Here is a 72,089-nt window from a genome sequence, read left to right as displayed (position 1 = left end):
TACAATGTTGTATGACTGAGTAATTGTCATTCAAATTGTGAGAGCACCGAAAGCTGAAAATTGGTCTGGTGATTAAGGGGGTTTTCGTGCCCAGTGGTCAAGTGGTTAAAAAATATCAAAAAATAAAATGTTGCCAGCAGGTTCGCACCAGCGGCAGTGAATAATAGCCAGTAACTAAAATGGCGGCCAGTCCACTTCTGGTAAAATGGAGTTTGGACTTCTGGCCGGAAGTTGCAGTAGTCAGGGAATTACCCGTAGTCAAAATGGAGGTTGTGGTGCTTCCGGTTGTTCGAAGCAGATGATAGGATAACAAGTAGCACAGGGAGGTATAAAAAGACTGACGAGGAGCAATGAGGCAGCTTATATATATATATATATATATATATATATATATATAGGGGGGTATCTCCTGATACGCCGTCGTATCTCTGAGAGTATCTATGCGGCTAATTCATAGAATCAGTTACGAATAGATAGCCCTAAGATCCGACAGGTGTAATTGACTTACACCGTCGGATCTTAGGCTGCAATACTTCGGCCGCCGCTGGGTTGGAGTTCGCGTTGTTTTCCAGCGTCGGGTATGCAAATTAGCTTTTACGGAGATCCACGAAGGTACTCGCGTGCGTTACGTCGTCGCAAGTCGTTTTTTCCCGTCGCAAAGGTAAGCCAGCTTTTTCATGGCTTAACTTTACACCAGCCATGTTAAAGTATGGCCATCGTTCCCGCGTCTAATTTAAAAAAAAAATTTGGCGTAAGTACGTTACGCACGTCGCCATTCACAGACACGTCGGGGTGCCGTAATTTCGCGCAAAGCACGGCGGGAAAATTGCGAATGGAGCATGCGCAGAACGTCCGGCGCGGGAGCGCGCCTAATTTAAATGGTACACGCCCTATTTGAATTAGGCGGGCTTGCGCCGGACGGCTTTACGTTACACCGCCGTAAGTTTACACGCAAGTGCTTGGTAAATCAGGCACTTGCGCTGAAAACTTGCGGCGGTGTAACGTAAAGGACATACGTTACCCCGCCGCAAAGATATGTGAATCTGGCCCAATATACTTAAAGCGGAAGTAAACCCATCTATTTGATAGTTTCAAAAATCAGTTAACATTCCCGGCATGCCGGAAATGCTAGCTGTCACATTTGCTTGTGCTCTCAACCAAACTGTCAAACCATCCAATGGCTGGTTTCATAACTGATCACATGTGAAGCATCATGGCAGCTGTAGATTAAACAGAGGCCAAGATGGCAGCTTCCTTGGCTGAAAACGATAGAAGGGTTTACTTCCACTTTAACTATTTTCATGCTGCTCCAGTCTGGGCACTTGACCATCATACCTGTTCTCAGCCACCAGCAGCATCAGAGGAGAGATGGGAGTGCCAACAACAGATAGGCCATTGCAGCCTATGGGTGTCATCATGTTAGGCTTTACTAGCCATTGTTGCGTGTTCTCTCCTCTCCCTTGCAGCCAGCTGCTTGCTGACACAGGGGAGATGCCAGACCAGAGTGGCCTGAGAATAGGTAAGTATATGCATCTTTCTTACAAAGGTTAGCAAGCATAGGTGTTAGGAGAGGAGAGGGAGTTAAGATTAGTTAGGGTTACCCCAGAATGTTACTTTAACATAAATTTGTGAATGGCAATTTGCTATAGAAGCATTGCTTCAGATATATTACAAATAATTTTGGGATGGGAGTGGAGGTACAGATTCTAAACCTACAGTTGCTGCAATGCATTTGATATGTTTTGCTCTTTTTTGATTTGTTAAATATTCCATTGAAAGCATTTTGTCAAATCCGTTAAGTGCAAGAAACACTTGTCACCTAATAACATCCTGTGCTCGCTGCCTGTTTTTCACTTTTATCAGTTACATTGTTCTCATTGTTTCTGTGCACTACAACCCCCACCTATGTTTTAGAAAAAAGAAAAAGGAAGGTGTCTTGTAGTCCTATCCTATTTTGACAATGCTGTTTCTCTGTAGATTCAGTTTGGTTGAGTATGGCTGGGTTCATCTTGATGATGTTACATGGATTGGCATTATTGGCAAGCTGGTCATTTTTTAAATGACAGACATCCTATGTAAGTGTAGCACTAACCTCGCAGAAGCCGCTTTTGAATGAAATATCTCCCACCCCTCACAGCCAGGCACACAAAGTTTCCACAGCACACTAAAGTCAAGAAACAATCCTTGCACCTTTGCTTTTGTATTTTATTAGGGGAATTGAACTTGGATAGGGTTGAGGGTATTATGGGATGCCCACTTGACCAACCTCAGAACTCTTCAGGGACACAAACTATATACAGCCTGTATATGCACTTCTTCACCTACCTCCAGCACAATTGTGCTTGTAGAACAACAACTTCCAGAACCAGCTGGCACTGTAAGGATGGTCTGACAAGAGCGCAATCAGACCATAGCAAATTCCCTTTGCAGGCAGGGACCATGGGTCCCTATGGTAGTGTAGAAAAAGTAGTCCCAGTGCCCAGCTGTTTTACTTCCATGGCTACTGATCCCAGCACCACCTCTTCAGGCACTGCCAGCCCAGCTGGCTTAAGCTGCCTCTTTCCCTAGCCCTCCCGGGTAAGACTTCACAGTCCTCCCAGACTGACTCTGCATCCACTCCAGACTGCTTCCACCCAGACTTCTTAGGCATGCCTCTCAGTCTTCTGACTGTACACTTAACAGCCCTCCCACTGGCTTCCTTCCTGGAGATGTGTGGCCGACAGTGTTCTCCTGTTGTCCTTAACCCTGCTCCCATGCCTCCTCCCATGCCCCCAGGCCCGAGGTCACCCCCCAGACTAGGGACTCCCTCAAGGGCCACCAACAGCCTAACACGCCATCTCCATCTTCCACATGAACTCCACTGCCCCCATCTGGGCTGACCCATAGTATTTGAGGGGGCCTGGCCCCTGCCAACCCATCTGTTGGAGATTGGTCAGGGCCCTCATGAACTCACGAGGCAGCTCCACCTTACTTCCCCTCCCATCCTTCTAGAAGTTTCTAGTAAGGTTGAGAAGTAGGGGGCAGGTCTCAGTGATGCTTTCTGTGAGTCACCCAGCGCTCCCTAGATCTCTGCCAAGCCCAGGAAAAAAACACACAGGCTGGGCTTCCAGCCAAGCTTGAACAAATGTACCTACACTAAACAAAAATCTATTTACAGTTCTAGCACACTAGAGGGCGCTACATAAGATTCCCCTACTTCACAATACATAGCATTTATACATTTTTAAAAGGTAGATTTCAAATTGAAACATGACAGAGAAAATAGTGCTAGAATGCCATCCCTTTTGTAGGCTGAAGCAATAAAATGACAGTAGTAAATCCATTTGCCTTGATTGTGCCAAACAGGAGTTTGTTACTTTTGTAACATTTTCAATTGTCAAAGCTATAAAGCAAATAGCTGTCACTTTATAGTAACGAAATCTGTATTTTTTTTCCACAACTGCTTGTGTGTAATTCAGTTTAATGATTCTGCACTTTCCTTGGTCTCTTAGTGCCTACGGGGTAGCTTGTATTGATTGAGTCACCATCTACAGTAAGTCTAAATAACAAACAACCACATAAAATGCCAAATGGGAAAACTGAAACTTCCTTTTGTTAAATGTGTATAAAGACAGGAAGCATTTGAGAAATAACAAGTGCCTGGTGTATAAGAGTAAAAAATATTGGCTTCTTTCATGATTTCACAATTCTAGTAGAATATATGATAGAATGTTGTTTCTATATTATTGTAGTATAGTCTGCGTATGTTATCGTTATTTTAGCTTATTAACTTAATAAGCCTTCTACAAAATGAGAAAGCTAGAATACCAAATATAGATGTAGACCATCCTTGTAATGTTTATTTTCTTGAACCAGTTAATTGTTATTATTTGTGTTGTCCCAGTTTTAATACTGAGATGCAATTCTTGAAGATGAAATTAAACCAGAAGTTTCTCTACACTCTTGCACTGTACAGCTTATATTAAGTGTGATTGTTGAATTTCACTTTTACTGTATATCATTGTCTGCTATGATATTCCTGCTCATCTACTGTGTGCTCCACTGTTCTTACAGAGAAGATAGGGGGACTCCAATTACTCCTTTCAGAAAATGCCCTTTTTACAGAATACAAGGCTTTCCCTGAATTGACAAGAGGATGGGAGGGGCTAATGTATGTCAAAATCTCACCCTGTCCATTTTGCAAAAGCTATATATTCAGTGAAAGGAACACAGGGGGGCAGATCCTCATACAGCGGCGCATTTTTTTCAAATCCTGAAAGAATCTGCGCCGTAAGCTACGGCGCCGTAGTATATCGGGGGCGTGTTTTATGTAAATACGTCGTGACCAGACGTAAATAACGTTTTTTTTAACTGCGCATGCGCCGTCCGTGGGGATATCCCAGTGCGCATGCTCGAAATTTAACCGTAACCAGCCAATGCTTACGACGGTGACGTCATTCTACGCAAATTCCTATTCGCGAAAAACGACTTACGCAAACGACGTAAAAAATTCAAAATTGTACGCGGGAATGACGGCCATACTTAACATTGAGTACGCCTCATAACAGCATCTTTAACTTTACGCTGGAAAAAGCCGAACGAAAACGACGTAAAAAAATGCGCCGGCCAGACGTACGTTCGTGGATCGCCGTAAATAGCTAATTTGCATACTCGATGCGGATTTCGACGGAAACGCCACCTAGCGGCCACCGAAAAATTGCATCTAAGATCCGACGGCGTACTAAGACGTACGCCTGTCGGATCGATCCCAGTGGATCCCAGTGGATACAAAACAAAGATACGATGCGGGAAATTTAAAATTACACCGGCGCATCAAGAGATACGCCGGCGTAATGCTTTTGTGGATCTGCCCCAGAATGTTTTCTGAATGGATGAGGTAAAGACCAAGAGACCCCCTATCATCAGTGTACATGTGGTGGAATTTACAGAAGCTCAGCCAGAAGATCAAAGCAGCTATGTGGCATAATACAGTTAAGATTTGTATCATTACAGCAGCCCTCCAGATGTAGTATACCAAGAATTAGAGGCGACTAAGCTGGACCCAGCAAACATAAAAGAAAGAGTCCTAATTGAATTTTAGCTGCATTGCAAAGTGGGAGGTAGCTATAAAACCAGCCCTTCATGGCCCTTAGTTCATGTTGCAGTATGGAAAGGACTTAAAGCAGTCTCAAACATATAACTGGTGTACATATTTTAAACCTCGTCGTACCCACAGCAAGCCATCAGGTAGGGCTTGAAAGTGTGGTAACATGGGATTAAACCATAATGAGCAATTCGGGAAGATGTTTTGGTCCCCATCTGACATCAGAGAGATACAAAATCTATAAATCCTTAAGGTTATACCTAAAATAGTAGTACCCTCCAAAGTGTGTAGACAATATTGATATACTAGGTTTGATAATGCTTCATATGAAGATACTACTGCAGCTTCTACAGCAGTGGCGACATTATTCAATTTGGGGGAACAGCCACCAATGTACATATACCAATTAACCACTTAAGACCCGGACCAAAATGCAGCTAAAGGACCCGGCCAGGTTTTGCGATTCGGCACTACGTCGCTTTAACAGACAATTGCCCGGTCGTGCGACGTGGCTCCCAAACAAAATTGGCGTCCTTTTTTTCCCACAAATAGAGCTTTCTTTTGGTGGTATTTGATCACCTCTGCAGTTTTTATTTTTTGCGCTATAAACAAAAATAGAGCTTTTTGCTATAATAAATATCCCCCAAAAACATATAAAAAAATATTTTTCCTCAATTTAGTCCGATACGTATTCTTCTACCTATTTTTGGTAAACAAATCGCAATAAGCGTTTATCGGTTGGTTTGGTTATCGGTTGGTTTGCGCAAAATTTATAGCGTTTACAAAATAGGGGATAGTTTTATTGCATTTTTGAAAAAATAATTTTTACTACTAATGGCGGCGATTAGCGATTTTTTTCATGACTGCGACATTATGGCGGACACTTCGGACAATTTTTGACACATTTTTGGGACCATTGTCATTTTCACAGCAAAAAATGCATTTAAAATGCATTGTTTATTGTGAAAATGACAATTGCAGTTTGGGAGTTAACCACAGGGGGCGCTGATGGAGTTATGTGTGACCTGAAGTGTGTTTACAACTGTAGGGGGTGTGGCTGTAGGTGTGACGTCATCGATTGTGTCCCCCTATAAAAGGGATCACACGATCGATGACCCTGCCACAGTGAAGAACGGGGAAGCTGTGTTTACACACAGCTCTCCCCGTTCTTCAGCTCCGGGGACCGATCGCGGGACTCCAGCGGCGATCGGGTCGCGGGTCCCACAGTCACGGAGCTTCGGACCGGGTCGCGGGCCAAATAATTTATTTAAGATTTATATGGGGGAATTGGTTAATGAGTATATCAATTTTGGTAAATATACCATCTTAAATAGATTTATTCTACATATTAAAGTAAGAGGAAATTTTGACCACACAGTGAGTTTGGTATCTAATTTACTAACAGATATATCAGTCTGAATGTCACACCACTTCCTCAAACTCAACCTATCCTAAACCAAACTTATAATTTTTCCTCCTCTGATCTCTCTGTCAAAATCGATGACACAACTATCAGCTCATCCCTGCATGCCAAGGTCCTAGGTGTAATCCGGGACTCTGAACTCTCCTTAAAGCCCCATGTCCAATCACTGTCCAAATCTTGCCACCTCAACCTCCGTAACATCTCCAAAATATGCCCCTTTCTAACTAATGACACAACAAAGCTCTTAATTCACACCCTGGTCATCTCTCCCCTCGACTACTGCAATCATGAATGCTGCTGCCAGACTCATCCACCTTACCAATTGCTCTGTGTCTGCTACTCCTCTCTGTCAATCCCTCCACAGGCTCCCGCTCACCCAACAAATTAAATTCAAAATACTAACAACAACTTACAAAGCCATCCACAAGATAGACTCCAGCTACATCACTAGCCTAGTCTCAAAATACCAACCTAATCATTCTCTTCGTTCCTCTCAAGACCTACGGCTTTCTAGCTCCCTCGTCACCTCCTCCTTTGCTCACCTCCAGGACTTTTTCAGAGCTTCTCCAATCCTATGGAACTCCTTACCCCAACCTTTCCGATTATCTCCTACTCTAATAGCTTTTAGACGATCCCTGAAAACTCTCTTCTTCAGAGAATCATATCCTACAGACACCTAACAAATGCATTTTCAATTTCTCCATCAGTTCATCCCCCACAGTTATTAATTCACTTGACCCTGCCTCCTAGATTGTAAGCTCTCATGAGCAGGGCCCTCTGATTTCTCCTGTATTAAATTGTATTGTAACTGTATTGTCTGCCCTGATGTTTTAAAGTACTGCCCAAACTGTTGCTGCTATATAAATCCTGTATAATAATCCCTTAATTAAAGCAGCATGTGAGGAGATACGTTCCTCGGGAGAACCAATATGAAGGCCAGATATCTGCAGAGATATTTTAAAGAACTCAGCCAGTGGTTCAACTGCAGGAGAAAAAATGTTTAGAGACAGAGGACACCTCTGTCTAGTACCAGTCTTAATAGAGAATGAGTTTGCATTCATTGACTCGGATTTGCCCCAAGGTTTGCAAATAGAGAATCGGAAACCAAGTTATAAATTGCTTAACCTGAACGTGCACAGAATTTCAAACAAATAGGGCGTTTCTATCGAATGACTTGCGCACATCCAGCACAACATTGGCTAGGTAGCATATAGAATCATTAGTAATTAGTAAATTTGTAAAAAGACTATATATATTGATTGTAACGGAACCCAAAATGGGACAGGGGTTAACGCCGTTTAAGATATTCCATTCCGAATCCAAGACAGTTTATCGACACTCCACAATCCGGCGAACACGACCCATACGGATTCCCCAAGAAACGAGACACACAGCTCTGTTCTCTGGTTCAAAACAAATAGACTCTTTAATGACAAAATCAGGCTCTTATATACAGTCAGTAACCAAATATGAACAATGACTGAACTCCACCTACAACATTATACAATGGTTTCTAACGAGCCCCCCTCAATACACATATTTTAGTCAGACATTCTGACTCCAACTCTGACATAATCTACATGAGCTAATTAACTAATCATTTTCCCAGACAAGGTGACTCTGGGATATGACCTTTCAAGATAGACACCTGCTATACAATACACATTCCTTTAGTAGACATAATTTACATGAGCTAATTAATTACAGCTGACAAGTCAGACATCTGACCTTTAGACTGTGCTAACTCACAACACACATCTATCGTCAATAGAACTTTCACACAATACAGTGTCAATTAGCATAACTCAATGAAAAGTTCTTAGAAGCCATACTAAGATTCATTTACATCACAGTAGCAGACTTAATTACCACGGCAAGCTTTATAGTATACATCAGCCAACACACAATATATATACAATATATACAATATCTATACTGCATTAAATGTGACTAGCACAGATCATAGTGGGGTTCTCATTCACCCTGTGCCCCTATTAGAGACACAGGGTGATCTACACATAAGAGGCATCGGTGAAGCAGAAACAGGAGTATCTCATACTTTCTAAGCGCTTCTGGATTCCACGGGCCCTCCAGTTACATTGATATAGGTAGATCTTCCCAGTATAAACCTGGTTAGTCAAACCGCACAAGCTCAGAGATAACCTAAGTAAGTTGACAAGCTAATGATTTTTAGAGAATTTTAAGATCTGTATTTATTATTAAAATGTGGCCTATATGACTCATAATAGCCATGGTTTTTGTTAGTGAGCCCCTCTCATGGATGGTGGGAGTACTTTATCCTCCATGATAGCATTATTGCCAGTAGACGTTGTAGCAGCTGCTCTTTGTGTGTTAGATACCATTCAATATGGAACCCATCCAATACAGGGGTTTTATTTTTACTATATGTGGACAGGATACCCCTTATCTCCTCACAAGTACAAGGAACATCTAGAATCTTCTTTGAGAGCTAGTCAAAATGGGTAAGGAGAATACCTGCAGATAATTATGCAAATCTGTCTCATCATAAGTTACCTGTGATTCATATAATTTAGAATAAAATAATAGAAAGGAGTTTTGTAAAATCCGGTTATTATCATAAATTATCAGGATTACCTCATCAAAGGGCTTCATCCTTCCTCATCCATCGGAGCATGGCGGGTTCCACCGTGCGTCTCCTCCCTGCCCCTCCTAGGCATCCAATAGGATCGCCTGTCCTCTCAGCCAATCGGTGATAGATCTCAGACCTGCTTCCTGATTGGCCGGGAGGAGGATCAGTGTGAGAATAGCAAAAATGTATTTGCTATTCTCACACAAATAGGTTGGCTCAGAGTGCAATGCCCACCCTTTTTTGAACCCTATTAGAGCCTCTGGCTCTAATCATGTACTTAAAAAAAAAGACACACATTGAAAACCATTTGTCCAGTGCCCAGCATGTAAAGGGGGGGCCGGACGAATGAATGGGGGGCGGCGCCCGTGCAACTGCTCTGGCCGCTCCCTGGGGAGGTGCACCTAGTAGGTGGTCAGAGAAGGAGGGTAAATAGGCTAGAACTTGTTCAGACTTGTTCTTCCCCTGGAGAAAGGGGAACCGTAGGCTTTTTCCCCTAGAGAAAAGGGGGGCTGTGTGCTTCAGTGGGCTGAGAAGCCCTAAGGCCTTCCTGACTGGCTGGAGCCCATGGCTTGCTTCTACTGGGATTTGTGAGCAGAGCCCAAACTCCTGAGCTGGACTTTATCTGAGGTCCCGAACTGTGGATGTGAAAAATTGCCCCAGTGTGCCTACTGTGCTATTTTCTCTTGTGATCTTCAACTGCAAGGGCACGGACTGCTCCAGCCTGCTTCTAATAACTGTATTGTGGTTATGAACTGCAGGAAACTTAGACTTCTAGTTCCAGTCTACTTTCATGTCCTACACAAACTCTAATGCCACGTACACACGGTCGGAATTTCTGACAACAAATGTTCGATGTGAGTTTGTTCCGTCGGAAAATCCGACCGTGTGTATGCTCCATCGGACATGTGCTGTCGGAATCTCCGTCTTTTCAAATTTTTTTGACCGTATCTTGTAAAACAGGCAACACTATTTTTTTTATGCAAAAAAACAACAACAACATTTTTGTATTTGATTGTTGGGATGTGGTGCCACTGATCTTTCCTATGGTCCATATTATTTGATTGTTATTTTATTACACTCCTAATCCACCATTTCCTAATGGAGCAGAACTGTGTACATTCCACAAGAACCATTCTAAATACACAATAAACATAAAAAAGGTATGTACCAGTTGCATTACCATACAGCAGTAGAGTCCTTTCATGTGTGAAGACAGTTGTGTGACGTGATCATGCTACTAGCTGTAAAATGCTTTGCAAATTTAATGTTATCAAAACAGCTACATCCATAGTATTAACACTTGACCTAAAACCACTCAACTATCCTGTCCTGAATGCTTTCCTTTGTGCTGAAGTAAATGCAGCTAAGTGAATTTCTTACCGTGTTGTTTATATATTCATCCAATCCAAATATGCAAAAGGGCTGAAATTCACCATGCTTAACACTGCAATTTACAAGCATTCTTCGAGGCAACAAAATCATAATCATTAATTACCAGCAAATGTAAAACTCCCAGTTGACTGTTTAATAAATGTGTGTTTATCAAGTTAAAAGCATGGTATTTTACTGTACAGATCGTGTAATGTTTTTGAAGTGCAAATTCAAGCTGATGTAGTCATTTAAACTCAAATATACAAACTGGGCATGCCGTTTGAAATATACTGTGTTCAGCTATATTTGCTTCAAGTGTTCCAAATTAAACATACACATTTACATAAAATCATATACGGATACATAAGTAGTAGTAGCAAGGAACATTTTTGGAGCCAAAATTAAGTTTTATAGGTTCATCTTAAGATGTCAGCATACCATTTTGGACAATTTCATGCTCCCAACTTTGCAGGAACAGTTTGGGGGTGGCCCCTTCCAGTTCCAATATGGCCAGTGCACAAATCAAGCTCCATAAAGACATGGATGAGCGAGTTTGGGGTGAAGGAACTTGACTGGCCTGCACAGAGTTCTAATCTCAACCTCATAGAGTGGAGACTGTGAGCCAGACCTTCTCGTACACATCAGTGCCTGACCTCACAAATGCGCTTCTGGAAGAATGGTCAAACACTCCTAAACCTTGTGGACAGCCTTCCCAGAAAAATTTAAGCTGTTATAGCTGCAAAGGGTGGCCAACTCAATAATGAACCCTACGGAATAAGACTAGAATGCCATTTAATTAAACCACTTTGCAGCCGTCATATTGCTATATGGCGGGCGGAAAGTGGTTAATAATAAAATATATGTTTTTACAGGTTACCTGTTTAACGTTAAAGAGGAGGTCTTGGGCTAGAATAATTTCTCTCATTTTAACGTTTGTGGTCATACTTCACATGTGTGGTCTGAACGCCATTTACATATGCGGGTGCGATGTATGTATGAGATTGCTTCTGTGTACAAGCACACAGGGACAGGGAGCTTTACATGTTTTCATTTTATTATTATTGTTTATTAAAAAAATATATTTTTTATAATTTATTTTTTACACTTTCCCTTTAAAAAATGTGTTATCACTTTTCGCACAGCATACTATGTGACACCATAGCTCCAGGTGGAATAGAGAAACTTAAAAGAACACTAAAGGTTCATTTTTTTATTAGATCAATTGATTGCTGTAAGCTAGAGCATTTAAATATCACTTACCTCGTTTTTCCTTTTGACCTCCAAAATACAATAATCCAGGTTTGAAAATGCCATTTCCTGTCACTCCTCTTCTTGCTTTCCACCATCATCTGAGCTGTTTTGCATGGTGGAAAGCAGAATGTGCTCACCCCCTCCCTATAACTACAGCCCTACGTGAAGATGCTCTCTTATCCCTCACAGGCATGGAGGCTGAGCCTAATGGGAACTGTAGTTCCCATTAGGCCTCGATGTAGCAAGAATGAATGCGCACCGCAAACCAGGAAGTCAGTGAGAATAACAATTTAGGAGTGACGGAGGTGAATAAAACAGCTCGATTTCAATAGGTATCAAACTAGTTATAATGCAAAACATTACTTTTTACTTTATCAGCTACTGTCAGACTTTAATTTAAAAGGAAAATATTTTTGTCTTTACAACCCCTTTAGGGAAAATAACTCCTATTCATGAAGTCCTGTGATAATAAGAGCCTGAATGACATACCCGTGTTTACTAGCTGCACATAAATAAACCACACAGGCAACAATCTCAGCACATATGTGTTCATACGTTATTTGACAACATTTAACTGCCAAATATTGTTAAACAAACTTCCATGGATGTTACTGATGTAAGAAAAACCTATAATCAAAATTAAAGATACTAATTATAACTCTTTCACAAGTATTCTTAAAATGCAGGTGAAGAATGTGCAGCATTAAATAATTTGACAAGATAATGCTAAAAGCCACAACTTGTTTCCATGGAAACATAACATTGAGCAATCACCTTGTGTGTTTTGCTGCGCTGGTTCTTCGCTTATTTGATTTCGGGGCAGAAAACAGCTTTACGTTGTAATTATTGGAGTTTTACTGACAGCTTTTACTAATTGCCAGAGGCTGGAAAGAATTCCTCCCTAAATAGTATTTCCCCACTTCACATATCTGTTTTCTTCATTGTGACAGCGTGCTATGGGGTAATTTACTAAAAGACTACATTTTTCACTTAGCCAAGTGGACCTGTGTTTATACTAAACTCCCAGTCACGTGCATAGAAATTCTAAAACTTAGGAATTTCCTTGGCACACTGAAGTGATTGAAACTACACTGACCTAATGGAAATGAGCTCTTTTAGTAAACCATCTTATATCATTGTCATTGTGGATTTCTTAAGGAAGCCTTTCATGTACAAGTAATAGCACTTCTAGAAAAATACAAGGTTACATCAATGAGAGAGTATATCCTATATGTTATTGAATAATTTATCACTGTCATTTCTAAGGACACTTTTTCTTTCTATTAGCGCTCAAACAGGTGCTGCAGGTGGAAGAATAGGGAAGGTAAGTCTATAAACTAATTTTCTGATCACTCTCAAGCACACTTTGACAGTCAAAAGCTATACAAATGATTCCTGAAAGTATAGTCTTTACTCATTTTTAACATGCCACAATTTTTACGGGAGGGATTCCAGACCTAATAAGTGGACCATACATTTTACAGAATTAGGGGGTCTTGAATGTAGACCATCTGGGTCCTGTCAGGACTTGGACCACCTGCTGGGTAAACTGTTCTTCCTAGAGCAGAAGGTTGTAATTCCAGTGTCAACGAGGAAGTATTTATAGCAGATCCCAGTAATTAGTTTCCACCTGATTCTGGCTGATGGGAGGGTATTTAGTTCCTCCTTTACATTTTCCTGTCACAAGTGTTTTGCTTTGCTGCCAGATACTGCTAGCTGTTTAGCCTGTTCCTGCTCTTGATCATGTCCTTTGCCTTCTACCCAGTGGTGGTGAATCCATTAAGGGCGCACAGGAGCTGCCCCCTCTCTTCAGCCACCCTCCTCTGTGTATAATGGATAGATTGCACCCCCTATTCAGGTGGCCCTTTTCAGATGCCGGGCGCCTGAATTCCAGCTGCGGGTATGTATTTTTGAAGCACCTGATTAGAGCTGATTAGAGCTATAGGCTCTAATAGGCTTCAAAAACGGTGAACTGTGAGCGCAAAGCATTGTGCTCGCAGTCCACCCTGGTGTGTTAGAAAAACAAATTAATATTCGCTTTCCTAACACTGAACCGCCTCTATCTGACAATCAGGTGTGTGGGTCTGTTACCCATCATCTGATTGGCTAAAAAGACAGGTTCTGCGATTGGACGCCTATCAGGAGAGGGGAGGAGATGCACAGGGGCTGCTGTCTGATGCGCGGCAAGGTCCCACCACTCGCTGCTGTCACCTGCTGCTTGACACGCCACTGAGGGTAAGTGCCAGGTAGATGGCAAGTGGGCTAGGGGGGTAACAGTGGTAATTTTGATGGGCACAGTGGCAGCATTTTATTGGGGAACCGTAGCAGCATTTGATGGGCACAATGGTGGCATTTGATGGGCACAGTGGCAGCATTTGATGGGGCACAGTTGCACTATTTTATGGGCGCAGTGGCAGCATTTGATAGGCACAGTGACAGCATTTTAAGGGGCACGTAGCAGCATTTGATGGGGCACAGTTGCAGCTTTTTATGGGCACAGTGGCTGCATTTAATGGCACAGTGGCTGCATTTGATGGGCACAGTGGCTGCATTTGATGGGTGCAGTGGCTGCATTTGATGGGCACAGTGGTTGCGTTTGATGGGCACAGTGGCTGCAATTTCTGGGCACAAAGGCTGCAATTGATGGGCCCAGTGGCTGCGTTTTATGGGCACAGTGGCTGCATTTAATGGGAACAGTGGCTGTGTTTGATGGCACAGTGTCTGCGTTTGATGGGCACAGCAAGGCTGCAATTGATGTTTTTTTCATAAGAGGTTTTGGACAGATGTCAGACCTTCATATGAGGAAAATCAGAACACAGCCAGTGATCCAATAAGCCAAAGGCCTGACCTCTGCTCTCTCTGTGTTACTTACTCCTGACCTGGCCTTTAATTTCTCTGCATTACTTTCTCCTGACATAACCTCTGCTTTTCTGCGTGACTTATACCTCACCTGACCTTTGCTCTCTCTGCGTCACTTAGTCCTGGCCTTACCTCTACTCTGAGCTCTCTCTGCATTACTTACACCTGACTTGGCCTCTGTTTTCTCTGTGTCACTTATGTAGCTCTTTCCCTTGAAGGAGTTGCTTGATGTATCAATACCTCTTGTGCGAACAGCTCAGTGCACTCTGGTACACCTGGCTGGGAAAGAGACTGCTGCAGAAACCTATGCATGCACAAATATAAATATTGTGCACACAACTATGAAAAAGCACCAACATTTTACACAAAAACAGCAAGTAGAGTATATTGTCACAGGTTAAGGGTAAGCAACTGTACACAAATGAATCAATCAGTAAAATAAAGGTGCTATCACTCTGTAGAAATTAACAGTTATTATAGTATATATAATTGGTAGTTATACCACAAAGGAACATCAAACAAAGAAAAATATCAGCAATAAAACGGCATTAAGAATGGTAAGACAATAGCAAGACAGTAAATCTATCTCGTAGCAATTAGTGAATGTGTGTCTCTGGCTTTCAAGAAACTCTGTGGGTGATCACCTTGATAGCATTAATTAGTTTATCGATTGCTTGATCTCAACCTTCTGCTAGCTATGCATTGGGGCCCAGTCTTTATGGCTGAGTGTGCACTAAAGTACCATCCCTTTAAGGATTCTGCATGCAGTAGTATAGTGTTCCTATGGGAAACTTAGTCTCCCTCTGCTATTAGCGGTAGTGTGAATCCAACAGATCCTGTGCACTCAGCAAACTCCTGTTCAGATGCTTAGCAGCCTAGACTTCCTCTGGCAAAATCATTGGTGCGGATCTCCTCTCTATGGAACTGGCTCCCATCCAACTAGGCTTAAAGATGATGTCCTTCTGCTGACTACACAGCTAGGTTGAGATATACACAGCACCAAACTAAACCAAATATCCCATGATACACCACAACCTTGCATTAAAGTCTTTCTTATACTTCATGTCCCACTGGCTGTCTCTAGTAGATGGAAGCAGATCGGCAATGACTAGATCGGTACACATATGTGCTGTGTGAACACATAGAGCACCTGCAGCATGGTTTCCCTGTAGTTGCCTCTTCCTGGCTAGCTAAGCACTTGGCCACACTTATTTCTGAGCTGACCTTTGGTCTCTCAACTTTACGTGCCTCCTGACTTGACCTCTGCTCTCTTTGCATTATTTACTTCAAACATGACTTCCGCGTAATTTAAGCCTGACTTTACCTTTCTTCTCTCTGTTACTTGCCTGACTCTTGCACTCTTTCAGCTATTTGTGGCCCACAGCAGCATAGGCTCATTTATTCACCATACCCTTTAAGCCCCTGCCACTGTTACCATATTTTGTCCACTCCCACAGTTTGCTTTGAAGGTGTGGTTAAAAATGTCTGTTATCTGTAGGGTGTTCCTGGATTTACATTTTGTGGTATCGAGTGCTGGAGGAATTGTCCAGTTACAAGTTCTAATCCAATTGGAAAAAGGATTCTGGGCAAGGAGCCATCACCCACATGTAAAAGTAAATTAGAGGCAGCATGAGAGCAACCTTGCTTGCGTTGCCAAGTGGCCATCTTATAGAAAAGACAAAATAATCTACCCATTTACACATCAGGCATTTTAAACAATTAACAAGAGTCAGTGGGTTTGCACGTGACAAATACAGTACACCCAGGGTTGTCTAGATTATTAAACATTACACATTCACATATTGGAACTTTAAAGTGTGAACATTATACAGGTGTCAATTACATACTGTGATATATACGTCAGGGATTAACGTTAGATGAGATGGTTTTAAAAAGCAAGTTAAACCACAGCTGACATTCATTTATATCAAAGGTTCAGTGCTGCTAAGTTGAATTATATCCATGAAATGACTCTGGGGTTTATAGCTGAACAAATATCTCTACCACACTCCCTTTTTCTGCCTTGCAGTAGGTTTCTATATTAAAATGAAGATGCTTCTCTAATAAAACTGGATGAGAATGACTGGCATTTCATAGACTTGGAAAAAGCATCTTATTTGAATTGATGAATATATACTAAGAGGTGATACACGAATTTAAAGGTTTGTGAACTGAAAGTGTGGTTCTGAACTTTTTTTAGATAGGCAACTCCTATCTTCATATTGATTAGTGGTTTCAAATTTATAATAACTATTGCCTACTGCAATAGGTAACTGACACAAAAATAAGTTGTACTGTGATGTGGAATCACAGGCAGAATCATGGCACTTTATTTGTGGTTCGCCCTTGTGCTCTTGAAACATACTGAAACAAAGTGGCTGGTTATTTCCTTCATCTGTTCAAGACCCTTATCCTAGATCAGTGTCTGGTATAGATGTTAATAGGGACTGCGCACAAAAACAAAACAAAACAAAAAATAGCATGGGGTTACCCATAAAAATATATACCATATATTTATTCTTGATGAGCATCTGGTATGGGTGCCAAAACCAAAAAGCATGCATGGGGGTCCCCCCAAATACATACCAGACCCTTATCTGAGCTTGCAGCCTCGCAGGTCCGGAAAGGAGGGGTGACAAGCTTCCTTCTGAACCATAGCAGGCCACACGCTGTCAACTTGGAGCAAGGGCCTCCTCCCAAAAATCCTGGCTGGATGGTTGTGGAGGTCTGTAAGCCTCTTTATAAATAAGGGAGCCCCCAGATACTGGCCTTATTCCTATGTGAATGTGTAAGGGCTACATAGTACCCCTACTCATTTACAAAAAAAAAGTAAAGAGTTAATAAAGGCGCACATCATTTGACAAGTCCTTTATTAAAGGAAAGAGACAGAAAACTACCCACAATGTAAATCCATCATCAGTCAGGTCATTCACACAAATAGGATGAATGATACCCACTGACTTACAGAAAAAAAACACATCCAATGGCTACATATGCTGCAAATGACAGCTCTAGTCCTGAATCTAAATATAAATAAAGATGCAAGGTATACTCAGGTATGTAATTGCCCAAATATGTCCACGTTTCCATATTTGGGCATTGATATCAGCCACTATCCCTGCCCCTTTGTTTAAATGGCTGGGGATTTCCAGGCAGCAAATGAGTGGGCCTGGAAGATGTCATGGGTTTGCTAATGATGTGGCGGGTACTGGTACCCACTGCTTCCTTAGAACGATTTCAAAGTTTTAGTGAACCTTAACCTGCCTAGCGGTATTCCTGAGTCTGGCTCGGGGTGAGAATTTTGTGCTGCGATCGGTAACCCCGAGCCAGACTCGGGCTCGCCTCGCAGTGTCCACAGTCATGGTTTACTTACCTTGTCCCTGGATCCTGCGATGCCTCCCTGCTGTGTGAGCGAGCGGGTCCTCGCTCGATTCACACAGTGCCTCTGTGTGCCGCCGATCTCCGTTCCCTGCAACGTTACGACGCACGGGGGGCGGAGATCGGCGCCAAATTCAAAAAAGTAAACAAACACATTACATACAGCTGGGGGGAGTTTGCGTTGTAAACCAGCGTCGGGTATGCAAATTAAGAGTTACGGCGATCCACGGCGGATTTTCACGTTCGCTACATCGCCGCTAGTCTAGTTTCCCGTCGCAAAGTTAGTCATTATTTGACCTGCCCTAACTTTACACAGCAATCATATTGCTGTTTAAAGTATGGCTGTCGTTCCCGCGTCAAAATTTAAAATTTAACGTCGTTTGCGTAACACGTCCGGGAATACGGAAGTATGCTACGCGCGTCGCCGTTCGAAAAAATTACGTCACGCACGACGGGAATTGCGAAACTGAGCATGCGCAGTAGGTCCGGCGCGGGAGCGCGCCTAATTTAAATGGCACACGCCCATTTGAATTGGCCCGCCTTGCGCCGGAGGCCGCCAGCGTAGTTTTCATCGCAAGTGCTTTGTGAATCAGGCACTTGCGATGAAAACTTGCGGTGGTGTAACGTATCTAGGATACGTTACGCCGCCGCGATTCTACGTGAATCTGGCCCAGTATACTGTAATCTTATAGATTACAGTACTGTATGTAAAAAATACACATCCCCTTTGTCCCTAGTGGTCTGCCCAGTGTCCTACATGTACTTTTATAAAATAAAAACTGTTCTTTCTGCCTGCAAACTGTAGATTGTCCATAGCAACCAAAAGTGTCCCTTTATGTCAAAAATGATTTTAGAGCAGCTAGAAAACAGCGATAATAAATTATAATCACTTGCAGAATTGTGCGATAGCGATTTGTGGGGAAATCCGTCATAAAAAAATAAAAGAAATGACAGCGACAATTCTGCAACTGAGCAAATTTCAGTGATTTTGAGTTGATTACATTATTGAATAATTTTTATTATAATTACATTATTATTCGGTATAATTATTTATAGTTATTTATTATTTTATAATTTATGATTTTGTTTTTCAGACTTTATCATTCCCAGGATGTCTGCTAGATTCTTGTTTGGACAGATTTAAGTGAGTTATTCCTAAGAATTACAGGCCTACAATTTAAAATGCCAAATTTCCTTGCAAAATAATTGTACCGCTTTCAGCACTTAAAATCTGAAAAAAATCATACCGCTAGGGAGGTTAAAAAAGTTTGTTTGGACCAAGATGGTCCAAATAAACTATTTACTTAACTAACAAATGCAGTGGCTGTGGGTGTTGTATAAAGTTGTATGTAGCCTCAGCTACATACAGTATATAGCACTGTGTTCCAGCAGAGGGATGGGAACTTCAGGGAACTGATTGGAGTTTTTAATGTCATCCACCTGCCACAGCCAGTAATAGGAGACTTTGAATTCATTCATGGAATACAAAGCTTCCTGTGGATGGCTGATCCTGACTCAATTTTGTTCTGGGAGTGGGACTGGGGAAAAAAAAAAACAATACTATATACTGAGAACTCATCCCAACTTATTAAAGGGGTTGTAAAGGTAAATTTTTTTAGCTAATATGTGATTTCTGTGCTATACACATAGTGAATATAGTTGTTATTTACGTTATTCAGTTACCTGTTAAATTAGTATGCTATTTCTCCACCTCATTGTTTCCTCTCTTGATTCTCTCCTCTACCATTGGGTTTCGGAGTGCGTTTACTAAAGCTACGTCACGGCATCAAAGGAACTACATTTCACTTGAGGTTTAGTGGTATTGCGCATGCGCAGTGCCGCTTTTTCGCCGTGTGTCCAACTCTCAATGCAGCAAGTAAGGGGGTGGAGTTAAGGAGGGCTGGGCTGCTTAGATGTTCATTTAGCACAATAACAAGGCACGGGAGGCGGGGCTACAATGTCTTATACATGCCCATGTATCCCCTGCCTCCCATGCCTGTGAATGTACAGAGCGTCTCCCCACAGGGATGTAGTACCAAGGCAGGGGGCGAGCACGCTGACTAAGCCAGAACGGGTCGGATGATGGGGGCAAGCTTCATGAGGAGAAACAGGAAGTGAGATATTCAGAAAAAGAAAAAAAAAAACATTTAGAAGGGAAATAGAAGGAAAAGGTAAGTGAACCAACAATGCACTAGCTTAAAGGAAGCTATTTAGAAAATAAAAAACGAAACTTTACAACCCCTTTAATGTCCAATCATCAAGCTACATGTAGCTAAGTGACATCACTATATTCCAAAATTCTTACAGGTAAAGGTATGTAGGCTTTCAGGCTGCGCTGTCTGGCACAGGTAAATGAGCCAAAAAGGTGGCTGAAAAGAAAAACAGACCTTGTGACAGAAAAGACAGTTCGCACTTAAATATTGTATATTCATAATAAGCTGGTTGCCTGGATTTCAGCTTTAAATATTCCCTCATGATGTGGGACAAAGACAGCAGAGATTCCTATCACTAATAGTTTAATATACTTTGTGTAGGTAACTTAACATGTGTATCATGTTACTTATATGAAGGTATTTAATCTCTATCATCAGTACATAGAGTACACATCTGACATTTGGCTTACTTGCCTAATTCTATACTTTAACCTTGGGAATTTTAGACCTTCTGATGTTCATGAAAACCTTTAGCATAATCCTGACATTTTATATAATTCATATGGTCTGATTGAGATATTTAACTACCCTTTCATTCACATTTCTAACAGCTTTGATATTGCGAGGCATACAGTAGCAACAAGATTATACCTGTGGTATAGTGGGGTTGATTTACTAAAGGCAAATAGACTAAGGTGACCAGATTTTTAAAATGAAATCAGGTGACATATATTTTTTTTATACTAGCAATGGCGGCAATCAGCGACTCTCTGCCCGTTACCGCCCCCCTCACATCCTATCAAGTCTTTCTCTCCGGACCTCGGCTACTACTGGGTGGGGAGTAGAGGAAAAACACTTCGCCAGGGAAGGCAAGGAGATAAGCAGGCAAGCGGCTGGTCGGGACTTGAGCAAAGGCAGAAGAACATGCAAGCGGAGCTAAATGGGCATGCACCCGAAACTGAAGAAATATTCCCTCCGCTCCGATCAGCAAATGATCATCAGAAAGGGGCACAGACAATGGAAAAAAATACACCCCCCCTAAACTAGTAGGCACGGCGGCGGAAGTGTGTAACTCATTATTTTTTTTAATAATTCTGCACTGACTGGATTGGAAATTGCCCAGCCCCTGTTCTTTTTTTTTTTTTTTTTTTTTTCCACGTCAGACATAACCACAGCAAGAGACCTGCTCATGATTTTATTCATAATTCCGTCTCTATTTCAGGTATAGCATCATTTGTGGTAGTTTATTTATTTATTTATTTATTTATTTATTTATTTTTTTTGCTTGATTCCATATTTGTTATTCTGCTATTTTTTTTTTCCAAACATAGCTTCTTTCAACCCTTTAGCAATTTAGACAGGCTAGAGCTTTCCTCATGTAAACGGGGTCCAACATGCTATCATTACGTGGTGACGTGGCGCAACCCCCCCTCCTAATCCCTTCCCTCCCCTCCCTCCCTCCCCCCACTACCCTTCCCCCCCCCTCCCAGACCATCTCCCGACTCCACCTAGCATTTTTATTGACTGTAATGCTGCATTCTTATTCCTCTCTCATATTTTCTGCGTATTTCCGGGACTTTTTGAAATCAATCCATGTTTCCCAGATGTCCTTATTCCCTACCTTGTTCTTTTCGCCACCGTATTTTACTTTCTCCCTCCTATAGGTCCCCTCTACAGATTATATCCACTCCCATATTTGCGGACTTGCCGAGTTTCTCCATTTTAGGGGTATCAATCGTTTTGCAGAGTTCAACAGATGCGGAATTAGTGATCCCCTATATTCGTTCACTGGCGTTTCTCCTCCATGAAAGAGGACTATCCAAGGGTTATTTTCCAGTTCTTTTTTAGTTATCTCTTTTATCAAAGCCAAAACTTTTCCCCAGAATGCTTTGATTTTTACGCAGTCCCACCACAGGTGGGCCATCGTTCCTCTTGCCTCACAACCTCTCCAGCATTCCTCTGCCTCCCCTACTCCAAATTTGGCCATTTTATCTGGGGTGATGTACCATCCTGTCAGGCACTTGAAATTCATCTCGGCGGTTTTTACATCAACCGCCGAAGTATGAGTCAGGTTAAGGATTCGCCCTATGGTCGTCTTCCCCCTTGGGACTCCCAGGTCTCTCTCCCATTTCTGTATGTAGTTTAGCGTATCCGACTCGTCTATTTTCTGCAAATATTTATATACTTTGGAGATATTTCCTTTTGAGCTTTCGGTACTACACAACTGTTCCAATATAGTGTACTCCTCTCGTGACCTCAATGGGTGTGGGAGGCACTTAACGAATGACACCAACTGAAGGTATCTCCACTCGCTGAGTGCCTCCATTTCAATCCTGATTTCGTGGAGGGTCATAATTTTGCCCTCTAGTGTTATGTCTTTTAACTGTGTTCTGTTTTTGATCCACTTACCCCCTATCTCTTTAGTCCCAGGTGCAAAATATTCGTTTTCTTTCAAATCCATAAGGGGTGAGTTGAATTTAGTTTTTAATTGTTTGTGTAATCGATCCCATATCCTTAAAGCATTGTGTGTGATTGCGTGTGTTGACGTGTATAGGGTTCTACGGTGTGGAGGATTCCAGATTAATCTCCCTAACTGTGCTCTCGCTAACGTGCATTCAATACTTATCCACCTTTTATCCTGTGACTCTTTAGCCCATTCTATGACACGTGTGAGGACCGAAGCGTTATAGTATAATCTAATGTCAGGTACAGCCAGACCGCCTTTTTTCTTGGTTCGTTTTAGTATTTGGGCAGAGACTCTGTGTTTTTTATTGTTCCATATGTACTTCATTAGGAGGGAATTCATTATTTTAATATATGACGGAGGCAAATAAATTGGGACCATTTGGAATTTATACAGAATTTTGGGGATAAGTACCATTTTTACCACATTTATCCTCCCAAACCACGATATTGGTCTATTATATATAGTTTTAATTTCTCTTTTGATTTCATCGAGAAGGGGGATAAAGTTTATTCTATATATTTTTTTCAAACTATTTGCCATTTTAATCCCCAAATATTTTATCTCTCTTTGCCAGGAGAAGTTGTATTTCTTCCGCAAGTATAGTTCTTCGTCCTTGTGGATATTAATATTCAAAATCTCCGTTTTTGTTATATTCATTTTAAAGTTTGAGACCTCGCCATATTGTTTTAAGGTATCTATTAACTTCGGGAGAGTGACTCTTGGGCTGCTTATGTAGAATAATACATCATCTGCGAAGGCTGACAGTTTATGCTCGTCTTCACCTACTTCTATCCCATAGATTTCTGGGTTTTGTCGGACCATCGCCAGGAGGGGTTCCAATGATAAGACAAAGAGGATGGGAGATAGGGGGCATCCCTGCCTAGTCCCATTTTTCATCTCAAAGGGAGCGGATAAGGATCCGTTAATTTTGATCCTTGCACACGGATGGAAATATAGAGTTTTGATTCTCCTTATCATCCCTGGACCTAATCCTATGAATTCTAGGGTTTGTATAAGGAATCCCCAGTCTACCCTGTCGAAAGCTTTCTCAGCATCAACCGACAGGAATAGACCGGGGGTCCCACTTTCTTTGATCTGCTCCAGGAGAAGAAGCGCCCTCACACCATTGTCTTTTCCCTCCCTCCCAGGTATAAAACCTACCTGGTCTGGGTGGACGATGGCTGTCATCGCTCCCTTCATTCTTTCCGCTAAAATTTTTGCATACAGTTTCGTATCTGCATTCAAGAGTGAAATCGGTCGATAACCCGTCGTATTGTCCTTTCCCTCTTTTTTGATCACTGTAATCGTTGCTGTTAAAGCCTCTCTACTCATTTCATAATCAGTTCCAAGACCATTAAAATATTGGCAAAGTCTGGGGATTAAGATGGTGCTGAACTTTTGTAGGTAGGCAGATGTAAAGCCATCTGGTCCGGGGCTTTTCCCCTTAGGAGTATTTTTTAAGGCCTCCCTTATTTCCTGTTCCGTTATTGAACCTTCCATCTCTTCTACCTCCTTTTCTTCTAATTTTGGGAGATTGGCTAACTGTAGTATTTCCCTACTCTTATCCATTTTTTCGCGTGGGCACCTGATCTTTTGTTGGATATCGTAAAGTTCTTCGTAGTACCCCCGGAATACTTCTGCTATTTTATTTGTCGCATGTACTAAGTCACCATTCCTGTCTCTGATTTTTTCTATAAAATTCCTAGTTTTCTTTTTTCTTACCATTCTAGCCAAATTTTTACTAGGTTTGTTTCCCCAGACATATCTTTCTCTCTCTGTCCGGTCTATATATTTCTTAGTTTCTTGTTCCGCCAGAGCTCTGTATTCATCCCTACTTATACTCAACTTATGAAATATTTTCCCTTTTTGCCCCTGTGATTTATGCTCCTGTTCTAGCCGATATATCTCCTCCCTTAATATTTTTAATTTACTCGTTCTTATTTTGTTTTTCCTTGCCCCTTCTACGATGAAGATTCCCCTTATATACGCTTTATGGGCCTCCCAAAGAGATGCTCTGGAGATACCCTCCTTATCGTTCTCCAGAAAATACCATTCCAACTCTTTCTGTATCCTCTCCACTACCTCCTCGTCCCCCAACAGACTCTCATCCAATCTCCATTCTGGTGGTGTGTCTTTTTGTATAGAAGTTTTTATTTTTAAGGTTATAGGAGCGTGATCTGATAACGTCATGATCTCACACTTTGCTTCTATCACACTCTCCAGAAGTCTGTGGTCGACGAGGACGTAGTCTATCCTCGAGTACGTCCCATGCACAGGTGAGAAAAACGTGTAGTCACGGGCCCTCGGATTGAGGATCCGCCATACATCCACCATTTGGTTTTGTGTCATTTGTTTTATCAGTATTTTTAGTTGTTCACTATTTGTCCCCTGTGCACAGGACGTACTATCGAGGCTTGGACTCATACAGAAATTGAAATCTCCCATCAAAACTACATGTCCCTCTTCAAATTCTTTTAGTTTTCTCATAATTTTACTCATATATTTAACCGAGTTTACATTGGGGGCGTACACATTAGCTAGGGTATAGATCTCTCCTCCAAGTTTTATTTTCAGGAACAGAAATCTCCCCTCCGGGTCTGTTTGTCTATCCACCAGTGTAAATCGGATTCTGCGAGCGAATCCAATAGCAACCCCCCGAGATCGCGATGAGATTGTATCCCCATAATACCATATCGGATATTCTGTTGAGTAGAGCTTTATATTGGATTCCAAGGTAATATGGGTCTCTTGAAGGTAGGCAATGTCTGTTTTATACTGTGTTAATTCACAGAGAATTTTGTGTCTTTTAATATGGGAATTTAGTCCCTTTACATTATATGAGAGAAACTTGACATCTGTCATATATCTTTTTTTTTTTTTTTTTTAAGTGTTTGGGATATTTTCTTGTGAAGTCGGTCAGATGGTCTCCCTACCTCCCCCCTCCCCCCCCACTCTTCCCATTCCCTCCTCCTCCCTCCTCCATCCCATCTCCCCTCCCTCCCCCCTCCCTCCCTCCTTCCCCATCCCCCCTCCCTCCCTCCTCCCCCCTGGCCTATTCTTGGCCTATGAGCCTTGGAAGGGCAATTCCTCGCCTTCACCCTCAACTCCTCTAATAGTGGTGGTGCTCGTGCACTCCCTAGACTCCCCCCCTCCCCCTCCTCCCCCCCCCCCCGGTCCATGCTCCCGGAAATCCAGACAACTCATAGCCACACTAATCCACCCAAGTCGACAAGTCGGGGGGTTCTAGCTGCATTTTAGAGCAGAAATCATTCAGTTCTTCTGGGAATCTTAATCGAGCCGTTTTTCCTCCCTTAATGCCTATTAGGCATGCCGGGAAGCCCCATTGGTACTTTATATTTTGTGCCCGCATCAGCTCTAAGAGTGGTTTCAATTGTCTTCTCCTTGCCAGCGTTTCCTTAGATAGGTCAGAGAATATTTGTAAGTCAGTCTCTCTGTATCTCAGGGGGGGTTTCCCCCTAAGTCTTCTCCAGATTTCTGCTTTATCAACAAAATTCTTGAACCGAACAACAACATCTCTTGGCCCATATCTATCTATCATCTGGGGGTTTCCCACTCGATGCACTCTTTCAATTTTGAGGGGCTTCATTTCTGCTGGTCTCTCAAGTAAAGGGCAAAAAATTGTATTCATGATCTCCATGAGGTCTTCCTCCTTTTCCTCTACTATCGCTCTGACTCTAAGATTCTGTCGCCTGTTGCGATTCTCCTGGTCCTCTATCCTGTAGGCCGCCACTCTCTGGCTCTCGGTCAGGGCCCTAACCTGCCCCTTCAGGGTGTTTATTTCTTGATCTTGTTCCTCTAATCTCCTTTCTGTCTCTACTACCCTTTCTCTAAGTCCTCCGAGGTCCTCTCTCACCTTATTGATCTCTGTCTTTATGACATTTTCCATCCTTAATAGCATAGCATTCATTTCTGCCTTTGTGGGGGGCTGTGTGTCCTGTAAGTCCGAGACCAACACTTCCGTGTTATTATGATCTTGCTCGCTTTCTATTGTAGTTTCACCCTTAGAGCTCTCCGCACTGCTTGCTCCCTTTTTTAATTCATTCTTCTTCTTTTCAGTCTTTTTTGCAAGCCCCGGACTTTTAAGGCTCCCCTCTTGAGTCATATATTGCTGTATGGAGCTATTCCCCAAGTTATTCTTAGTGGGTTTTAAGGTGACCCCTCTCGTCGATTTATTCATTTTATTGGAGGGTCTAATTCTCTTCCCCAGTTTGAATAAGGACTTTTTACAGTCTACGCTATATTATTACTTAGCCTAGCCTGAGCTCCTCTATGTGGGAATATCTATTCCCCTCTTACTATTCTCTCCTCTCCCTTCAAGGGGAAAAATGAGGCGCAGAGGGGAAAGAGGAGATAAGAAAAACGGAGGAGACGGCCGGGAGCACCAAAAAGGAGAGAGAATACAGGGGAGGGGTCCCCAGTGAAGAGCACAGGGAAAAGGGGAGAAAAGAAAAAAAAACAAAAAAACAAAAGGACCCGGAGTGGGGGTACCTCCACTCCGCCTCCCTATTGATTCCTGTCTATTCCCCGTCCGATACCCAGCTCGATTACTACAATGGTCCAGCCGACTGTAGCTTTATCTTCCTATGTAAGGGCTGTCCGCCGTATGATTTTAGGGTTTGAACTGCGGTATTTTCTCTGGCTTGTCCTCCTTACCCAGGGTAGCCTTTCTCAGGGTTGGACTTCCCAAGCATCCGAAGAGGTTTTATATATGTGTCTGTGCTTTGAGTGAAAGTTTTGCAAACTCCTTAATCTGTTGAGACTTTGATTATCTTCACTTGATTGTACGCTGCATATAATTCTGTGTGTTATAATTTATACGGCCACCTTGCACATAAGGGTTACCCAGTGACTTAATCTGACAAGATGTTGGTATCTTCTAAAGGCAACTGGTGATATAGCTCAATTCAGCGTCTCTTGACGCACTGGTACCTCAGCCCACAGTCACGTTGCCGAGCTAGTTTCTCTGTATGTCCGCGTTAATTGATCAATGTGACCCTTTTACATATAAGGGGAATCCTGCTCCTTCATAAATTAATGTATATATACAATCTTTTTATACGTATGTAGAAAATAGAACTCGAACCAGTATAACTTCCCTGGTCTGACTGCCACTCAAGTCGCAGGTAATTAAGTATGAACACCTTACTGGTGGGATACAAAAAAAAAAAAAAAAAATCAAGCCAGCTCCGCAACATATAGGATTTCTGCCACGAGTCTCTTCCCTGGAATCAAGGCAGTTTAAGTCCCATATCTTTAGGTACACTTGTCAGCTTAGCACATATTAGTGAATCACCCGTCAACATTCTACCTCATGCTTTGGTAACCGCTAATGACCACCGCATTAATGATAATGATAATAGTCCTGCTATCTCCGTGTTATAAGACTATAGCAGAGTCTTTACTCAAACATGTACAGCATTAGCTCGTTGCACACTAGTTATAACACTTATAATGCTTATTAGAGATTTTCCCTTTTATCTCCTGAGCTGCGTCACCAGCAGAGAGTCCCAGCACAAGAACACAAAACCGGGGGGAGTGGGGGGGGGGGGCCCCGGGGAGGAGGGGGGGGGCGCGGGATGGCACCCGACCCTGCTCGGCTCCACTGAGCGTCTCACCCAACCTCAGGACCTCCTTGACGACCTATTGCTGCCGCTGCCAATGCTGCTGGGACTCCTGGATCATCCTCATTCGTGGCGCCGCGTCCTCCGTTCCCCAGCTGCTCCCGGCGCGGTGCTGGCCAATGGCTTCATCCAGGGCACGTGGTATCCCTCTGGGTCCCGTCTGTATGGAGGTTCCTTCGTTGGGCCGGACAGGGCAGGGCTGAGTCTCCGACTCGGTCTCCGGGGGTGTCAGCCTCTCACACTGGCATCCACCGGTCCAAGGCTGGTTTCGTCGGCTCTCCGCTCCCGCTACCACACGCCATGGAGCACGCCGCACCTCCCACCTTTCACGTGCACGTGCGTCACGTCCTCATCCTTTGAGGCACAGTTTGTCTAATGCAGCGCCCAGCCCCTGTTCTAATCCAATCCGGGGACAAAACCGGGGACAGATTTGGTTCGGGGACAGTGTCCTCAATCCAGGGACTGTCCCCTGAAACCGGGGATGTCTGGTCACCCTAAAATAGACTGTGCACTTTGCAAAGTCCAGAGCTTAGTAAATGACCAGAAGCTCTGCTGACTTCCATCTTCCAATCATGTGCAAGCAAAAATGCTGTTTTTTTATTTTCCTAGCTCTATGGGATTTTATGGTACCTGTTGTACCCAGTGAGGAATAATTAGGGAGTTGCTATATGGGAGATTCTGGATTATCAGACCATATGACCAGAAATTGCCCCCTGCCCTCCATGACTGACTTACAACATGGACTGTGAATTTACACTACCTAACTCTTAAGCCCTGTACACACGGCCCGGATTCTCGTCAGGAAAAAAACGTTGTTTTTCCTGATGAGAATCCTGGCAAAAATCCCTTTGCCGGCTGAGTGTACAGACGTACGATTCAAAAGAACCACCGTTCTTTTGAATGGCACAAATGTGGTGACGTCATCGACTACGACAAGCATGTGTTTGTCGCATTCAATCTTGTCGCCGCCATCTTGCTTCACCCTACCTATGCCTTGGAAGCTACCACGCATGCATCAAAGTCATTTCGAGCATGCACGGATTTCCATGGAGACAGGTAAGTATACACACGCTCGGATTTCTTGGCAGGAAAACACTGCCGAGAATCACGACGAGAAAATAGAGAGCAAGTTCTCTATTTTTCTCATCTAGATTCTGGGCAGTTTTCTCGACGAGAAACCTCAAAGCCTCGTACACACGCTCGGTATACTCGGCAAGAAAGCTCTGCCAGCAGTTTTCTTGCTGTTTCTTGCTGAGAAAACCAATGCCTGTGTATGAGGCTTTTGACTATAGAAACAAACACTATTACGTTGTTATTAAAAAAGCAAATACCAACCTGATCCAACAGTCCAATGCAAGGCCCGGTTCACACATATGTACTGTGGTAACACATGTGCATTGATGCACATTTTTCTGTGCATTAATGTGTGCTGCATTAGGGCAGCTTATTCATGGGCTGCCCAATGCACAGAAGCCACACCCAGTGTTGCCAATTGTCAGTAAATTTACTGACAGTTTGTAAAAATCTGATTTTTTTTTTACAACTACCAGTAAATATCAGGGGCTGATCATTTCATGCTGTGTTGACTTTTTTTTTTTTTGCTTGTGTGAATCAAGCAAATTACTTTGTTATAGGTATTGTCAGTGTTTCAATATCATGCTTATACTGTTCAAATATTCACTGTTTTCGTTTTCAGTAGGAGTTCTGTAATTTCTCAGGTTGCTAGCAAAAAATGTTTGGTCAGTATAAAATGCTGCAGGAAGTTGGTAACCCTGGCCACACCATAGATATGTGTGTAGCTTTTTTTTAACGCAGTGCACCACAATGCATGGTATTGTTACCATGCATTGTGATGAACCACAACAAATATGCAATATAAAGGTCCATTGAGGTGTGCATTTATTGGCCTGGGCTACCCAATATGCAGGAATCACACCAAACAAGTGCATTTCCCTTTTCTTTTTTTTTGTTGATGTTGTTACAATGCATTGTGATGGGCTACAACAAACGTGCTTTAGTAAGGTGCATTGGGGTGCCATTTAGACCTCATGCACGCTGAATGTTTTTACATCTGCTCCTAGGGGCATCTGCTATTTTTTGTTTCCTGCCTCTAACTGTATGTTAGCCTATTGCACGCATATGTCGTGTACACACGGTCGGAATTTCCTACAACAAATGTTCGATGGGAGCTTGTTGTTGGAAATTCCAACCATGTGTAGGCTCCATCAGACATTTGCTGTCGGAATTTCTGACAACAAAAATTTAAGAGCTGGTTCTCAAATTTTCCGACAACAAAATCTATTCTCGTAAATTCCATACGAGTGTGGGCATTTCCAATGCACAAACTTCCACCCATACTCTGAATCAAGACAAACCATCCATCCAACAATCAAGACAAAACTAGCGTTTGTAATGGAGATAGCACATATGACACGCTGTAATGGACTGAAAAGCACAAGGCTGAAAAGCGCAAATTGTCTTACACCAAACTTCTACTAACACAACTGGTATAGATCTTCCCTTTAATAGTGCCGTTGTACGTCTTGTACGTCACTGCGTTCTTAGTGTTCAGAATTTCCCACAACATTTGTGCGACCGTGTATATGCAAGACAAGTTTGAGCCAACATCCTTTGGAAAAAAATCCACAGTTTTGTTATCGTAATTTCCGATTGTCTATACGCAGCAATAGACTTTTAGCAGCATTTAGTTTCAGGAGAATTTCGAGACAGGAAAAAAAAAAACACTGCCAGTGCATCCAGGAGCAGCAGAGTTTGGGCAAAAAAAAAACGATTGACGCTACTAAAAGCTGCTAAACACGCCTAAACACTAGGTGCATTTAACTTAAAGGGGTTGTAAAGGTACAATTTTTTTTTCCTAAATAGCTTCCTCATCCTTCGATTTTGCTTTTAGATGTCCTTATTTCTTCTGAGAAATCCTCACTTCCTGTTCTTCTGTCTGTAACTCCACACAGTAATGCAAGGCTTTCTCCCTGGTGTGGAGTGTCATGCTCGCCCCCTCCCTTGGACTACAGGAGAGTCATGAGGCTTAAAGGGTCACTCAAGGATTTTTTTTTTTTCGCTAAATAGCTTCATTTACCTTACTGCAGTCCTGTTTTCATGTCCTCATTGTTCGTTGTTGCTATGATGTTGCTGTAATCCTTCTCTGTTCTGAACAGTCTGTTTCCTGATGAAAAAAGTCATGGGAGCTTTCTCTCCGTGGTCACTAATCAAGGAGGTGTGATTACTGTGTGTCTTAAACCCCTCAGAACCAACCACTTTCGTTTTACAAATCATCACTGCCCTCTATTGGCTCTGTGTCTCTGTACTTCACAGAAGCATGAAACTAGATACATAAATTAAACTGAAACTACAGGTACATTATATGATTGATTTTTATCTATTTTAAAGTATTTTTAAAAGGAATCAGTTAACTATTATGGCCCGGATTCACAAAGCACATACGCCAACGTATCTCGAGATACGCCGCGTAAGTGCAAATATGCGCCGTCGTATCTGTGCGCCGTGCCCACAAAACTAGATACGCCTGAAAATAGGCTTCATCCGACCGACGTAACTTGTCTACGCCGGTGTATCGTGGGCGCATATTTACGCTGGACGTATTTGGCGCACCCATTGATTTTCTATTCACATATGCAAATGAGGGAGATACGCCGATTCACGAACGTACATATGTCTGACGCAGTGCGCGTAAAGTCATACGTCCGGCGCAAAGTTATGCCCCATAAAGGAGGTGTAACTCAGCAGCATCCATGCAAAGGGAACACAAGCCGACGTATTTTACGTAGTTTACGTTGTACGTGAATATGGCTGGGCGTAGGTTACGTTCACGCCGTAGGCAGTGATCCGTCGTATCTTAGGCATTGGTTCCAACGTGATTCTGAGCATGCACACTGGGATGCGTCCACGGGATGGCGCATGCGCCGTTCATTATTCGTATCTGTCTGGCGCTCGGCCCATCATTTGCATGGGGTCATGCCTCATTAGCATGGCTCACGCCCACTTCCACCTACGATGGCTTACGCCGAGGGAACCCAGCACAGTTTGAGAGGCAAGTGCTTTGTGAATTCGGTGCTTGCCTCTCTGAGCTACGTCGGCGCAGCGTATATTAGATACGATACGCCGGCATAAATATGCGCCAATGTATGTGAATCCGGGCCTATGTCTCTATACCCTGTAAACAGTCATTTCAGCAAAAACATTTTTTTTCCTTTACAACTCCTTTAAGAATGAATGGCACCATAGCACACCTACGAGAAATACTTGCGTTCTTGTGTGCTGCAGGAACGTGCATATTTCCATCACAACCTCTGATAAAATTGCAAAAATTGATTTGCAATGATCCTTTTAAAATAAATTAGCTGCGGTGGCTATTTTTTGAGGCAGATATCCTATTCATTTTTTACAAAGAGGGAAATTGTAGTCAGATGGTATTATGATCATTGTCACAGACATTAATTCCCCCGGAGCAGTCATTACACCTGGAAACGTTTCACGGCAGACAGAAAAACAAAGCCTTACTATAGACTTCAGCGGATGAGTCACAAGCCACGCGCTGGCCAGGAATCAATACATTTTCTCCATGTGTGTGACTTCACTATCCTTTGTGTGCTTGCTTTTTCCCTGGCAAAGCAACGGATTCTCTGGGATTAATATGTTTAAACAGATATTATTTGGATTTTGAGTCTGCACATGAAAATGGAAATGTTCACTATTATCGTCCGTTCTCTACGGAGCTGTATTGCAAGGATCAGAGTGTTATATACATGAGGATTTCACTTCTTTTATTGGTACAATGGTTTTTGGAACCCAACAATAGAGCTAATATTTATACACTGGTGAAAACAAAAGTGTCCTTGTTACCCATGGCAACCAGATTCCAGCATTTATCTTTGAACTTGTATAAGGAGAATGTCAGTTTGATTCTGGCCCGTTGCTATGGACAAGGCACACAATTTACCTCCCTCCTGTTTTTACCCGTGAAGCCCAGTATACATCCTTTACAGCAGCAGTTGACGGCTTTTGAGTTAATTAGGGCTGAGTGAATGTCGGAGCTATAGGGTGCTTCTTTTGTGTTTGGAAAATAGATCATGCGTCAAGCATGTCCTCAGATAGCTTTTCAGAAGCCTTCTCCAGCATACTGATGAGGGGGACAGCTACTTTCCACTTTCCTTTGTGCATTTGCAAATCCCTGGTGGCAGAGTTTTTAAGACCTGCTCCACTTGGCACTGTGCTTTTACCCCTTTCTTCTCATTGCACATTTTCTAGAAATAAAGATTTACTAATATCTTTACATTATATCGTACTGATGTCTCTAAAGCAATAGTTATTAGTAAAACCTTACTCACTTGGTAGGTATATTCCAGCCCTACAGGTTTCCCTATGAAGCCGTGCTTTTAGGTTCAGTGTATGGTTTTCTACAAATTAAAGTACTATTTAAGTTGCAAATGTGTTTATCGTTCATAAAGTTCCGTCTTGTGCAATCAAATTGATCCCTCCCTATATGAAACACAATTATTTCAGAGGAACTCTTAAAAAAAAATATTATCTAATAAGTTAAAATAATTTTTGATCACAGAATGGCAAATACCGTATTTGCCAGCGTATAAGACGACTCGGCATATAAGACGACCCCCTAATATGCTTTCTAAAAACTGTGGTTTTGTGGTCTACTGACCGTATTAGACGACCCCCTTGTGTGGAAGTAATGGGTTTTAATTAAATGAAGAAGCCGCAGCCCGCCGGGTGCTCTGCATGGCTGTATGTAGTTTGTATATGCGCCGCTCAGCCAATCCCGATGCACTGTGTTGATGACAGAGCATGCTAAGCCTGCTCGGATTGGATAACAACCTCTGCCAATCTGAGTAGGCTACATAAATGTAGCCTGCTCGGATTGGCAGAGGTTATTACTACTTATTACTACTTATTTCTTTTATTTTCCATTTGGTAATCCTGTGAATAACACACTTTCTATGCTAAGGTGGCTCCACTGCTCCACTGTATCAATGGAGTGGTCATAAAGTGGCCTAGGCCATCCCCAGACTTTAATCCTATAGAAAATGTATGGAGTTAGCTGAAACTTAGAGTTGTCCAAGCGACAGTTAAGAAACCTTAACCACTTGACACCCGCACGCCGTCATATGACGTCCAAAACGGGGACCTGTTATCCTGGGTGGACGTCATATGACGTGATGGGCTTTGCGGGGGGGATATCTCAATGATGCCTGCACCCGGAGGCATCATTGAGATATCATTTTTTAGCGGCGGCGATCCTGCGCACCGTAAGAACGATCATAGCGGCGGTTCCGCCGCTAGATCGTTCTTACAGGCGGCGGGAGGGGACATCCCCCCCTCCCGCCGCCATCCGGTGCTTCTCCGGGCTCTCCCGTCCCACCGGGGGCCCGGAGAGATGATCGCCGTCCGCCGGATGTTTGCCATAGAGAAGACTGGTGACCATCTGGTCACCAGTCATCTCTATGACCGTCGGAGGCCCGGGCGCGATGTGATGACGTCACGCCCGGGTCCCCGTAAGTAAACAAACCGCAATTGCGGCTAGTTTGAATGAGATCTGTGAATTTTTTTTCATGATCTTATTCTTTCCAGCCTGCAGGAGAGATGTGGGGTCTTATTGACCCCGCATCTCTCCTTAAAGAGGACCTGTCACACACATTCCTATTACAAGGGATGTTTACATTCCTTGTAATAGGAATAAAAGCGATTGAAAAAAAAAAAAAGTGTAAAAAAAAGTGTAAAAAATAAAGAAATAAGTCAAATAAAAAAAAAAAAATAATAATAAAAAAATTAAAATGCCCCTGTCCCCGGTAGCTCGCGCTCAGAAGCGTACGCACACGTAAGTCCCGCCCACGTATGTAAACGTTGTTCAAACCACACATGTGAGGTGTCGTCGCGTGCGTTAGAGCGTGTGCAACAATTCTAGACCTCCTCTGTAACTCTAAACTGGCAACCTGTAAAAATTTTAAAGTGTCGCCTATGGAGATTTTAAAGTAACGAAGTTTGGCGCCATTCCATGAGTGTACGCAATTTTAAAGCGTGACATGTTAGGTATCTAGTTACTCGGCGTAACATCATCTTTCATATTTTACCAAAAAATTGGGCTAACGTTACTGTTTTGTTATTTTTTAATTTATGAAACCATTTTTTTTACAAAAAAAAGCAGTTAAAAAATTATTGCGCAAATACGGTGCAAGATAAAAAGTTGCAATGACCGCCATTTTATTCCCTAGGGTGTCTGCTAAAAAAACATATATAATGTTTGGGGGTTCTGAGTAATTTTCTAGCAAAAGAATGATGATTTGTACATGTAGGAAAGAAGTGCCAGAATAGGCCCGGGAAGGAGGTGGGTTTTAAAGCCCGGTATTGAAGTGGTTAAAGTGTAAGTTCACCTTTACAGAAAATCTCCAATACGAGCAGGCTTAGCATGCTCTGTCATCAACAGAGTGCATCGGGATTGGCTAAGCGGTGCATATACAGAATACATGCAGCCGTACAGAGCACCCGGCAGCTGATATCGATCGAGCAGCTGCTATACCCGGCGTATAAGACGACCCCCGGATTTTGGCTGTGTAATTCCAGTATAAAAAGTTGTCTTATACGCTGGAAAATACGGTAGATATATCAGTTGAAAGTGTATATAAAACCCCAAAATAAAAATAGATTAGATGGCTGCATTTGTTTTTTTTTTCATTGAGGCTTTTGTTTCTTTTATTTTCCATTTGGTAATCCTGTGAATAACACACTTTCTATGCTAAGGTGGTCATAAAGTGGCCTAGGCCGTCCCCAGACTTTAATCCTATAGAAAATGTATGGAGTTAGCTGAAACTTAGAGTTGTCCAAGCGACAGTTAAGAAACCTTAAAGTGTAAGTTCACCTTTATAGAAAATCTGTAAGGTGAACTTTCACTGGACCCTGTCCCTATCGCACCCGGTCCCGCTAACCTTGACTCCAATAATCGTCCGTTCTGACACATCGGATAGCCGATTTACCAGTGAGGGTATTTGAAATCCCTGTGGCTTTCTCTCCTCTTCGGCCACGGTGACAGGACAGGCTACGAGGGTTCTGATTGGTTGGCGCCGCCCATGTGACGGCTCGGACCAATTACAATGCTACTAAACATACCTCCTGACTAGGTACATTTAGGAGATTAAGTCGAGGGGATTTCCAAGCCGCAGACCAGTGAGATGGCGACCTGATGTCTCCTAGCTGGAGATGACCGGGCTCCAGGTCAGCGGGACCGGGGGGGGTGAGGAGGCGCTCCTGTGTAAGTTAACCTTACAGAAAAGTGAACTTACCCTTTTAGGATTTAGAAAAGATCTGTAAAGAACAGTGGACCAAAATCCCTCCTGAGGTGTGTGAAAACCTGATAACTAACTACAAGAAACATCGTACCTCTGTGCTTGCCAACAAGAGGTTCTCCACCAAGTACTAAGTCATGTTTTGCTTGGGGATCAAATACTTTTACTCACTGAACTTCAAAAGAAAATTTAAATTTAAAAAAATTGCAAATTTATTATAAAATCTATTTTGATGCCAGAATCCCAGAATGGCAAATAGATATATCAGTTGAAAGTGTATATAAACCCCAAAACAAAAATATATTGCATCTTACCAGTTCATAGATTAGATGGCTGCATTGTATCAATGGAATGAGCCATGGTCGCCAGCCTGGCTGAATTCCAAACATGTTTTTCTCTCTTAGGCCCCGTACACGCGGCCGAGGAACTCGACGTGCCAAACACATCGAGTTCCTCGGCCAGTTCAGTCCTGGAGCCGCCGAGGACCTCGGCGGGCCGAGTTCTCCCATAGAACAACGAGGAAATAGAGAACATGTTCTCTATTTCCTCGCCGAGGTCCTCGTCGGTTTCCTCGGCCGGAAACTCGGTCGGAAGCTGAATTCTGCCGAGGAAACTGGTCGTGTGTACGGGGCCTGAGGGGTTGATTTACTAAGTGCAACTAGACTGTTCATTTTGCAAGTAAAGTTGCACTTTGGAAGGGACTTTTGCTCTGAGCTTAGTGAAGGAGGTGAAGCTTTGCAGATTTTCATCATGCATGTGATGGGATATTCCTTTGAGAAGTGAAAATGTACCACATTCACTAACCCTTTTGCTTTTAGTTAATCAACCCAACAATCTTCATAACATGGAGGGAAATATAAGTAGTTTGCAAAAGGAATATAACATTATATGTGCTTTCAGTTCATCTCACTGGAAATGACAAAGACGATCAGGGCTGTCTTTAATGCAGGGCAAAATGGGCAGCTGCCCCGTGCCCAGTCAATGTTGTGAGCCCAAAGCAGCTACCCCTTCAGCCTATGCTGCTTGCAAATAGTTAATAAGTGAAATGGGGGGCCCCAAGAAAATGTTTGCCCATGGTCCAATCAATATTAAAGACGGCCCTGAGGATGATGTATTTCCGGCAAGATTACCAGGTATTTTATATATTTACTGAAATAAAAAATAAAAACAAATGCAGACTCTGCATCTAAGGACTGGTAAGCTGCATTTTATAACATTTTTGGCTGCAACATGGCGCCAATGCTGCAGCTGTCCCCCGCCAACTCTGAGACCAAAAACTGAGTGATCACATGACTGCTGATCACTCAGTTCTTGGTCTTCACTGAGCAGAGAGTGGGACTGTCAGTCATTAGCTCTCTGCTCTACCCCTCCGGTGCTCATTACAGTGCTGGGCTGTGAAGGCGGTGGGAGCGGCTGGCTCAAGCAGCATTCCATATGCTGGTCAGGAATCTGGGTTAATCCCGACCTTAAAGTTGGGAGTAACTGCAGATCCTGAACTGGCTCTGTGACAAATCCGTGTCACAGGAGTGCAGAAATAGGTGCATTCCTGTGACCCAGAAGAGAAATATGGGCAGAAAAGCTTTGGCCATACTTATTTTTTAAACATTGCACCCTTGTTTTAAAGCACTACAGTGTATCAAAATGTATTGTTGCTACTGATGTGGAAACAACTAATGATGCTTTCATCTAACTTAGTCCACACCAGGGCTCAAGTCCTGCGGGAACGCGTGCGAACGGAGTTCCTGCACTTTTTTCACAGCAGGAACTCAGTTCCCTTTGCAGGACTAGAGCAGCTGAGAGTAGCCGAGCCGCCCAAGCCAATCCTTCACTAAGCAGCGATGCCCAGCTCGAGTCACTGTCAGGGGCACTTGCTTCTTTCTAAATCCCGCGATAACTCACGGCAGACCTCTGCAATGTCTCCTGGGAACAATGACAAAAGCTCCCAGGAGACATTGCGGCATCGAGGAAGTGACGGAATACCCGCACACTACCTGATGAATTCATATACAGGAAGCAGCTAGTAAAATAAGGGATTACTAAGGTACAGTGGATCGGAAAAAAAACATGCGGTTTAGTAATTATGCATATGAGCGTATCATTTTTTTGGTGGGGGAGTGGATCTTGGGTGGGAGTTCCCACACTTTTTTCCCCAGGACTTGACCCCTGGTCCACACACATGACAGAATAACAGGATAACATTTACAATCATTGCAATATCACACTTTACACCATTACAGATGTAGATAATGTGGATAAGATGCAGATCAGCATGATAATATACATTTGTATATACAAATTTTAGGATGTGGCTGTTTTTTGCCTGTGATGTGGGGAAATTATGACCGGTAGCTCAAAGGTCCTGTCATTAGGTGGCATTTCCCATTTTAGAGAGATGTGAGGTAGGCTACCTTGTACATCTTTAGCACTTTTAACTTTACCTGGATAGCTGAGACTTATAGTTCTTCTACACAGTAAAGGGCAACAGGCATTTTATTGAAAAATATAAGGATGCTCAAAAACTTGTACAAAACAGCACTTTATTTTCTGAGAATACCACCTGCAACTTTTGCTAGCATTTTGTTATACACAGCGTGGATGCATGCAGTCTGAATTTGCAAATATAGATGTAAGTGGGGCATCTAGTGGCGATAAACAGAATTTCATCCAAAATTCATATTTTTTTCCCCAGTGCCATAAAACATGTTTTATGTGGTCATAATTTTGTCATGTTAAATTGAGCAGAGATTCATGTACTTTTCATTACAGTCCTAGAAGCCTGGCTTATAATTCCTAGGCAAAGGTACTGCACTAAAAATGAGAAGAATGCTAAGTGCTTTTTCTGTATGCAATTGTTTTTGCCTCTGATACAGAATTAGTTTTTTCTGATGCTGCTAAGTGAATCCAAATATGTTGTATGTAACATGATTTATTTTAAAGTTCAGTTTCACATGTGTGGTAAAATATTTTACATAACATCTCTTATAAAGACATAAAACTATGTAAAATTTGCATCACAATTTATTTAAAAAGATTAATAAAAAGAGCATAGAAAAATATACTGATGAGCATGTAACTAATTTAAATAAGCAAAATTAATTGATTAACTAGAAAACCATAAATAATATTTGGACTCTTTGTTATATTAATCAAAAACTATATATATATATATATATATATATATATATATATATATATACACACACACAAACACTATATTGTCAAAAGTATTGGTACCCCTGCCCTTTCGCATGCATGAAACTTTAATGGCATTCCAGTCTCTGTCTGTAAGGTTCAATATTGAGTTGGCCCACTCTTTGCAGCTACTGTATAACAGCTTCAACTCTTCTGGGAAGGCTGTCCACAAGGTTTAGTAGCATGTCTATGGGAATGTTTGACCATTCTTCCAAAAGTGAATTTGTGAGGTAAATTTGTGAGGTCAGGCACTGGTGTTGGACGAGAAGGCCTGGCTCGCAGTCTCCGCTTTAATTCAAAAAATATTTTAATATTAGGACACTTACCTCTCCAGGGTTCCGGCAATGTCGGCACCCCAGCTGATTTTCGGATCGGCTATCGGGTGCTGCCACCGCTATTCCTGTTAAGGGAAACCGGCAGTAGAGCCTTTCAGCTCCACAGCCGGTTCCCTAATGCGCTTTGCTTTCTAATTGGGCCGCCGGCAGAGGAAGGAGGAGGGGGCCGAACATTCCCGAGGGAAGGCCCTACCACACTGTCTCCCGAGGTGGGGAAGGGGGACCTGTCAAAAACAGCTAGCCATTCCCTCCTCCCCCTGAAAGGTGCCAAATGTGGCACCAGAGGTGGGGAGGAGACAGGTAAGCTGAAGCTACACTTTTGAGTGGAACTCTGCTTTATGTAGGGAAAAGTTAGAACTGCTGTCTATTTACATACTGAGGAAGTTTCCCTTCACTTCCTGTCTAGGTGATAGAGATCTAGAGATCTGATAAAAGAGTAAATAAGGTGAAAAGAGGAAATTCACGGTATAGCACCCCTTGATTAGGTTGCTAGGAAGCTAGGCAAATGGAGATTTTTGGCTCTTCCATAGTTAGTGTATCAGTTATTCATTGCTTTTGGCTGCTCTGAGTCTTATAAACTGTAGGTTTGATTGCTCTGCCCTGTCTTCCAGACACTCTAATTTCTTCTCTCTGTTGGAGAGAATCCACCTGACTGGATGAGGAGGTTAGCCTCAACTACAGCAACTATCCTGGTTCCAGCAGCCATTCATTGAGGTCCCAGCTGTGGCAGAACTGGGGTCTATCTCTTAGGATCCCTTCTGGAGCTAATCAAGGGATTCTTCACTTAGGGACCTGGTCTGGAGAGCTCATTGAAGAGTGTCTGGTGGATGCTGGAAGGTGGAATCCGGTGATCCTGAGGCATTGTGAGTTCTAAACGTAAGCCCAGGGTTGTTAGTGACTGTTTGCTGTATTCCTCTGGGTGGACAAGCCTAGAGAATTCTTTCCTGGGTTAGTAATACTTCCTGAACTTAAGTCTGCATTCAGATTAGTTCCAAAGACTGGGAAAGGTGCAGTGTCCTTATACAGGTAAATAGGAAAACTGAAGTATTTCATACCACCACACCCCCATCCTAAGTTCCAACAATAAAAAATAAAAAAAAACAACCCTAGACTGATTATTGAGCCAGAAAGAGTGAAATGGCACTGTGTATCTGGTTCCCTCTGCACTGATTCCAGGGGAGATCCGGTTGCATTTCAGCTCCTGAGGGGGTAGCGCTACAACAGCATTTATTACCTGAAAATGCTTTTACCAACACCAAACAAATCAGGCTTCATTCTTAAAAATATGAGGTACATGTCTTATTAAAAATAAACCTTGTTGTTACAGTTTCCTATATATAACAACATAGAACAATATGTGCAATGGAAAATGTGAGCAAACAGACCCAAACAGATACTATAGAAGTCCACTAAATAAGAAAAATGTTGGTCTCCAAACACTTTTCTCAAGAAGCAATCAAAAAAGAGGGCAAGCGAGGGGTGATAAAAGAGCAATTTTGAACCCTGAAATGTCAGATTATTTTGGTACCCTTTAGTCTAATTGAGTGTGAGTGCTCTTGGGTAACATTTTCTCTATGTGGGTATCCTTACAATGTGTTGTATAGAGCTGGATTCACAGTGGTGTAGTGGTTAGCACTTCCATCGATCTGCACCAGGGTGGGTGGTTTAAATCCCTTTGTCTGCATGGGTTTCCTCCCACACTCCAAAGACATGGTGGTATATATAAGTACCTCTAATAAACAAATAACTGGCTGGTAAAAGAAGGTCTATTTGTAATGACACATGTCTAGCCAATATGCTAATGCCATAGTTCCCTAACAGTGCAGCTTGTTATGTATACGTTCTGCATAAATAGCTTTTTTATCCTCTGGTTAATAATAACAATATATTCAATAATGGAATACAGTTCTAATATGCTTAGTAAATGTCTTGTAAGATATTGGCAACAGGTTTATGGGATGAGACCATATTTAAAACTGGACTCCGGGTACCAAAACTTTCATTTATTGATATTCCTTAATAGCCACAATGATATAAATTCAATTTGTGTGCTCCAAAATCAAAATGCTTTTGGAAACACAGTTATTACCTTATAAATGTAGCAGTGACATTACCACTGTGCTGTACACAGCCTGTATAGAGAACAGACTTCTGGAAGACACCCAGCAGAGCCGGACCAGTACTGGCTGCCTTCTACAGGAAGGGGTGGAGATAAGTCCAATCACCCTGCAAGGAGAGAGATCAACAAAGGAACAGTTTGAGGCCTCGTACACACAACCATTTTCCTCGACAGAATCCATCAAGAAACTTGGTGGCAGAGCTTTTTTGCAGAGGAAACCGGTCGTGTGTATGTTTTTCATCGAGGAAACTGTCGATGAACTTGACGAGGAAAAAAGAGAACAAGTTCTCTTTTTCCTCGATGGGAGTCTCAATTTCCTCGTTGTGTTCCTCGTCGGGCTGGTTTTCAACGAGAAACACGATCGTGTGTATGCTAAGCAACCCATGCATGCTCAGAATAAAGTATGAGACGGGAGCGCACCTTTGCTAAAAGTAGCGTTTGTAATGGAGATAACACATTTTTCACGCTGTAAGGCCTCGTACAGACGAGAGGATAAGTCCGGCAGACAGGATTCCAGCAGATAGATTTCTTAGCATGCTAAGAAATTTTTATCCGCTGAAAATCCGTTGGCTGGATTTTTATCCGCTGGAAAATGTCCGCTAGGCCGTACACACGACCGGATCTATCTGCTGGAACTGATCCGTGGATAAATCCCAGCGGACAGATCCGGTCGTGTGTACGGGGCCTAACAGACTGAAAAGTGCAAATCGTCTCTTACTAAACTTTTACTTAACACGCAGTAACATGAGATTAGCAAAAGCAGCCCCAAGGGTTGTGCCAGTGGAATCGAACTCCCCCTGCCATTGTATGTGTTGTACGTCACCGCGTTTGAGAACAAGGAAATTTTGTCTTGACCCTGTGTACGCAAAACAAGCTTGTCGAGTTCCTCGACAAGCCTAACAAGGAACTCGTCGAGGAAAACAATGTGTCTTTTCCGACGAGTTCCTCAGTCGTGTGTACGAGGCCTAACACTGGATTAATGCACAGTACAGGAAGAAATACACAAAGCACACCAAGATTCAAGTAAGAATACACATGACTCTTGTACTTGTTAAGTGGGCTCAATTCCCTGATCCTAATAGTAATGTTCCAAAGTATCCCCTGTAAGTGTAACGGGCGGACAGAGGCCCTCTCGAATTGGAGCCAGGGAATTGAGTTAATCGGGGTGTGCCATTGCGCCGTCTGTGCCAGTCTGGCTGCCAAGAAGTACCTCCAGAGATCAGGAAGGCCCAGATAAATTTGGTGACCTCCTTTTGTATCTGCTCGATGGTCTGGCGGGAAACATACACCGACAAGGCCCTAAAGTAATACAGTAATTTTTAGACAACTCTTTTTTTTTGTTTTGTTTTTTCTCATTCCATCTATTCGTAAAGATTCGTAATTTCGTAAGACGCAAGTTTTCCTATTCGGACCCGTTCATATTTTCGTAACAGTTTTATTTTCGTTGATACTGAATGATTCGTAATTCTGTCTAATTTATTTTCGTTGATTCGAAATTCGTAATTTTGGTAGATAATAATTTTCATTTTATGGATTCGTAAATTTTGAACTTTCGTAAATACATCGCTGCGCGGTCATTCGCAATCTCGTATTTTAGTTTCATTTTCAACACGCGGCAAATCCATATTAAGATAGACTTTCTCTTAAGCCCCGAACACACGGTCTGACTTTTTGCCAACAAACTTCAAAATGAGCAAGTTTTCCAAAAAATCAGACCGTGTGTATGCTCCATCAGACAAACTTTTTCGGTTTTCATCGGAGAAAAGTTCGCTCTGCAAACGGACAAACTTTTCGCCAACAAAAGTCCGGCCAACTCCCTTAGGACAAAAATCCACGGAAAAGTTTGTTTGAAGTCCGATCGTGTGTACGAGGCTTTACACCAGGCATGTCCAAAGTCCGGCCCGGGGGCCAATTGCGGCCCCCTTGGTGATTTAATATGGCCCCCCTGGGGATTTGGATATATATAGCCATTGCAGCCTCACATGTGCCTGTGGGCCACAAAAGATATATACCGTATTTATCGGAGCTGCCTCGGAGGGGACAGGACGTGCACCGTCGGATTACATGAAAAAAATCTCCTGTTTACTCGGCGGCATCTGTAATAGGAAGTCCTGTTTCCTGGGATGCCATTGGATGACTGTTCTGTTTATCATAGGAGGCGGGACTTTGTATTAAAGAGGCCACCGAGTAAACAAGAAATTCTCCTGTTTGTAATCTGACGGTACTTGTCCCTCTCCCTCCCTGTGCCCTCCGAGGCTGCAGATGGGCATCGATCAGGCTGCACTGATGGCAATGGTGAGGCTGCATTCATGGCAATGGTGAGGCTGCATTCATGGCAATGGTGAGGCTGCATTCATGGCAATGGTAAGCCTTTGCGTGTTATATGCTGATAAATACAGTATATCCAAATAACACGCCCAAGCTCATCCTTAGTCCTGAGCAGCGCTCTGGGATTCGTTGGGGCCACAAAAGGGATATATACAGTATATCCAAATAAAACGCCCAAGCTCATCTCTTCACCACACACAGCCACAAAGGCAGGAGAATTTTTGTTGGGCAGTGTATTAGTTGCTCGGACGAACACGCTTGGATCAAATTTTAATGGTTCAAAGAATGTCAAGCAAAATAGTTGGTCCTCGAGCATGTTCACTTCATCAAATGTGGCCCTCTTTGAAAAAAGTTTCGAGTACACAAATTTACGAACAGACAAAGAAACGGATTTACAAAACACACAAATGAAAATACGAACATACGAATGAAAATACGAATATACGGAATTACGAACAGACAAAGGATTTAAAATACGGAATGCAAATCATCCATTATAGATGTAATTTTCGTTCTTTTGCTGTTTCGGTGTTTCGTATTTTAGTAAGTTTGTCCAATCATACGTTCGTATTTTCGCTTGTTCGTTATTTCGCTTATTCGTAATTCCGTAATTTTTGTATTTTAGTACTTTCAGCTATTCAGATGTTCGTATTGATCTGAATGTACAAATACTAACAAATTCGTACGAAAATCCATTTGTTACGAACCGAATCGCACATGTCTAGTGATTTTGGTAAAATGGACATCTTAATAGCCGTAACTCTTCCTAATAGGGAGATGGGACAGTTTGTTCATAGTCTCAGCCACCGTTTGACCATAGAAAAAGCTTGTGGGTAATTTGCATTGTACATATCCCCCAGAGAAGGGGCTAGCCTGATACCCAAATACTGTAATGTATAATCATTTACTGAGAATCCAAAGGAGTCCCTTATGGTGTCTCGTAACCCTGTTGGCTTATTAATTGGGAGGGCCGAGCACTTTTTCATATTCACTCCCAGGCCCGAGTAGGTGTGAAACTCCTCCAGGATCCCCACTAGGTTGGGGAGGGATCCCAGCGGGTCCAGGAGGAAAATCTAGGAATTATTTAGCTGTTTTAAGTGTCTTTGTTAATATGCATGTATCTGTTTTACTTGGGGCATTGTTTACCCTATCTGCAACTCAGTAGTTCCTTTGCAAATACTACTATATTATTATTATTATACAGGATTTATATAACACCAACAATTTACGCAGCACTTTACAAAGTTAGGGCAGATAGTACAGTTACAATACAATTCAATACAGGAAGAATCGGGGGCCCTGTTCATTTGAGCAGGAGGGTTAAGTGATATATGTGGGGGGTAAGCTGATATATAAATAAAAGTACAGTTGTTAGGTGAGGGCGGGATAAGCTTCTCTGAAGAGAAAAGTTTTCAGGGATCGCCTAAAAGTAGATAGAGTTGGAGATAGTCAGACAGATTGGGGTAGGGAATTCCAAAGGATGGCAGAGGCTCGGGAGAAGTTCTGGAGGTGAGTATGGGAGGAAGCGACGAGGGAGCTAGAGAACAGGAGGTCTTGGGAGGAACGTAGGGACGATTTGGTTGGTATTTTGAGACTAGGCTAGTGATGTAGCTGGGGGCAGAGTTGAGGATGGCTTTGTATGTTGTTGTTAGTATTTTGAATTTAATTTGTTGGATGAGTGGAAGCCAATGGAGGGATTGTCAGAGAGGGGTAGCAGACGCTGAGCGGTTTGTAACGTGGATGAGTCTGGCAGCAGCATTCATGATGGACTGAAGTGGGATAGCCTATTTAGGGATAAGCCAATGAGGAGGGAGTGTCAGTAGTCGAGGTGAGAGATAATCAGGGAGTGAATCAGGAGCTTTGTGGTTTCATTGGTTAGGAAGGGATGTTGTTTAGAGATGTTGCAGAGGTTGAGGCAGCAAGCCTTGGAAAATAATTGGATGTGGGGCTCAAAGGAGAGTTCAGTGTGCAGGATAACACCCAACACCCTGGCATGCACGGATCATGGGTTGGTTGTGCCATTTCTCTTGACAGAGAAGTCAGGGGAAGAGGCATGTAGGGGAGGAAATATTATGAGCTTGGTTTTTGACAAGTTAAGTTTGAGAAATGGTGTGCCATCCAGACAGATATGTCTGTTAGTAAGTTAGGCATGAGGAGATTTATTCCTTGCTTTGCATGGACACAAATCCCACCCCTTCCTTTCTGTCAGAATGGTGATCTGCATTGTTTACATAGGCAGATCGCAGTTCTGTGTCTCTTTCTCCCGATCAGCGTTACCCGCCGAGCAGCTTCTGTGTGTATAATCACAGCGAGAGAGCCACTTGTGGTGCGCATGCATGCCCTCTACCTGGAAAAGTCTAAGCACGTATATATACACGATACAGTGAACAGGTGCTGCCCTGTAGCAGTAAAACTGCTATAGGGTGGACCTGAACTGGTTAAGCTCCCTAACTCACATTAATACATACACATACTAGGGCCAATTTAGTCAGGAGCCAATTAACCTACCAGCATGTCTTTGGAGTGTGGGAGAAAACTGGTGTACCTGGAGAGGGAGAACATGCAAACTCTGTGCAGGTAGTGCCATGGTTGGAATTTGAACCAATAACTCTAGTATTACTACTGCTATTATACAGTATCTTAGTTAGGACAGCCAGTATGGATTACCAGTCTGACCCATAGAAGTGGAAGTAGTTTGATCTGGGGAATACCCTAAATGGGGTGAAACACATCACTGTGTACAATCCAAAATGGAATAACAACCCAAGGTGAGTAGAAAGAATGAGGTATATGGGAGCCTTTTAATGGGCCAGGAGTTTGACACAATATGGCAAAGGCTTTCATCTACCAAGAGGTGGATTGTGGCCCTATCGAAGAAGAAGCAGGGCATGTATTCAAGTAGTTTGGCACCAACAACCAGCCAGGGACATTGCAGTCTACACCTCATTCAGACAGGAAGGTGTAGCCTGCCTTTCCCCACCTTTATAAATCCTGCAGGGGAAGCCAGTAGAGCACTGACTGTACCAAGGTGGACACCCTCTTGTGTGTTGAACTTTGCTTACACCTGTTGGAGCCTATCACATTTTCTGAAGCTTTCCTAAAGGGGATCATCCCATCCATTTGCTATTAGTTGTTTTGTGACACTTTGCGAACATATAATTACTAGACATGTGCATTCGTTTTGGTCCGAATGCATTTTCGTCCGAATTTCAGGTATTTTCGTTATAATTTTAACAAATGAAAACAAATCCACAGAATACGAAAACCGAAAGATCCGACATAAACAAATGCTTTATTTTCATTGGTCAAATGTGCCTAACCTTAACTCTATTAGTCCAAGATTATTCTACATAGAGAGAAAAGATTCGACATTATAGAGAGAAAAAATTCAACATTATAGAGAGAAAAGGTTCAACATTATAGAGAGGAAAGATTTGACATTATAGAGAGGAAAGATTTGACATTATAGAGAGAAAAGATTCGACATTATAGAGAGAAAAGATTTGACATAGAGAGAAAAGATCGCTGCTGGAATTGGGTGGGGGAAGTAAAATAAAAATAATGATGATGATGAATGTTATTTGCTGATTGTAACCAAAGAGGAGGAGCAGTAAAATAGCTAGCACTAACTTGACAATTCAACATAAACAATGAAGATTCGACAAAGCATCAAAAACATACAAACGTTGAATCTGTCATTGAAGGCTTATGGTGTCTGTTGATAGTTCTAAGAAGATTCGACGGAGCAGCTAAACTGTACGACGCTGCAATCATACATTTACGGTCAAATGCTCGGCCCATGTTGTTTGACTAGTAATAATAATTAATAAATATACTTATTACTAGTTAATATTACTATTACTATTAATATTTCAGTGTGCACATGTCTAATTACATTTATGAATTATGAATACTTTCACTTGAATGTTTAACATTACACCATTAAGTTTAAATATTTCCGTGCCCAGTATTAAATAATTGTGTGGCTATTATATAGCTAATCACGATATTGTAACATAAGGCATCTAAAACACCTGGGGAACCTCTATGAGCGGAAAGGTGCAGTAAAGCTTTTTGGTTACATTTAAGCTCTTCATTAAATTCTACTGTATGAATTAGCACATTTGTGCACAGGAAGCGAGAGAAGATTTTTTTAGTATGATTATGCCACACTCATTTTATCTTAAGTTCTTTAACACATTACCACTTTGCTGCTTCTCACTGTTTTAATAAACTTGAATCATCACAAAAGTGGTAAAACGGAATATCATGGAAGTTCAACCGAGGATACAAATTACAAGAAGAAAAGTTGGGAGAAAGTTTATATAATTGTATTCCATTAAAGAAATAGATGTAGTTGCTCAAATTATATTTTTCTCTATCTTTTCTCTATCTGAAAATCCTTAAGTTTGTTTTACAGATATAATCATGTTCTTTCTTGTTTCTTCGAATAAATATATTTTTTTATTTAAATTTTTTTTGCAGTAAGAGATTTATATAAAATTCAGGACTCTTCGCAAACATTTAACTCCCTCAACATTTTTTTCTATTTTATCTCAACTTCACAGAGACAACAGTAACCAAGATGAATAGAGAAGGTAACTCTCTCCTGTGGGTGGGGGGTTCTATCCCCTTACCACTTTATTAAAATGTATAAAGTTTTGTTAAAGCTTAGTGGCTTGACAGAACAACTTAAATGACTTTAGAGCTTCTTTTATGCGAATTGAGGACAAATAGCTCCAGTGTGCCTACAGTGGTCAATGAGGGAGTGTTTAAAGTAAATTTACTGATTATTAACAATAAGTTAATACTTGAATTCCAAAAGCCTGACCACATGTTCACTTTAATATCAATTCTATTATCATTAAGTACCATGCACCTTGTGTAGATGTTATCAATATAGTGATGCTGTGAACAAAATTGTAAATGGTGTTGCAGGTGAATAAAGTTTATAGCTATGGTCCCTATTGACTGCAACTAAGGAACCTGTGATTTATGGACACTGGCGATGATGTTCAAATTTCCGGCAGCACAGTGCTCGCCACAAATTTCATCTGTTAACCATTTGCCAAACAGGAAAACTAAGTAGCCTGTTCACTGCAGGAAGTATACAATTAGTGAGAGTATTACTACCGCCACTAAATGTGACAGCTTCCTGCTCAGGGCCATGCATCTGCCCCCTGTCAGCTGCCTGCATGCTGGCAACTAAGGACACTGCCCAGGCCAAGCACCTGCATGAGTTATTTTATGAAGTCTTGCGGTATTTTAGTAGTGAAAACATGTAGCAATGTAACTCCTGGTGGTGGCCAGCGTATTTATTGACAGTAGTAAATACCGCTTTGTTAACCTCCCTGGCGGTATGATTATTTCAGGAAAAAGGTGCTGAAAGCGGTACCATTATTTGCAAGGAAATTTGGCGTTTTATTCTGTAGGCCTGTAATTCTTAGGAATAACTCACTTAAATTTTTTTATGACGAATTTCCCCACAAATCGCTATCGCACAATTCTGCAAGTGATTATAACTTATTATCGCTGTTTTTTAGCTGCTCTAAAACCATTTTTGACATAAAGGAACACTTTTGGGCAATCTACAGTTTGCAGGCAGAAAGAACAGTTTTTATTATATAAAATAACATGTAGGGCACTGGGCAGACCACTAGGGACAAGGGGGTGTGTATTTTTTACATACAGTACTGTAATCTATAAGATTACAGTATACTGTATGTAAGGTGTTTGTTTACCTTTTTGAATTTGGCGCCGTTCTCCGCCCCTGTGCGTCGTAACGTCGAAGGGAACGGAGATCGGCGGCACACAGAGGCACTGTGTGAATCGAGCGAGGTCCCGCTCGCTCACACAGCGCGGTGGTATCGCTGGATCCAGGGACAAGGTAAGTAAACCAAGCCTGTGGATTCAGCGAGGCGAGCCCGAGTCTGACTCAGGGTTACCGATCGTAGCCAAAAATCTCACCCCGAGTCAGACTCGGGAATACCGCCAGGCTGGTTAAGGAGTGGGTGGCCGCCAGTGTCCTTCACAACCAGTAACTGTCATGGTTGTTAAGGAACAGGCGGCCGCTGCATCCTTAACAACCAATGAGTCATCAACTGTCAGTGGGTTCCCCTCTGACAGCTGAATGTAAAATAAGAATTTCAGGCAATAAAAAATAAATAAAAAAATTGTGTGTTAGGAACTGGTGTGGGGAGCTGAGCTTTTTTTCAGGTCTGCGGTGGCTTCAGGCATCATGAGTTGTGATAAATCTACACCAGGGGACTTTTTTTTTGTTTTGTTTTTAAAATAAAGGACTTGTCAAGAACGGTCTACTGTCTTTTTACACTAGACTTTTTTGGGTGAATGAGTAGGGAATGTACCCCTGCTCATTCACATAGGAGAGGGAGGAGTCTGGGGAAACGCTTGTTAAAGGGGTCTTCCAGATTTCTATAAGCCCCCCCCACAAACGTTAGTGAACAGAGGGTCATAAAATGCCTGTAAACCTTTAGTCTTTACCCAGAACTCAAATCGTGCATCTACCATCCAATCAGGTTACACCCGATGGTTCCACTCGAAACAAGTGTGTAGGTAGTGCATAAAAGATAAAGACTCCATATAGTGAAAAAACCTTAAAAACTTTTATTCGATTAAATTAAATTGCACTTACAGCATCCAAAAAGATAGACAGCCTTAAGTCTGGCCGCACTATACATCCAGACAGACCCGTCCTTCAAAGGTACGATGGCGATACAGCTAGAGATGACGTCAGCACATCGCTTATGCATGATGTCTCATGCTGACGTCTCATGCATAAAGAGTGGAGACACCCTAAGACAGGATTTGTGTTACTGGCCAGTTTACCAAGTAAAATTTTTTTTGCATTTGTATATGTTTTACAGGGCAATGTCCAGCTCCCTATTTTTATTTACCATCCCTTGCCTATTAGCCTTAAAAGTTACTTCTGGACATTTCTTTATGCTATTTCTTCAGTTAGGTAATGTTATGCTTTTTTATGATCATGGAAAATATAACCCATACCTTTAGCTCATCCTCAGTATTTTATCTGTGAATGAAAGCAGTTTTTTATAGTAAGCATTTTAATAACCCATTAGTCAAAAGATAACCTTTAGTCACACTATAGTAGCAAAACTAACTGTAAGCAAGCCCATTTAGCCTATTTATATATGTTGTACTTAACATTCTTCAGATAAATAATGTCACAAGGTGGTCTGCTCACACATTTGCCTTTCCTTTATTTTTGTTAGGAATGTCAGTTCTTGACATCAGTGCATTAGTATGAAATCTCACACAGAAAAACGATTTACCTCGGGGCTTTTGTGTTAGCATTTGGGAATTCCCAAGCTTTAGCTTTCACGCTAGGTGGCTTCCATGTACGCTCACTAACTGGGATGTAAAAATATGCTTTTTTTATAGAAACAATGTGTAACATTACAGCAGTCATGCCAATACATGTTGTTTTAAAAGAATTTACAAAATTGTATTGAATAATGTATTCAATGGATTGTGTCCTTACTTGTCCTCCTTCACCTGATTAAAGTAAACTTTGCAGATTACACAGGTACTGTATACATTCCAGGCATAGCACAGCCATAATTAGAGGATTACCGAAGATGAAAAAGCGAACGTAAACTTTTGGGATCACTTTGCATTTTACTCTGATTATCTGATTGTTTCTCATGCATTTATACCACTATGAAGTGACTTGATGTTGCCCTGTCCACTTAATTATAATCATATATGACCTTTGGTATTGAAGCGGTCTAGAAGTGCACTTTTACAGCAAAAGCAGTAAAAAAATCATCTTTAGAACTTTTCTAATGTAGGAAGGTGCTGGGCTACATGGAAAAGGAAACATTACTACTACTACTGTGATATTAATGTTATGTTGCACCATCCTCCTCTGGCCAGGAAGGAGAGAGCTAAAGGCAAGCAAGCCCATAGACTTTTATGCAGAGTGCTTAGAATCCTGGGATTCACTACAGATCCCAATATGCACAGGGCTGGATTCCAGACAAGGCCAACAAGGCCAGGCCTCGGGGCGGCAGTGGGTGCAGGGGCGGCACTGCGGCTGAGAGGAGAGGACACTTTCACTTTCATTTCCGGAGTTCCCCCCTGTCATGTCACGGATGGTGAGAGGAGAGAAAACAGAGGGAAGAGGAGGTGAGATGGCTCTCAATGTAATTTTCGGCAGCAGCAACCCCCCCCTCCCGGTTCTCAATGTCATTTTGTCAGACCCCCCAATGCTCAATGTCACCCCCCCCTGCTTCTCAATTTTTGGCAGCAGTACCCCCCGTCTCTCAATGTCATATTCGGCAGCAAACCCCCCCCCCTCCTTCTTCGTGTGTTGCCAAAAAAGTCCCTGGTGGATAATGTCCCCCCTGTACTGCGCAGGCGGGGGGCGGCATTGAAGGTCCCGGCCTTGGGGCGGCAAAGGGAGTAAATCCGGGCCTGAATATGCACTGAGCAGTAAGAAGAATGGTGAGATGATTTTTATTAAACCATCCAGGAAAGTTCTTTCTCTTAGCACCAAAGAAGTTAGAGAAAGAGAGAGCATCTTTGTCTGGATATATACCTGTCTGCAGAAGACCATACCAGCAGAGATCCAAGCCTGAGACTGAGAGTGAAGACACCCAGGGGCAGCGCAGCACTGCCCACATCACTGCACCCACACCGCTGCTCCAGGGAGACTGGAGCATTCACTCACCATCTGCTTCCCACCACTCATCACTGGAGGTCCCTCATCTACAGTGAGAGGTCACTGCAACATCCCTGAGACTGGTGAGAGGGCTAATCACCTCAAATGCTTATTATATAATTCTCATTGTGCTCGCTCAATCAGCTTATTATTCTTTGTATTGTTTTGCTGATTTTTTTTATACAGTCTTTAGCTAGACATGTCCAGCCTTACTCTACTATTGAGATTCATTTTGTTTTACTGTTGCAAAGTCGGGGTCAGGAAAGTCATTGTCTTCTTATCCTTTCAAAACTGAAAGAAGATCCCCTGTATTGTACTTAGCTGAAATAAAACTAAATTGTATTACATTATATCTCTGTGTCTTTTTAAAGAGTTAAACTGTCTTTGGATCTTGTCAAGTCAGCATGTACCTTATTGTCTATAAGGACTGATTCTCAGGAGGTATGTCTTTGCATATGTTGATTAGGGATGAGCTTCTAATTCGAGTCGAACTCAAATACGAACAAAACGGGTCGTTCGCGCCAAATTCGAGTTATGTTTCACAGACCATAATTCACTGCGGCATCGCTGGCTGAAAAAAACGATAGTTTTTAAAACTTTTTTCCATTGATACATGTTCCCTGGGGCAAGACCTGGGTTCTCAAAGACGTTTTCACAGGCATACTATAGACACCCAGCAGGTACAATATTTAAAGGAATTTTTCATTTTTGTATTTTTTTTATTTAAGCATCATTAAAATCACTGCTCCTGAAAAAAATACAGTTTTTAAAACTTTTTCCCAAGGACAAGACACGGGTTCTCAAAGACGTTTTACAACAGTAACTTGCATATCAGGCTTTGAAATGAGCACTTTTGAATTTGAATGTTCGAGTCCCATAGACGTCAATGGGGTTCTAAATGTTCTAGATGTTTGGCATCACCGCCAAAGCAGGACTTATTGCCCAGCAACCTCCAACACAAGGTAACATGGAACTGCTGAGTTGCAGCTCTTAACAGTACTTTGATCTTGCCACTGAAGTTCCTATGAGATGAAAGAAACTCCAATTTCCACTAAAAATTTACCACAGAAATGTTGGGTAGACTGACACTTTAATAACCTGAAAGGCCATGTCTATTAAAACAAGACACTAAAAATATCACTTATACAGACTGACGACATTGTACTGCATTGATAACCAGTGACTGAAACTTACAGCTGGCGGCTTAATTTAGACAGGCGGCAATGCATACCACTTCCTTAAAAGTTATATGCTGTATAGCAGGGGTTGACAAGTGTTGATTTCTGTTTTTCTGAATGCCTGATATTTTTTCAGTCCCAAAGGGAATTTTGTAGTAAAATATTGTACAGCAACTGCAAGCCAAGCGTTGGGCTCTTTTTTGCAACTCAATGGGCGAGTTAAGCAGACATCAAGCTCTGCAGCTCAAATTTAGAATGCCATGGCCACGAAGCAAAGCATCACACCCATGATGTATACATTGCCCTTTCAGACTGTAATGTTGATATGTGCGTGGGGGCAGTAAAATTATGGCTCAGCCACCTGTATTTAACACCCTCTGACTGTCTGTCTGAAAGGGCCTTTCACTGTGACAGATGTACACACCTTGCCAGTGATGGAAGGACAGGCATTCTAGGTGAACTTTATACTACGCACCCCAATCATACTACTGACCCAAAACACTCTGACACCAGTTTGACCAATGCTTATAGCTCTAATATAGTAAAAATGAATCTCAATCCGCAAAAAGTTCCCCAAAAGTTTAACATGTTTTAATGTATTTAATATACTGTATATGACTGTAGTCATCAATGTGGAGAGTAAAGTAAATCTTAATAATACTTATTTTGATCATTTATGATAGGAAGACAAAAAAGCAATGGTTCTAATTCTAGAGTTTCTGCATATAACTTGTAAGTTTTGACAATATGTAAAAGCATCCGTGGCTTTGAAAACCTTTAGGATGGATTGTTAATGCACTTGAAAAATAGTCCAGAAGGTTTAGTAAAGTGCCAAATGTAGCTAACATCCGTCAGATCTATGTTTATAAAGGCATTACATAATCATTCAAAGTTTTCGTGTTAAAGGAAGACAAAAGACTGTTATTCATTCAGCATTACCTACAAAAGCCAGAGGTTGGGAGAAGTAATTTGGGAAAGTCCTTATCAGTTTATATCATGCATGTTTATTTTTTAGATCGGAGGGGGCCCAAGCCACCTGGCACATGATATGTTGAGGGGAAGTTCTTCTCGCACCACCAGGAGGGTGACCACTTACTCTATCCACCACCAGCTCCTAGTCCAATCAGTTTTTCACTTTACTCTTTAAAGTATGTCTTCAACCATGCACTGTACATGCCTTTCACTTTGCTGTACCTCACAATTCCTTTTAAATGCATTGCTTGGCTTCTCTTGCACGCATGGACAATATTGATGCATTGCAGTGGCTTTTCATAACTGAACATAGCCAAGCTGTTCACAAACATTCAATTGCATAGTATACTTAAGAGAGCCGTGTCGTTGGCATTGTAGTTCTGATGCAAGTAGCAGTAATGGTTCCAAACACTGGCAGCCCGGAGTCCGGACAACATGGTATTACTTTCCAAAATATGGAACTATTTATTAGTACTACTAAAGCTACCTTGGAGGGGTTGCTGTAGTACTTACTTACTTAATAAATCCAATGGTCATGTCCTCTCCAGGCCTTAGGCCTAATACAGTAGCATATCTTTCTTCAGAGTGGGAAATTCTCCCAATCTAGACTTTCAACCTGTTCTCTCTTTGCACATGGACCCAAAGTAAGTCCTCCTCCAATCCCTACTCAGGGCCAGACTACTGAGGAGCACACAAATTAAGGGGGAAGTACCCATACCCTTGCCATGCTTTGCAGAAACATATGTCTTACCACAACAAACCCCAACTAATAGGTGTTAATGGGCCCTGAGAGTATCCACATTGTCAAAATTTTGCAGAGGCCAAATTACGTTACAAAATCAGATTAGCCAAAAACCGTACTGCTGATCCCTACTTTACACCATTGCATACAGTACAGAGTACATTTGTTCTATTCAAAGTCTCTCTAATCTTGTAATGTCTTTTAAGTGAAAGATGGTTGGCCTAGTACAGAGTGTTGTGAATGCTTGTTCAAGAGGTTCCTAAGTGAGAGAGTTTGGTGGGATTCCATGAAAAAAATGCATGTTCTGTATAGCTGCAAAGGTGTGAGAAGGGAGAAAGACGTTCAGAGTCTTATGCCCTGTACACACGATCGGTCAATCCGATGAAAACGGTCTGATGGATTTTTCCATCAGTTATCCGATGAAGCTGACTGATGGTCAGTCGTGCCTACACACCATCGGTTAAAAAACTGATCGTGTCAGAATGCGGTGACGTAAAACACAAAGACATGCTGAAAAAAATGAAGTTCAATGCTTCCAAGCATGCGTCGACTTGATTCTGAGCATGCGTGGATTTTTAACCGATGGACGTGCCTACAGACGATCGGTTTTTATCTATCGGTTAGGTATCCATCAGATAATTTTAAAGCAAGTTCCATTTTTTTAACCAATGGATAAATAACCTATGGGGCCCACACACGATCGGTTTGGTCTGATGAAAACGGTCCATCAGACCGTTTTCATCAGACAAACCGATCGTGTGTACGCGGCATTAGATTTTAGTGGCTTGACTTTTAGGTGGGAGATGTGGGAGCACCAAATTCTCATAGCTGCATAAGGTTGGGAATGGACATAATAGGGTTGGAGAGGCAGGGTGGGACATTATATACGAATAAGCAGAGTTTGTGGGGATTTCCAACTACCGCCACTCCACTAATATTGGGGGAGAATTTAATTAGGTGGGCCAGGACAAAAAGAAGAGGACACAGTGGGCAGCCCTGCCTGGTGCCTAGACTTATGGAGAGAAGTTCAGATTGGTGGCTGCAGGTTTTAAGGAAGTTTAGTTCCCACTAACCTTGCAGAATATAGAAGGCTTACATTAATCAGTAATATAACTCTGAAAACACAGTAGGCCTATAACAATGCACATTTGAAAAATAGACACAATACCAAATATTTCAGTTCATGGTATTAGTCACAACTGTCATGTAGGGCAGATTTAGATTTTCACCTCAAGAACTACATATTGAACATCTGTCTCCAAATTCTGCCTTTCCTCTGTGGCCATAGCACAGACATAGTAGTTCTGGAGAGATTATTGAACCAAGTACAAAGATCCAATATTATTTCCTATGATTTAGCTCAATTTCTGGAAAATAATTCTGAAAGGCCTAAAGAGGCCATGGCCTAGGACAGCACTGAAATTAAGGGGCTGGTGAAATGAGACATCTATTGTTGAATGACGGTTTCACACTGGATAGGATAGTTATTTGAAGATATTAAATTGGATATCAGGGTCACTGATATGGATAAATCAGATATGGCTATTTTATTACTTTAATTATACAGGTTTTTTTTTTTTACTTTCTTCCCTAATTTTTATTTTGTATATAAATTACAATAAATTTCATTAAATCACTACTTGTAATAACACATTTTCACAACAAAACATACAATAAAGCTTTTTGTGTAAATAGAAGTTAATAAAATGAAGATAAATTATATTATATAAAGATAGATTGAGTAATAAATAATATTTCATGTTAAAGTTTTCATATTAAAAATAAAATATACAGAATAAAATTGTTATTCCAAATATCGGATCAATAGTCCGATATAATGATAAATACTTAAAAGGGGTAAAGATAAATTATTAATTTAAGGTACTACGAGATAGTAGGGGATAACAAACTACAATCAGGGCCAAGGTCCGACTCCATGGCTTGGCATTTCCTGAGAAAGTGGGTGTACATATTCTCTACACCAATTTATACTATAAATAAAATAGGGGAAGGGAAAGGTAGAAAAGGGGAGGAGGAAAAAAACATCCAGAAAGCAATATCATGTGGCATAATAGAAAACATGGATCAAAAGAATTTAAGTATTTATCATATTTCTTTGTGTCTATATCAAAGATGTATTTAAACCTAGAGGAAGATAATGGTCTATCAATGGTTTCCATACAGATTCAAATTTAGGGATTTTGTCTAGATAAATTGCTTTAGTCTTTGCATGTACCATGGCTTGCGTCACTCTTTGTTTAACAGTTTGTATGCAAAGGGAGTTAGTTTTCCATGCTTTTGCTATGGATAGTTTAGCTGTTGTTACAAATAGTAATAGTCTAAATTGGCAAAGGGTCAAAATATGGGGTTTATAGGTTAAGAGTGCTACAGTTGGATTAGGCATTAAGGTAATTTTAAATATTGTTGAAATAATTTTGAACACTTTCTTCCAGAATTGGCTATGGGACATTCCCACCAGATGTGTGTGTGTGTGTGTCCAGTGTTGTACATCCTCTGAAATAGTTAGCAGGGCCTTAATGGTTAAATACCAAATTTGAGCCCAATCTTTATCATCTACATGAAGGTGGAGATCATTCTTCCATTTTTTGTGGATTGAAGAGAGGAAGTTGTATATAAGATTAATTTTAATTATACAGTTTAACTGCTTGCCTACCGCCGGCCATCATATGACGGCTGGACGGTGCAGCTCTCATTCTGGGCGGGCATCATATGACGTCCTCACCTTCCTAGCCCACTTCCGTTGTGTCACTGGGGGCCCGATGTGCGTGCCCGGCGGCCGCGATGGCCTGCGGGCACCCGCGTTTGCCCGTGAACACAGCAGGACCATGGATCTGTGTGTGTAAACACACAGATCCACGTCCTGTCAGAGGAGAGGAGATGGTGTGTTCCTTGTACAGAGGAACACAGATCGGTCTCCTCCCCTTGTGAGTCCCCTCCCCCTACAGTTAGAATACAGACCATGATCACAAAGTCTGCCGGTTTAAGGATCAGACCTGTCATAATTGCTTTAAGACAGGCCATCTGAAACGAGTTTGCCATAGCAAGAAGGTGCGAGATAAACAACCTCTGAACCCCAAGACAAAGACATATATGGTGGGAAGATATACATCATCATCTGAGTCAGAGGATGAGGAAGTGCTCCACAGATTAGACATACATCATATGCATTCAGCACCCTCCGCAATGACTGTAGATGTAACCATTGAGGGAAAGAAACTCAAGATGGATGTAGACACAGAAGCAGCAGTTTCAGTTATCACCCAGAAACAATGGAGACAACTTCAGACCCGAAAAACTGTACAATGGTCAGACAAAGAGACTGCCATTATATATCCTAGAAAATGGGGGACCCCCTCTCTTTGGGAGAGACTGGATTGCTCACTTTGGTATGCCAGACATTGCCATAAGTCCCTGTAACACCAACCGAAGAAAACAAATCCACATAGAGTTGCACTTTTTATTTTATAATTAACATTTTTAAATTGGGCCAAAAATGACTTGAGTCTCCTGTGTACTATGTCAGTACATGATTTTGACACATCTGCCAATTTTTATGCCGCACTACGCATTCTCAATTTAGGATTTTATAAAATTGGCCAATAAGACTCAGGAAGAATGGTAATAGCAAGACAAAGTATGGCAAAGTGAAAACTACTATTTAGTCAACTTTTATAAATAGGGCTTTTACCTTTATCTGGCCGTCCCTTACAAAAGTGCTGAGATGAGTCTACTTAGCAGAAGTATAAGTACAGAGTACCCCGGTCATGAAGACTTTTTCTTAAATAGCAATTGGCTGGAGCTAATAGCAGGCAGCTGTTACCCAGAGCATACTGTACTTAGATATATTTGAAGAATATTTTGAGCATATTATGGTCTTTCAATTTCCCTTGTAAGTAAGACTGAACAACCTAGGTATTTGCAGTCGGATATCTTGCTTTGACAGTTAAATATATTTTATTTTCTAGATAACATCTTCCAGGGGCAATATGTACCGCAATGAAAAAAATGTAATTGCATGTAATAAAATCCTGTTTTCCAGGGACTTGATGCCAAAATTACAATACTGCAGTAAGGCTGCTCATATAACTCTTGTTCATGTCAGCATGACCCAAGTATTCTGAAACATTTACAGCTTTGGAAAATTCCTACAGATCCTCTGTCTTCATCACAGTTTATTTTTACTTACAAAAGAAATAATACATTTTCTAAAATTAAGTGGTATTCATAATCCATACATTTTATCTATTCATATCAATTAGTAAAATTAATTTTACTATTAAATTAAATAAAACGTTTTTTTCTTAGGTACTAATTATTAAATAACAACCACGGTGACTGGAGACTTCTAGGCCCGGATTCAGAAAGAATCGTGTATCTTTAGGCGGGCGTAGCGCATCTCATATGCGCTACGCCGCCGTAACTTAGTCAGGCGAGTAGCGTATTCAGAAAGAACTTGCGCCCGAAGTTACGGCGGCGTAGCCTATATGGGCCGGCGTAAGCCTGCCTAATTCAAATGATCCAGGCAGTGAGCGTGTTGTATGGAAATGAATCGTGACCTCACGTAAATGACGCGCTTAACGAACGGCACATGCGCGCGCATGCTCTGTATCACGTAAAATTTTCTCCCAAAGTTACGCCGGCTCAATGTTTAGTCGACATGAACGTAACCTACGCCCATTCCCATTCACGGACGACTTACGCAAACAACATAAAATACAACGCTGTTCCGACGTTTCCGACGTCCATACCTAACATGACTTACCCCTGCTTTATGAGGGGTAAAGTTACACTGGTCGGACACCTTACGTAAACAGCGTATTTTAATACGCCGGGCGCAAGTACGTTCGTGAATCAGCTCATTTGCATATTCGACATGGAAATCAACGGAAGCGCCACCTAGCGGCCAGCATAAATATGCACCTAAGATACAACGGCGTAAGAGACTTACGTCAGTCGCATCTTAGACAAATCCTGGCGTATCTGATTCTTTGAATCAGGCGCCGAGGTACGACGCCTCACATTCAGACTTATGATGGCGTATCTGGAGATACGCCGTCGTAAGTCCTTTGTGAATCTGGGCCCTAGTGTTCAAAAATTAAAGCACTCAGCTCTTTGGCACTGCTTTCTTGTTGGGATGCATTAGGTTTTATGTTGTTGTATGTACAAGCATGCAGAAGTGGAACTCCATTGTGAGGTAGGTTAACAGATCACCTTTTTAAATTGTAAGCTGTATTGTCTTTATAAGCCTGATATTGTTTATTTGCAGTGTAAGAGCTGCAAAAGTAATAAAAAAAATTCCACTCACATTCAAAACCTCCTGCAGGCTTTGATATTAGGAAGGAATGTTGTATCATTAAATACAGCACATAGCCAAAGCAAGGAGCATCCTTAAGGGTTCCCAAGTGCAGAGCAGGCACAATATTTATTTATTTATGCTGACCATGCTGCCCACTTGGTAAGAGTAAAATCTGTGGCAAATTATGGTGGTAGGAACAAGTCAATTGTTTTCCCACCAAATTTCTTTTTTCCCACAGTGTCAACGTTTGGGTCTTCACTTTGCATTCATCAGTGTCATTGTTGAGTTGAGCCGTCATGGCTCAACTTTGACCTTAATGGCAGTACAACTAGTTCCACAGAATGCTTTCTTAGTGCATCTTCATTTTTGGTTAACAAATAGGTCCAGAGGACTATTTAAGATATGTACTGTATTGACATATTTGCAGAGGTGCGCAGAAGTGAATTCAATGACATGGGTGCAGAACTCAGGGACAAGCTTGGTGGAGATATAGCAGAATCCTGGATAATGGCAGCAGCAGTAGATGACACCTTTTCTATACTGTCCCATGGCACTATCCAAACTGGATTAGTGGCCCAAATGGACCATTTTGCAGTCTGATTGATTGAATATCTCTTTCAGCATGTAGGCAAGTTGAAGTGTGTATGGTTTAGTGAGCCAGTGGCCGGCATAGGCTAAGGAAAGTGTTTGTATCTCGGTTACAGGGTTTTTGGTCCTAACAGTCCACCTGTGCTATAAAAAGGGAGATGGCTGAGGTTCGATAAAGAGAAGTGGGTTTCGGTGGTTCCAGTGAGTTGCAGTATAACCTGTGAACACAATCGTTGGCACTACTGAAGAAACCGGGTTAGTGGAGGACATCCAAGCAATGGGCATTTCAATTATGAACTCTCACCTCATGAAGGTATGCCTGGGCCACTGCATTAATCTAGTCAGGATTAGGGAAAGGACATTGTTCATACTGAACTTTTATCCCTCCAGTAAAGTTACATTAACTATTCTGAACCTGGTCTGAAGTTATTCAAAGGGATGCATGTGGGTTCTGGCCTTTCAAAGGAACTTGGGGCCAGATTCACAAAAGAGATACGACGGCGTATCTACTGATACGCCGTCGTATCTCTGTTTCTAACTATGCGGCTGATTCATAGAATCAGTTACGCATAGCTAGCCCTAAGATCCGACAGGTGTAATGGACTTACACTGTCGGATCTTAGGATGCAGTACCGCGGCCGCCGCTAGGGGGAGTTCTCGTTGTAAACCAGCGTTGGGTATGCAAATTAGCACTTACGGAGATCCACAAAGCTTTTTCCCTTCGTTAAGTCACTGTAAGTGTTAGTTTGCCGTCGCAAAGATAGGGTACCTTTTACAAAGTGTAAAGTTAGTACACCATGTAAAAGTTTACCGGTCTTTCCCGCGTCGCTATCAATATTTTTTTTAATTTTTTTTTTTCCCGCCGCAACTCTTTTTTACCCGTCGCGATTCACAAAACCTCGGCGCAACGTAACTTTGCGCAAAGCACGTCGGGAAAATAGCGTTGGGAGCATGCGCAGTACATCCGGCGTGGGAGCGCACCTAATTTAAATGGGACTCGCCCCATTTGAATTGGCCCGCCTTGCGCCGGACTGATTTAGGATACACCGCCGCAAATTTTCAGGTAAGTGCTTTGTGGATCGGGCACTAACTTGGGCAATTTGCGGCGGTGTAACTTAAATCGTTTAAGTTACGTTGCGCCCGGGCTATGTGAATCTGGCACTTGGATCTGTAAGTACACTACAAGACATAAAGTAACACTGCTACAACAGGTTAACTCGGGAAGTCCAGAAGAGGAGTGTAGTTGCTATGGGTTACTAAGTGAAGGAACAAATAACTAGATGAAAAAAAAACACGCTTCCAAAATTGTGATGTGTTAACTCATTAGCATAATGTCCTATTAGTCACAAAATGTATGTAAATACTATGACATAATACATATAAATAAACACAGATCCGAAAATGTTGTGATCAAAAACATATATAGTCCAATCAGTAGTAAGTAAGTGCTTGTGCTACTTTACACAATGAGACAAGTGCCAGACTTTTATCACAAGAGTGTTCCGGATGTCCCCACATGGACTTAGGCCGCGTACACACGATAGGATAGCCAGAAGACAACAGTCTGAAGGACTGTTTTCATCGGTCAAAACCGATCGTGTGTGAGCCCCATAGGTTATTTAACCTTCGGTTAAAAAAATAGGAACTTGCTTTAAAATTTAACTGATGGACGCCTAACCGATAGGTCAATACCGATTGTTAGTATGCAAAAGCATCGGTTAAAAACCCACGCATGCTCAGAATCAAGTCGACGCATGCTTGGAAGCATTGAACTTTGTTTTTTTCAGCACATCGTTGTGTTTTACGTCACCGCGTTCTGACACAATCGTTTTTTTAACCGATGGTGTGTAGGCGCGACGGACCATCAGTCAGCTTCATCGAATGGACTGATCGTCTGTACGAGGCTTTACCCCCACTATTTCTAGTTAGGTCACACTGCACCTCAGGGTCAGAAACCCTCAATGCTGTGTGTTAGCCAAGCGGTTCAGGGATTCAGCTTTCAAATCCTCCTCTTGTTATGTACCACCACTCAGGAGAAATAACACCACAGCTCAGGAGAGAGAATACCAAAGGGAGACTTTCATTGCCCAGACCATCTGATTTTATTCAATATAGCTAGGCAGGCATATTAAAGATGGACTCACTTGCATATGTGCCTGTGTACCCAACACTAGGTGTACAGTATGCAGCCTTGCTAGGCTCAGGCCACTGCTGCCACTCCGGAACTCAGAAGCAACATGTGTACCAGTGGCAGGATTCAGGAATTGATGTAGCAACCAAGGGACCACGCCCCAATGTGTTTCATCCTGATTGGACATTTTCAGGAAGCTGAACCAACAATTGAATAAGACTTTGTCACATTTGCTGTGGGATTAATGGTAAAAAAATGTACCACCATTCTATCACACATGTGTTTTGTTGACCTCATAGGACTCTGTGTGCAAAAATACTTTGTTGGTGAGGGAAGCCAAAAGAGGATGTTTAAATGTGTTCAAGCTGACAAGTCCACAAGTGCTCAAATAAGCATTCTTTACAACAGTGATGTGCAGAAAGGCATTTGAACACACATCATATTGCAGCTTGTAGAGGGTGGGGTCCAACAGCATGTTTTTTTCCTGCTAAGAACAACAAATTAGGCTACACTAGGCACAAGATCACCAAAACATTGTGTGCGCTGAGAAATCTCCATTTCTGGGGCAACGTGCAAATGGCAGGGTCAGAATATGACAAGCATCAGCAAAAAATATTTGCAATGAGATTAAGCTGAATTTTTGAAGCATAAGCAGACACATCTAAAGAAACTGCAAGGTGCTATCAAGTCAGCTTAGGCTTATATCTATATCAAACTTTTCTTGAAACTTCATGCCGCAAAGAATGCAGTTTCTAATTCCATTACATGTTCCTCTACTTTAAAAAAATATATATTTAAAGGTTTGCCATATCCCAATTATCTAGAATACAAAATATTCCAACAAGGAAAAAGGGGAACATAGGACTTTTTAAGGCACTCAATGTAGCATAATTCTAAAAAGTTACACATTTTTTTTGCATCAGCTAAAAAAAGCCCCATATACATTTGAGGCTTATGATACATTGTGTATTCCTTTTCTCCTCATGTGGAATATTAATATGGGGTCTTATTTTGCTATTATTTTCTGTGTCTTTTCCTAAGTATAATATGTGTCATGCTTTTAGGCTTTTGTGATATTTTAGTAATGTATTATAAGCCTCACATTTATATGGGGCTTCTTTTTAGCTAAAATAACATTTGAAACTGTGCTAAATTATTGAGTGCCTTTAAAAGTCCTGTGTTCCCCTTTTTTCTTTTTTGGATTTTTTTTTAATGTTGTTCCTATATGTCCCATTGTTGCTGTTGTGTTACCTCCATTCTTAAAACAAATCTTAAAGAATTTCTAGCTCTCACTGCTACGATGCTACATGAACGCTAGTAAAAAAAAAAATTTTTTTTTCATTTGCAGGTCCAAAAAGAAAGGAGGGTGTAAAGAGGAGGTTGAGAAGTAAAGCTTTTCTGCCCCTTTCACCAGCAAACAAAAATACATCTGTAAAAATATCACATTTACAGTCTGTATATTAACACTTCCCATAATTATGCCCAGGGGTCAAGTCCTGGGGAAAAAAGTGTGGGAACTCCCACCCAAGATCCACTCCCCTACCCAAAAAAAAAAAAAAAATGATACGCTCATATGCATAATTACTAAACCGCATGTTTTTTTTTTTTGATCTACTGTACCTTAGTAATCCTTTATGTTAATGGCCGCTTCCTGTATTTGGATTAATTGGGTAGTGTGGGGTATTCCGTCACTTCCTCGATGCCGCAATATCTCCTGGGAGTCTTCGTCATTATTCCCAGGAGACATTGCGGAGGTCTGCCGCAAGTTATCGCAGGATTTAGAAAGAAGAAAAAGAAGAAAGCTGCTCTCGGCTGCTCTAGTCCTGCAAAGGGAACTGAGTTCCTGCTGTGAAAAAAGTGCAGGAACTCCGTTCCCACACGTTCCCGCAGGACTTGAGCCCTGATTATGCCACTTCCTAGGGATACATTTATAAACTTCCTTTCACATTTTGCATAGCTGGTTGCTCCTAATTCTAGCTAGCTTTGACAATTTTTTTTCCATTTGTCAGTCTATGTAAAAAAAAAAAAAGCTTTTTAGCACCACAAACACTATTTAATTTATTTGTAATATTCAAAGCAAACTCACCAATCCATCCTTGTCCCCATGATTTATTTTGCTGCAAAGTCACTATGAAAAACAAAACACTGCCCCAGAATTTTTGTCTGTGGCCATCTTGAATAAGGGCAGATGGTTCATGTAGCATTTACTTCCTGGAATTAATCTGCCCTTAGCTCAGGCATTCAGACAGGAGGGTGTGCTTAGTTTATAAAGCCCCTCCTCCTCTCCTGAAGATTTCTGGGAAGATTGACACAATTTGTCTAGGCCTGGAAATGAGGAAATAAGTGAAGTAATTAAAAAAAAAAGTTGAAAGCAAGTTAATATAATTTACCTTCCTATCTATTTAACAATGCCAGCCGCACAAGGATTAAAAATAGTCAATGTTCATTGAGAGAGTGTGGTTCTTCATTAAAAAAATATATACAATCTATTTACAAATTAGCCATACTATCATTGTCAATTTAATGCTGACTCTGCTAAATTTTGTTTTGGTATCTTGGCATCAATAACCTCTGGTCACTAAAGGGTTACAGCTCATGTTTTCTGCATTGCTTTCTTTCACCTAAAATAGTTTATATGGTCATTGGTCTTTTATGTTTGGATACCTTTTAATTGTTATAGCTTTGTAAGTAAAAATTAGCTTCATCATTTATCATGGCAGTGTAGATTAGCTTTGTTTATGATATGTGGATCTAACCAATTTGATTATATTGGATTATATTGCAGGACAGTAAATTTTTAATAGAGAAGACTAGCACACTACACTCTCAATAAGATAAGGTTTTGTGTCCCCATATAACCTAATAGATTTTCTTTATGCAAGTGAATAATCAGGTTCAAGGTTATTTCAACTTAAAAATTCTCTCCGCACATGCTCCACATTTCCTAGTTGATCTTTTAATCCTAAATGCCAAGTTGAACTCTTTGTTCTTCTATTACCCATCTTTTATCTTTTCCTGAAGACTGTGTTAAATCTCGAGAGTGTCTCCCAGTCTTTGTTATGACTCCAGCAGTGCTTAACCTTTAACTTTATAGTACAAGCTTGTACCTACTGCAGCAATTCTAAATCTTACGATAATTTACAAAAAAAAATTAAAGTTTATGTCTTATGCCACCAGCCTGAAAGCTTTAAATATACCTTTTTTTTAAAGGGTTAAGTTGCAGTCCACATGCTCATGCCCAACAAAATTAGTTTAAAGTATAACTAAAGGAAAAACTTTAGTAGAGTGGGATTATAATGTCTGTGAGATTTTTAGTGCTGTCTGTGCCCCTATCAGGGGGATTCACCCTCTCTATTTGTCTTTTTTACCATGAACACTGACAGTGAAAAAAAATATTCTAATTGTAGATTGTCACCAGAACAGGAAAGAAGGAAAGTCTGTCAATTAGGACACTAGTTCTGGTGACAACCAGTTATTCCCTCACTTTGGAGGGATTTTATCTCACTTTCTGTTTTGGCTATGGGGATGGAAGTGAGGAGAAATCTCTACAATGGCAAACAAATTACAAAAAAACTGATAGGAGTCATAACCCTCCCTTACTCTCTTTTAGGTATGAGCTTTATGTTCGAGTCGAACATGAGTTTGACTCGAACATTGGCTGTTCACCCGTTCGTCGAACAACGAACAATTTGGGGTGTTCGCGGCAAATTCGAAAAGCCGCGGAACACCCTTTAAAAGTCTATGGGAGAAATCAAAAGTGTTATTTTAAAGGTTAATATGCAAGTTATTGCCATAAAAAGTGTTTGGGGTCCTGGGTCCTGCCCCAGGGGACATGTATCAATGCAAAAAAAAAGTTTTAAAACCGCCCGTTTTTTTCCGGGAGCAGTGATTTTAATGATGCTTAAAGTGAAACAATAAAAGTGAAATATTCCTTTAAATTTCGTACCTGGGGGGTGTCTAAACTATGCCTGTAAAGTAGTGCATGTTTCCCATGTTTAGAACTGTCCCTACACAAAATGTAATTTCATTTAAAACTAATAGTGGCTATTCGTGAATTGTCGGTCCCGGAAATACAGAGAAAGGTCCATTACCAGGCCCTTTGGGTCTGTTATGAATATTAAGGGGAACCCCAGCCATTTTTTTCAAAGACTTTTATCCATATTGCGCAAGTAGTTTTAAATTACTTTTTTCCTTCAAAAATGTAATTTTGTGCAGGGAACCAAAATTCAAATAAAAAATGTGTGGGGGTCCCCCAAATTCCATATCAAGCCTTTCAGGTTTGGTATGGATATTAAGGGGAACCCCGCGTATTTTTTTTTAATGGCGTGGGGTTCTCCCAAAAAGGGTCTGGTATGAATTTTAAGGGGAAATCTGCGCCAAAATTAAAAAAAATAGCGTGGGGTTCCCCCAAAAATCCATACCGGACCCTTATCCGAGCACGCAACCTGGCAGGCCGCAGGAAAAGAGGGGGGACGAGAGAGCGCCCCCCCTCCTGAACCGTATGAGGCCACATGCCCTCAACATGGGGAGGATGCTTTGGGGGTCTGTGACCCCCAAAGCACCTTGTCCCCATGTTGATGGGGACAAGGGCCTCATCCCCACAACCCTTGCCCGGTGGTTGTATGGGTTTGTGGGTGGGGGGCTTATTATAATCTGGAAGCCCCTTTTAACAAAGGGGATCCCCAGATTCTGCCCCCTTATGTGAATTGGTAACGGGGTACATTGTACCTCTACCATTTCACCAAAAAATTATCAAAAAAGGTAAAAAAACACACAGACAGCTTGTGACAAGTGCTTTAATAAATCCTGTATAATAATAATAATAATAATAAAAAAAAATAATAAAATAATCTATGGAAATAACTAAAAACCAGAGTTCATAGAAGAGGCCCACGGAACCTTCAAGATTTGAAAAATGTTTATGTGGAAGAATGGTCCAAAATCACACCTGAGCAGTACATGCAACTAGTTTCTCCATACAGGAGGCGTCTTGAAGCTGTCATTACCAACAAAGGATTTCGTACAAAGTATTAAATACATTTCAGTTAGCGTGTTCAATACTTTTTCCCTGTATCATTTCATTTTATTGTGCATAACTTAATTTCTGAACGTATTTGTTTTGTTTTCTTTGTATGAATGGATTGCATGGGTTGTTACAGACATGTGGTGAAATGTTATGTCAATAGCACCTTTAGAAATATATTTACAATGAAAAATGGTGATGTTTTCAATACTTATTGTACCCAATGTATATTGCAGTATATGTGAAACCAAAATCCTGTTTGCTAAAAGATTGCTAAAAATACGTAAGGGTGTCTATCAGTGTGCAAAGGGTTTTATTTTTAACTGCTTAAGGACCGCCACACACCTATTTATGTCAACCTAAATGGCACGGCTGGGCAAATGGGCGTATATATATATATATATACGTCCCCTTTAATTTGCCGGCCGTGTGGCTATTTATTATAGCAAAAAGTAAAAAATATTGAGATTTTTTTTAAATTGTCGCTCTATTTTTGTGTATAGCGCAAAAAATAAAAAACGCTGAGGTGATCAAATACCACCAAAAGAAAGCTTAGTGGGAAAAAAGGACATCAATTTGGGAGCCACGTCGCACGACCGCGCAATTGTCAGTTAAATCGACGCAGTGCCAAATCGCAAAAAGTGGCCTAGTCTTTGGCGAGCCTAATGGTCCAGGGCTTAAGTGGTTAATTATCAGCATTTTTTGTATTTTAAATCATTCCCATCTTTTGACCTTTTTTAGATTGCTGTTTTTCAAAGTCGGAAGCCTACAAATCTTCTACCTTTATAAACTTCTAGTCTAAGATAGGCCAGCCTATTCTTAAAATTGTGAAGTGGAGCTACATATTACACTAGATCCTGATGAGTGGGAAAAAGCCTTTACTTTGTCTCGTAAGATATCTTTAGATTGCATGAACATGAAAATTTTCTTGGCGAAAAAAAAACAGACGTTTTTTGCCGACGTGATTCCTCCATGTGTTTTCACCACCAATATAAAAAATGTCAGTTTTCTTGTCGTGAAAACCGGTCGTGTGTACAAGGCATAAGATCATTGCCTGTTGATGTCCCAGAGATATTATTTTTTTAGATGCTACTACTGCTAATACTTGCTGGAGATGTATTAGAAAAGGGTCACATAATTGGGGTAAATGCTCCCTAATCTTTACTGTCTATCAGGGTTTGCCACTCGCCAGTAAATTTACTGACAGTTTGTAAAAATCTTCAATTTTTTATACAACTGCCAGTAAATATCAGGGGCTGATAATTTCATGTTGTTTTGACTTTTTAAGTGTAAATCAAGCAAATTACATTGTTATAGATATTGTCAGTGTTTTCATAACATGTTTACACTGTTAAAATATCCATTGAGTTAGTTTTCAATAGGAGTTCTGTAATTTCTCAAGATGGCAGTAAAAAATTTGCTCCACCAATACATTTTTCATGTTTTGTCAGTAAACAAAGCTGCAGGAGGTTGGCAACTCTGCTATCTATATTCAAATAAAAGATATTAACCACTTGCCGACCAGCTAATGCCGATATACATTGGCAGAATGGCACGGCTGCACAATGCAACAAGCTCCATGGCCGTGCCCGCGGGACCCGTGGACTCGATGTCTTGCCGGGTGCCTGTGATCGTGTCACGGAGCTGCAGAAAGGGGAGATGCTTGGGAGCAGCGATCACTATCATGTTACTTGTAGCCCATCCCCCCTACAGTTAGAGTCACTCCCTACGACATACTTAACCTCTTCATCGCCCCCTAGTGTTTAACCCCTTCCCTGCCAGTGTCATTTACACAGTAATCAGTGTATTTTTATAGCATTGATCACTTTATAAATGACAATGGTCCCAAAATACCGTATTTTTCGCTCTATAAGACACACTTGACCAAAAGATTCACCTAGGTTTTAGAGGAGGAAAACAAGAAAAAAAAATATTCTTAACCAAATGGTGTACTAAAATATTTACCAGTGCCCATGAAATGCAGCCCGATCATTGCCAAAGAAATGCAGCCAGACTATTGCCAAAGAAATGCAGCCCGACCATTGCCAAAGAAATGCAGCCCGACCATTGCCAATAATGCAGCCAGACTAATAATTGCCAATTGCCAATAATGCAGCCAGGCCATTGCCAATATTTCAGCCCAACCTGTGCCAATATTGCAGCCCAACCTGTGCCAATATTGCAGCCTTACCTGTGCCATCGCTCGGGCTGCTCTATCTTCTCAGCAAGTGTCAGGACATGTCGGGCTTTGTAGACGCTATAACTTTTGCGCAAACCAATCAATATATGCTTATTGCATTTTTTTTTGATCAAACATATGTAGAAGAATACATATCGGCCTAAACTGAGAAAGAAATTCGTTTTTTTATATATTTTTGGGAGATATTTATTATAGAAAAAAGTATAGCTTTTTTTTCTAAATAGTTTTTTTGTTTATAGCGCAAAAAATAAAAACGGCAGAGGTGATCAAATACCACCAAAAGAAAGTCCCAAATGTTGTTTGGGTGCAACTCGCACAACTGCACAATTGTCAGTTAAAGCGACGCAGTGCAGAATCGCAAAAAGTGCTCTGGTCAGGAAGGGGGTAAATTCTTCCTGGGGTTAAGTGGTTAAAAAAAATTATCCCGTTATTATTCATTGCTTTTCATCAAACTGAGATCATATAAACATACGAGGATTGTTCAAAAAGTTTCCCCCACTTTTTTTATGTTTCACAGCCATCTTCACCACAGCGTGACAACTCTTATACTAAACTGCAAGGTCAGCTGGATTGCCAGACAGACTTATCACATGACACTCTCATGCATGAGCATTTACTACTCCTTCGGCTCTCGCTGTTTCCAACGAAAATATAAAAGTGCGGAAACTTTTTGAAGTCCCCTCATAACAGGCATG

Source organism: Rana temporaria, chromosome 4 (assembly GCF_905171775.1).
Source record: "Rana temporaria chromosome 4, aRanTem1.1, whole genome shotgun sequence".
NCBI lineage: Eukaryota > Metazoa > Chordata > Amphibia > Anura > Ranidae > Rana > Rana temporaria.
The sequence above is the reverse complement of the archived record's forward strand: the minus strand, read 5'-3'. Positions refer to the sequence as shown.